General features: G+C 42.2%; 1 protein-coding gene across 1 annotated transcript; it reads right to left on the minus strand.

The window, feature by feature from the left end:
* Window positions 1-28,587: 28,587 nt before the first annotated feature.
* Window positions 28,588-58,528, minus strand: FGF18 (fibroblast growth factor 18). The gene is made up of 3 exons (XM_044659837.1): window positions 58,147-58,528; window positions 39,933-40,039; window positions 28,588-29,640 (listed from the first exon to the last, which is right to left on the minus strand). Exons 1-3 carry the CDS (start codon window positions 58,526-58,528, stop codon window positions 29,374-29,376), a joined length of 756 nt encoding a protein of 251 aa, XP_044515772.1. The 3' UTR covers window positions 28,588-29,373.
* Between the last annotated feature and the right edge of the window lie 13,561 nt (window positions 58,529-72,089).

Below are 72,089 nucleotides of genomic sequence, written 5' to 3' on the forward strand. Positions count from 1 at the left end.
CCCCATTGCCTACCCTTAACACTCTTCCACCTAGGAGCCAATACACGGAAGTTAAGGGTTTAAAAAAAAAATAATTTAAAAAAATAAAGTCAGAATTGGTCACTCAATTGAATAAAGTTCTGATATTAAAAAAAAAAAAAAGGTAAACAGGGAAATTAATTGCTGAAAGGTACCACGGGCCAAAATGAATTAATAGCAGTACTAAAGTACCAAATCCTATTGTATCTTAATACATGAAGAAAAAATTAAATGAATTATAAAAAAGTAGAAAATACAACTATAAGAGTTACATGGTCTCAATTTACCCTCTTAGGCCTAGATAAATATTACCAAAAATAAACATGAAAGAACTTGAAGTTATGAATTAAAATAGAATTTCTTAAATGTTAGATATGATAGGTGTTTAGAGATCAATGAATATAAATAGAAAGGAGTACACCTATTTCTTAGCTGCATATTGCAATTTTACAAAAATTAGCCATGTATTAAGGCATTAGAACCTCACTATACAGAGAAGCAGAAATACTAAACACAATAAAAATTGCTACCAATAAATGGCTACTGAAGAAATTATTTTAAAAATTGGAAACTAATGATCAACAAGAATGAATCAAAGAAGAAATCATAGAAGCAAACAAAAAATTATTAAACATAATAACAAAGATTAAACAAGGAGAGAGGGATGTGAACAAGCATTTAAGTACTTACTATGAACTAGTGATTTACAAATAGTATCTCTTTTGATCTTCACAATAATCCTGGGAGGTAGATGCTATAATTATCCCACTTTGTGATTGAGGAAACTCTAGGCAAACAGAGTTTAAGGGGCTTGTACTTGGTCACATGGCAAGGAAGTATAAAAGGCCAAATTTGAATGCAGTGCTCTATTTACCATACTATCCAAGCCCAGTATTTTATGTACTATGCTACCTTGTTGCTTCTAATTTGGGGGATTCAGCCAAAGTAGTCTTTATGGGGAAATTTGTATATCTAAATACCTTCTTCAACAGAAGAGAGAAAGGGTAGATCAACAAATTAGGTGTGCAACTTTTTTTTAAGTTAGAAAACTAATACATTTTAAAATCCCAATTAAACACCAAAATAGAAATCCTTAAAATGAAAGAAGAGATTAACAAAAATTGAAAGCAAAAAGAATTAATAAATAGAGAACTTGTTTTTTAAAATAGACAAACCATTAGCAAATTTGATTTTAAAATAAAGAAAACCAAATTTCCAATTATAAAAATGAATTTATAACAAAGAAAAAAGTGAAATTAATTATTAGAAACTACTTCGCCCAACTATATGCCAATAAACTAACAACCTAAATGAAATGGAAAACAATTTTGACAAATCAAATTATCAGGTTATCAAAATAAGAAATAGTAGATTTAAATAATCCAATTTCAGAAAAAGAAATTGAACAAATTTAAATGAGCTCCCAAAGGGGAAAAAAATCTGATAAATTTATAAACAAATTCCAACAAACATTTTAAAACACAATTAATTCAAATACTACCAAAAAAATCTTTTAATAGGAAAAGAAGGGGTCCCACCAAATTCCTTCTATAATACAAATGTGGTCTTTAAACCTAAATGAGAGGGAATCAAAACAGAGAAATAAAACTATAGACCAATATTTCTAATGATTTTTTTTTAACCCTTGTACTTCGGTGTATTGTCTCATAGATGGAAGATTGGTAAGGGTGGGCAATGGGGGTCAAGTGACTTGCCCAGGGTCACACAGCTGGGAAGTGGCTGAGGCCGGGTTTGAACCTAGGCCCTCCTGTCTCTAGGCCTGACTCTCACTCCACTGAGCTACCCAGCTGCCCCCTTCTAATGAATTTTGATGTAAAAAATTTTAAATAAAATGTTATCAAGTAAACTACAGTATCATATCACAAATATTACATACTATCAGCAGATTAATTTTATGCCAGAAATGGAAGACTGGTTCAATATTAGGAAAACTATAAAAATAATTGATCCTATTAATAAAGAATAACAAAAATCACATTTTTATGCCAAAGGATGGGAAAAAAACATTTAAGATAAAAGACCTATCATAAAAAAATAAATGAATAAATAAATAAACAAATAAATAAATAAATAAATGAAAACATAGGAGTAAATGTATCTTTAGAAACAGAATTATCTGTAATGAAAGCTAACACTAGAGGCATTTTCAGTAAAAACAAGGGTAAAGTAAGGATGTCTGTTATCACCACTATTATTTCATAAAATGCTAGACATGCTAACCACAGCAATAAAACAATTTAAAAATTAGAGAAATAAACATAGACAAAGAAGATGCAGAATTATTACTATTTACAGATGATATGAAGGTTTTCTGAAAAAGTCCAAGTCAACCAAAAAATAAATTGAAACAATGAACAACTTCAGCAAAGCAGTAGGTTACAAAATAAAACCACACAAATCATTAGTATTTATGTATATTACTAACAAAATTCAACTTGAATAAACAGAAAGAGGAATTCCATTTAAAATAGCTACAGAAAGTATAAAACACTTGAATTTCTACTTTGCAAAGAACGAGCAGAAAAAATACAAAATACTCTTTATATAAAGACAGATTCAAATAATTGAAGAAATATTAATTATTGATGGGTACACAGAGCCAATATAATTAAAATGGCAATATTACTTAAATTAATTTACTTATTTGGTGCCACATCAATCAAAAGATCAAAAGATGAGTTTATAAAGCTACCAAAAATAACAATAAAGTTAATTTGTAGGAAGAAAAAGTCTAATCTCAAGGGAAATAATGAAAAAAGTGGTAAAAAAAAAGAGAGAGAGAGACTAGCAGTATCAGAGCTCAAATTATACTACAAGGCAATAATTATCAGAACAATTTGGTGCTAGTTAAGAAATAAAGTTGATCAGAATAGGCACAAAATATATAGTAACAAATAAGCACAGTAGCCTAGCATTTGGTAAACCCAACTATTAGAGTAAGAATTCAATATTTGACAAAAACTGCTACAAAAATTGGAAAGCATTCTGGCAGGAAGTAAGTATAGACTAACATCTCACAATGAATTGCAATGTAAATTTCAAATGGATATTTGACATATAGGATGACATAAGAAATTAGAGGATCAACAAAAAAAAGTTCCTCTTTCTATAGGTATGGAGGAGTTCATAAACAAAAGATATAAAGAATCTCAAGAAATAAAATGAGCAATTTTGATGATATAATTTTAAAGTTTTTGCACAGAACAAAACTTATGTAGCTAAAATTAGAAGAGATGCAGGTAAATGGTGGGAGTCTTTTCAGCAAATTTATCTGATAGAGATCTTGTTCTTCAGATATCCAAACTGATACAAATAAGAATAATTAGCAGATAAATGGTCAAAGATATAAGCACTCTACAGAAGAAGAAACCTAAGCAATCAATAGCCACATAAAAATATGGCCTAAAGTGCACATTAAAACAACTCTGAGGTTTCACTCTATCAGATTTGCAAGGTTGGCAAAAAAAAGGAGGGGGGAGAAACAATAAATTTTGGAAAGTCCATGGGAAAACAGGTCTATCAACATACTATTGGCAGAAATGTAAACTGGTCTGACCATTCTGGAAAGCAAATTGGAACTATCTTTCTAAAAGTTATTAAACTATGCATACTCTTTAACCCAAAGATATTCAATAGTAGGTCTATATTTTAAGGAATAATTTTTATTTTATTTATTTACATTTTTAACCAATTACATGAAATAACAAATTTCCACGCAAGTTTTCCTAACTTATGTGACAGAATTTATCTCCCTCCTTCCCTTCCCTTCCCCATTCTGGTGCTGGCAGGCAATTTGGTCTGGGTTATACATGTCTTATCATGCAAAACATATTTCCACATTGTTCATTTTTGTAAATGAATAATCTTATAAAACCAAAACCCCAAAACATAAACCCAAATAAAGAATTTAAAAATTGTATGCTTTCATATGCATTCTGACTCCAGCAGTTCTTTCTCTGGAGGTGGATAGCATTCTTTGTCATAAGTCCCTCATCATTGTTCTGTATCTGTCTATCACAGTTGATCATTCCACAATATTGCTATTACTAAGAATAATTTTTTAAAAAAAGAAAAGCTTGTACATATGCAAAAAATAATTATAGCAGTTCTTTTTGTAGTGCCAGTGAACAGGAAACTGAAGGAGTTATGGTAAATGAATGTAATGGAACACTATTGTTCAAGCAGAGAGTACATCCCCATTTTGTGAGAATTGTTTTACAACTATTGGCATGTCTTCTCAGAAAAATCTTTTCTTTTTTATATTTTTTGTTCAAAAACATTTTATTTTCCCAATTACACATAATATTAAATTTCAATGTGCTTTCCAAAATTACAAGATACAAAATGTCTTCCTCCCTCACTTCTCTTTCCCCACATTCAGAGACAGTAAGCAAATTGAACTGAGTCCTACATGTATTATCATCAAAACATATTTCCATATTGGTCATTGTAAGACCACATTCATACAAAACCAAAACCCCAAAATAAGACCATAAATAAACTGATGTGAAAGATAGTATGCTTTGATCTGCAGCCAACTCCAACAGTTTTTTCAACAAAGATGGGTAGCATTCCCCATCATAAGTCCTTCAGAATTGTCCCAGATCATTGCATTGCTGAGAGTAGCTAGGTTTTTCACAATTGATCATTATATAACAATGCTGTTAATGTGTATGTTCTCCCGGTTCTACTTATTTCACTCTGCATCAGTTTGGGTAGATCTTTCCAGCTTTTTCTGAAATCATCTTGCTTATTATTTCTTATAGCCATATTCTTATAGATATATATGTTATTCTTATACATATTCCATCACCAACTTATACCACCATTTGTTCAGCCATTCCCCAATTGATGGACATCCCCATAATTTCCAATTCTTTGCCATCACAAGAGCTACTATAAATATTTTTATACAAGTAGGTCCTTTCCCCTTTTTTAAGAACCCTTTGATACCCAGCAGTGGTATTACCAGATCAAAGGGTATGTTCAGTTGTATACCCCTTTGGGCACAGTTCCAAAATGCCCTCCAGAATGGTTGTATCATTTCACAGCTCCCGATTTTGCCATATCTCCTCCAATATTTATCATTTTCCTTTACTGTCATACTGACGATAAGGTAGGTATGAGGTAGAATCTCAGAGTTGTTTTTATTTGCATTTCTCTAATCAAGAGTGATTTAGAACATTTTTTCATATGATTATTGACAGCTTAGATTTCTTCATCTGAAAATTGCTTATTCATGTCTTTCGACAATTTGTCAATTTGAGAAGATTTTGTGTTCTTATAGATTTGATTTAGTTCTCTATAGTTTTGAGAAATTAGACCTTTTTCAGAGAAATTTGGTATAAAAAATAATGTTTTCCCAACTTGTTGTTTCCCCTCTAATCTTGGTTACATTGGTTTTGTTTGTACAAAAGCTTTTTAATTTAATATAAACAAAATTATTCATTTTCTTTTTCTTGTTTGATCATAAATTCTTCCCTTCTCCACAGATCTGCCAGTTAAACTATTCTTTTTTCCCCAAATTTACTTGTGGTATCACTCTTTATTTCTAGATCATATACCCATTTTGACCTTATCTTGGTATATGGTGTGAGATATTGGTCTCTATCTAGTTTCTGCCATAAGTTTTCCAGTTTTCCATGTAGTTTTCATTAAATAGTGAGTTATTCATCTAAAAGTTGTGGTCTTTGGGTTGATCGAGCACTAGGTTGCTAAAGTAATTTACAAACCCTGTATATTGTATTTCTAATCTATTCTGCTGACCCACCATTCTATTTCTTAACCAGTACCAGACTATTTTGAAGATTACCATTTTATAGTACAGTTTGAGATCTGGTACTGCTGGGCCATCTTCCTTTACATTTTTTTTTCATTAATTCCCTTGATATTCTTGACTGTTCTTCCAGATGAATTTTGCTGTTTTTTTTCTAGTTCTATAAAATTCCCAATTATTTAGATCTGACTTTATTTGTCTGAAAAGTATTTTGTAACTGTGTTCATATAATTTCTGGGGTTTATATGTATATAATATACACATATTATATACATGATATATGTAATAGCAAGTATTTTATATTAACTAATTATTTTAAATGGAATTTCTCTTTCTGTCTCTTGCTGCTGAATTTTGTTGGTAATATACGGAGATGCTGATGATTTATGTGGGTTTATTTTGTATCCTGCAACTTTACTAAAATTATTAATTATTTTAACAGGATTTTTAGTTGGTTCTCTGGGATTCTTTAAGTATATCATCATATCATTTGCAAAGAGTGACAGCTTCATTTTCTCATTGCCTACTTTAATTCTGTCCATTCCTTTTTCTTTTATTATCAAAGCTAGCATTTCAAATACAATATTAAATAATAGTGGTGATAGTGGGCATTCTTGCTTCACCCCTGATCTTATTGGGAAGGCTTCTAACTTACCCCTCATTGCAGATTATCCTTGCTGATGGTTTTAGGTAGATATTCCTTATCATTTTGAGGAATGACCCATTTACTCCAATGCTTTCTAGTGTTTTTTAGTAGGAAGGGCTATTGTATTATGTGGAAGACTTTTTCTGCATCTATTGAAATAATCATGTGATTTTGCTTAGTTTGATTATTGATATGGTCAACTATACTGATAGTTTTCCTAATATTAAACCAACCTTGCACTCCTGGTATAGTGAATGATCCTTGTGATATGCTGCTGTAGTCTCCTTGTTGGTATTTTATTTATAATTTGTGTATCTATATTCATTAGGGAAACTGGTCTATAATTTTCTTTCTCTGTTTTTGCTCTTTCTGGCTTAGAAAACAGTACCATATTTATGCCATTAAAAGAATTTGGTAGGATTCCTTCTCTGTCTATTTTCCCAAATACTTTATGTAGTATTGGAACATGCTATAAAAACGATTGACACAAATCGTTTTTCTAACATCTAACAGAGTTGTTAGTTGATAAGGAGAGACATTCTGATGGAGATCTGTAAGCAGTAATGCTCACAGCTACAACCCTTTCAGAGTTACCTCTAGAAACTGAGGTAAGTAGTGGTCAGCTGTCCTCCAGGAACCTAGTCTGCCAGCTGAGTAGAACCTGGGGGAGTGATCTCAGAGAGAGTGCTACATCATACAGCAGTTTAAGCAATGTAAATCAATTGCTATCACATTGCCAGAACAAGGAATTCTAAAGAATTCCTTAGTCAGCAAACATTTAACTCACTTTCTAGGTAACAAAATATGAAAACCAAAGGCAATACCACTTTAGAATATGAACTCATTTGTGAAAAAAGGTGATGGGACATTATGTATCACTTCAGAAAGCTGAGAGAGGTGGTGGAAGGTTAAATCTTCTTTGCAGAAGAAGAAATCCAAGCTATGAATAGCCCCATGAAAATATGTCTTATGATTTTTAATTTTTTAATTAAAGCACAACTCTGAAATTTTTATTTTTTTATTTTTAAATTTTAAAATTTAATTTTAAAATGCACAACTCTGAAGTGTTGTTTTAAATAAAATAGGGAGAGACCAACTAAGCAAACTTATCCTAAATGCATTTTTTTGGTCCTATGTGCATTTAAGAATAAAAACGAAAGGAAGACGACAAGCAGAAGAAAAATGGAAAGAACTGTAAAAAAACCATAGCAAACTTTTTCGTCATCAACAATAGACTCTAACATCTCAATCTAGACTGTGCTGACAGAAGAGGTAGCAATGGGACTCGAACAAAGACTAGAAAAGTAGCTATATTAGATGAATTCTAAATAATCCAGATTTGTGGTAGAGGTGACACAATTATAAGAGCACTGAAGTATTTAGTCACAAAGTATCTGAAGGAAGAGAAGATACTAAAAGAATGGATACTAACTCAGACATTAAAACTGAAAAAAAAAAACTAACTAAAAAAATCAGCTATCTACTGATAGGTTTACTTTCACATCCATAGAAAGTGTTTATGAAAATCATCTACATCTATGCTGGGAGCATCTTCAGCAAAGGTATTTGTAGGAAACAGGTAGGTTTACAAGTGACATTCCAAAGTTAAACCACATCTTTTCCATTACACAATTGACTGAAGGCTTCAGAGAATACAAGATTCCATGGTAGTTACTGTATTTGGTTTGGTTTGGTTTTTTAAAGCAGTTGATAGGGGCAGCTAGATGGCTCAGTATGAGCCAATCTTGGAGTTCAAATGTAGCCTCAAACACACCCTAGCTATGAGACCCTGGGCAAGTCACTCAAGACCCAATTGCCTAGGCCTTGCTGCTTTTATGCATTGGAACTAATACTTAGTATCCATTCTAAGACAGAAGGTAAGGGTTTTGTTGTTTTGGTTTTTTTTAAAGCAGTTGATCTGATCAAGTAAAACATTACCATAAAAGTTCTGTTCCAACAACATCAGCACATCAAAATTTCTTAGTATTCCTTGAAAGAGAAAACAACTAGGATGACACTGTAGATATCAGGAAAGGCATAAAACAGGGAGACATCTGCTTGACAGGCATTCACTGCTGCCATGGAAGAAATCCAGTGCAAAGTCCAAAATGAAGAGGGATTTCCCCGAGGAGAGTGAGTGAGATTCTCCACATGCTTCTGTTTGTCAGTGACATCCTGCTCTAGCAACATTGCAGAGCCTCCTGGAAGAGATCTGTAATCACTCAAAAGAGCTTGATCTAGCCATCCACATGGAAAAAAACAACAAGCAGATAAATAATAGAGATTATTTTGTACAGATTTTGACATATGATTAGATGGATAAGCTATAGAGCTTCTTCATAAGAATTAATATCTTGAACCTCTGTCCAAAAAAAATTGGGCCCTGAATTAAAAAGGAAGAGAGCAGACTGGATTGCCTTGAGAAAATTACAAAGCTCTATTAGTAATTCCAAAACTTCTAAGAAATTATTTAATCTTAATAACTATTAATTAATAATTTAATATGAATAATAATAGCTAGCTCTTTAAAGTAGCAAAGCACTTTACATATGTTCCCTTTTCACAATCCTATGAGGTGGGTGCTATTTTTATCCCTATTTAACAGAGGAGGCAACTGAGGCTAAATGGTTAAGTGACTTGACATGGTCACACAGCTGACTAGTAACTGAGGAATATTTTCTAGGTTTGGTTATATCACTGTACATCATGAAACACTGTAGTCTCTGAAGAATTAAACATGAGTCACACCTAGAGAGTAGTGTGTGTGTGTGTGTGTGTGTGTGTGTGTGTGTGTGTGTGTGTGTGTGTGTAAGAAAGCTACAACCTATAAAAACCAAAGAACTTCAAAAGAATACCTAGAGTAAAAAATATCATCAGGGGACTGTGTGATTGAAAAAGATGAGCTGGTTAGGGTTAGCAAGACCAAGAGATAAAGTTTTCATTCCACAAAAAGACCTAGAAGGATGAGGATTGATACATCCCAAAATCTCAAACACTGGGAAGGACCACAGAATCTACTTAGTCACCAAAAGAAGAAAGAATAGAACTTTTAAAAACTAACGTGTTCATATAATAGTTGCATGATGTATACATATATTACGTTAGATATATGATATTATAAAATATATGTATGTGTATATAATACATACCTAAATATATAATATTCACACGTGTGTGCATGTGATATATTGCACGTTCATATAATCGTTTTTAGAATTATTAATAAAATTTATCCATGTGTCCCAGCTCCTCCTCCCCTCCCTGTATCACAAGAGACATCTATCCAAGAGATAGATATAATCATACAAAGTATGTCTTTTGTGTTTCTGACTTTCCTTCGCTCTCTGGAGGTAACATTCCCAATTTATTCTTCAAGAATGAAATCTGTAGCTGTGCATGATGTTCCTTTGATTCTACTCATTTTGTTGTTAATTAGCCCATGTAGTCCTTTCCAAGTTTTATTCGAATCATCCTGCTCATCATTTCTTATGGCACAGTAGTATTCTATCGCAATCATATACCACAATTTGTTTAGCCATTCCCCAACTGATGACCATCCCCTCGGTTTCCAGTCCTTTGCCACCTCAAAGAAAGCTGCTATAAATATTTTAAGATGTATAGCTTCTTTTCATTTTTCTCTGATCCCCTTGGGAAACAGACCCAGCCATGGTATTGTTAGGTCTATGGGTAGACACAGTTTTATAACTCTCTGGGTGTAATTGCAAATTGCTCTCTGGAATGGTTGGATCAGTTCCATTAACAGTGTATATTGGTATCCCCATTTTTCCACATGCCCTCCAACGTTTGTCATTTTTACCTTCTGTTATTTTAGCCAATCTGAGGGGTGAAAGATAATATCTCAGAATTATTTTGGTTTGCATTTCTCTAATCATTAGTGATTGAGAGCATTTTTTTCATATAACTGTATATGGCTTTGATTTCTTCATCTGAAAATTGTCTGTTCATATTCTTTAGCTATTTGTCAGTTGGGGGATGGCTCTTATTCTTATAAATTTTACAAAGTTCTCTCTGTATTTTAGATATTTTATATAAATTTATATAGATTTTAGATAGATTTGGACTTCTATCCAAGAAGCTCTCTATAAATTTTCCCCAAAATTTTCTGCTTTCCTTCAAATCTTGGTAACATCTGTTTTATTTATAGGAAAACTTTCCAAGTTAATGTCCTCATATTTATCTGGTTTACATTTCACAATGCTCTCTATTCTGTTGACTTATGAATTCCTCTCCTAGCCATAAACCTGATAGGTAATATGTTCCCTGTTCTTTTAGTTTACTTATGATGTCTCCTTTTATGTCTAGATTAGGTATCCATTTTGATCTTATCAGTGAATGGTGTAAGATGTTGATCTATACCTACTTTCTGCCAAACTACTTTCCAGTTGTCCCAGCAACTTTTACCAAATAGTGCTTTCTTATCCCAAAAGCTTAGATCTATGCTTTTGTCAAAAACAAAGTTATTATAATCTTTTACTATTTGTTGTTTGTCTGTCCTGTTCCATTGATCTACCTTTCCATTTCTTGGTCAATACCAGATAGTTTTGATAATTACTACTTTATAGTACAATTTAAAATCTGATATTACAGGGGCAGTTAGGTGGTTAAGTGGATTGAGAGCCAGGCCTAGGTTCTAGGTTCAAATCTTGCCTCGGACATTTCCTAGCTGTGTGACCCTGGGCAGGTCACTTAACCCCTCTTGCCTATAAAAAAAAAATCTGATACTGTGAGACCTACCTTTATAGTTTTTATTAATCTTTCTGATATTCTTGGTTATTTGTTCTTCCAAATAAATTTTATTATTTTTTTCTAGCTCAATAAAATAATTTTTGGTAACTTAATTGGTATAGCATTGAATAAGTAGATTAGGTTAGGTAGGATTGTCGGATTGTCATTTTAATTACATTGATTCTGAACAATTAATATTTCCCCAATTATTTAAATTTGACTTTGCATTAAAAATGTTTTATAATTATGATCATGTAGTTCCTAGGTTTATTTTGGCAGGCATACTCCCAGGTATCTCATTCTATATGTGGTTATTTTAAATGGAGTATCTCTTTCTGTCTCTTCTTTTAGGGCTTTGTTAATAATATATTCAATTTGTTATATAATTTTGAATAAATGGCCCCTTCTCAACCAGTGCCAGTGACTTTTTATTGCCTTCAGAATTAAATGTAAAATCCTGTTTAGCTTTTATGCCCCCCTACAATTTAGCCCCAACCTTTGCTTCCAGCCTCATTGAATATTACTCTCCCTTCCTCTATGATTCAGCTAAATTCATCCTCTCAATTCTTCACTCAAGACGCTTCAGCTCCATATCTTTGCACTAGCCATGTCTCCAGGCAACAGGTAGCCAATGAAATTTCTAGAGCAGAGGAATGGCATGGTCATAACTGAATCATTCAAGTCACATCTCAGATAAGACCTTTTCTGATTCCATCACCACTTACCTTTCAGTCTTCTCCTCCTTTAAACTACTCTTTTTTTACTTTCCCTATATTTTGTATTTCCATGTTGATTCTCTTAATGTACTGTTCGCTCCTTCAAGGCAGGCATTGTTTTCATTTTTGTCTTTGCATTCCCAGTCCCTAAATCAATGAACTTAATAAATTCTTGTTGAATTGAATTAAAATGAAGCACAGCACAATAATTCATATTCATAAAGATGACTCAGGGTCAACAAGGGTAGGTTAAGTCAACTATCAAAGATGAATAGAGTGCTGGCCTGGAAGTCAAAAACATCTGGGCTCCCATCCTTCCTCTGTCACCTACTGCCTGGGTGACTGACCATGGGCAAGTCAATTAACTCCACAGTGCCCCAGGCAAGATTCCAAGACTATAAATAGGTGAATTCTGGTTCTGTTTCCACTCTGGAATCAATGGAAAGCATTTATTAAACTGCTACTTAAATCCCTTCATAAATGGATCTAACCTAACCTTCTGGACTGGATTTTATACTAATCCCCCCCATGCTCCAAGCCCAATTGGCCTACCAATTCCATCTCCCACCTCTGCGTCTTTGCATAAACTATCTCTTATTCCTGGTATTCTCTCCCTCTTCTGTTTCTTGGAATCCCTAAATTCCCTTCAAGACTCTGCTCAAGTACTGCAGAAGGCCATTCTTCATTCTGCTGAAATTCCTGATAAAATTACTTTGTTGGAGGAGCTTTTTGAGTGGGAAGGGGAATTGTTGAATTGTTTGGGGGTTTTTTATGTAATAGGAGTTTGAAATTTTACTGACATCCTGGGATTTGTAGCTCAGGCTTATAGTCCCTCTCATACCTGAAAGCCATTGGTGACTATCACAGTCTTTGAGTAGGGAGGTAGATTGTCACACCTGGGAGTGAAGGGGTAGACAGTTTGTGTGAGATAATTGGAGAAGAGAATGGGAACCTCAAAAGTTGGGCAGCAGCAGACATAAAAGTTAACTTCCCCAGCTCCACTCGGGACTTAATGAGTGGAACAGACCAGAAAGGATGGACAGCATGGGGGCAACAAAGGAGCTGAGAAACCAAAAGAAATTGAAAGGATGTCCATGCTACAGCAAAGAGGAAGAGATCAAGGAGAGCCTTTACCCTCCTACAGGCATCTCATGGTTGAAGCTCCCAGTCATCCTCACCTCGTCAGGGACTGAGGAAAGTAACCTCAAAAGGTCTACTCCTTCTCAAACCTTCCTTTCCTCTGCTACTGTAAAATATTCTTGCTGCTTTTATCTAAATCTTTCTTGTATCCTGATATACCCCAAACTTGAAAAAGTCAACCATTGGCTAGATATAAACATAACATTAGGTCAGAGAGATAAATCTCTGCTGAGTTTTTCCTAACCAGGGGCTCTGAGCTATCTCATTTGATCACCTAACTTTTCATTTGCTACAAACTCCAAAAAGCAACAGAGAAAGGGATCCCTTGAACCTAAGGGGCCATTATTGCATTGCCCGGAGGCTACGCCTTCCACAGCCACACCCCATAATCACTGGTGTTAAATACATGTTTTTATTTGGCTATTTATGTCTACGGTTTTTTTTTCCTCCCAATAAAATAAATTTAAGTTTCTTGTGCACAGGGACCCAATTTTCTTTTCTTTTTTTTCTTTATATTTCCAGGTTTAACACAGTGTCTGGCACCTAGGACACTCTTGATAAAATCTAGTAAATTTTTGCAGTTTAGGATTCAAAAAAGTAGAGATGAAGAGAGAGAACATTCTAGGTTTGAGTGGTGACCTGCACAAAAATGCAGAAGCCAGAAATGGAATGTCATGAGCAGAGAGTGGAAATTTCACCAATGTGGCTGGATTATAGTGTTTTGCTTGATGGCAAAATAAATAAATAAATAGATAAATAAACAAATAAATGAATGAATGAATGAATGAATGAATGAATGAATAAACAGATAAATAGATAAATAGATAAAGTCAAATCATTTGAAGCAAGACTAAGGGACTTTAAATACCAAGCAGGATTTTGTTCTCAGAAAGCATCACCAATTGACTTCTAAGTACCTCCCTGCAAGCATTTAAAAAATACCTTTTCCTCATGAAAAGAGAATAATAATAATCCCCCCTCAGTATACTCCCTATTCTCCCTATTTCTGTAGAGAGTGACTTCTAGCCACCTAAATTGGCAAACTGAAGTCATCCTAGATTCTTCTCTAATCCTCAAACCACCCCTCACATCAACTGCCAAGTCTACATCAGTTCTATATTCCTCAACATCTCAAATCCATCCTTTTCTTTCCATTCACACAGTCACTAAACCAGTGCCCTCATCAAATCTTTCCTGGATTACTATAATAGCATCTAATTGGCTTCCCTGCCTCTACTCTCTCCATTCTCCAATCTATCCTTCGCACAATTGTCAAATTGATGTCAAATTGATAAAAGCACAAGTCTTAGCCAGGTGGTTCAGTGGATTGAAACCCAAGCTTAAAGATGAGGTCCTGAGTTCAAATATAACCTCACATACATCCTAATTGTGTGACCCTGGGCAAGTCATTTAGCCCCATATGCCTAGTCCTTACTATTCTTCTGCCTTGGAACCAGCATTCAGTATTGATTCCAAGATGAAAGATGAGTTATTTTTTTTCAAGCACATATTTGATCATATCATTGCCCTGCTCAAATGATTTCTAGATATATTTCACATGTTGTTGTTGTTGTGTCCTGTTCAACTCTTCATGATTCCACATGGGGTTTTGTTGGCAAAGATAATCCACCTCCATTAACAGATAAAGAAACTGAGGCAATTGAGGTTAAATGACTTGCCCAGGGTCACACAGCTAGGAAGTGTCTAAGACTATATTTGAACTCAAGTCTTCTTAACTCTAGGCCCAGCTCTCTATCTACTTCACCATCTAGCTGCTCCCACCCTCTAAATTTATTTCTATCTAGTATTTACTCATCTTTGTACATGTTGGTCCTCCTCCTCCCCACCAAAAAAGAATGAAACCTTCTTCAAGCCAAGAAATAGCAAATGGGCCAGTTAAACTAGAATGTGGAATTTATGAGGGTAAGTCATGTGAAAAAATACTCAGTACTGATTCTAAGTCAGAAGGTAAGGGTTAAAAAATTGTAGAGTGAATACAAACTGGGGTGTCAGGATATGTCTTAAACAGAATGTGACACAAGCTGATTCTCACATGAAAATAAGGATTCTAGGAGGCAGAGGTAAGCAGGAATAATATTCCAAACAAGTCAAGTCTATACAAAAATTTTGGAGAGAGGAAAATGTCATGTTTTTTAGATTTTAGAATGTCATTTTTTTTATATTTCTGGGTCTGATACTGTGCTATAGTTTTTAGATTAATGGAAGCCTGGACTTTAGATGTGAGAGTTGAACATTGCTAAACATTGTACAACCCTAATAGTAACTTCTTAGCCATACACACACTCAGAAATGCTACAGATTCACTCAAATTCAACTGACGTGGAAGGACTGATACAGAACTGAGTAATGAGGCTACTAAAAACACATGTAATATGAGTCTTACCCATAAGTGATTATCTATTTTACTACAAAAAATTACTAAGGCATGAGGAGGACTTAGAATTCATTCTTGTATTTTCTTACCAAAAGTATATTGGATCATGTATTTAGAATTAGAGGTTCCCTAGACCAACACCCTCATTTTATAGATTATAGAACTGAAAAGCAAAAGGTGACATCTCTGACTTATTTCTCTTACATAGAGTTGTTGTTCTTGTCTTTCATTTTCAAAGGCCATTGACGTCACAGGATGATGACTTGACTTGCTTGTGAGTTGGTCTTAAGTGAGGCAGGGTTGCACAAAGTCATCAGTCATCCCTGTTCCAGAGTCATCAAAGTCCAATGGCAAGACAAAAATCAAGACAACTGGCTGTGACCTGGAATGCAGTAGATGACTTTGATGTCTTCCATGTCTGACCAAGCTCTAAGTGCTTTACAGAGTCTGCTTCAAATGCCTTTGTGATCCTTGGAACTAATTGTTATCCAATTACTCTGCTGAGGGGTAAGGAGGTTTCATGCTTGAAGAAGACTCCCCCATACACACTTAATTTACCAATGGTTTTGAGGTGTCAATTACCTTTAACCTGGTTTAGCCCATCTTTTACAGGGTTTTAAACCTGGTTTTACTGGCATGTAGCTGAGGTGCATGCTACAACATCTTAGAACCACAGATAAGAGTTGGATGAAAAGTAGATACCAAAAGTGGATGAGCAGCCCTGAAAAGGGCTTGACAAGCCCTCAAGCCAGAAGTACTAGTCTTTCCTGAACATTCCAGATACTCTATAAAGAGTAAGCAACAGAATCAAGATTCAAGTGAAGCTCCCCATGATCAAAATATACTTTTTACTATGCCATATTGTCATTTGGAAAGCAAAAAAAAAACTATTTATCATGTTTTCACATGTCCTTGCTTCTGTAAAGGTAGAATTTTACTGGGGTGCAGCAGAACCCCAAGAAAGCAAGGTCAGTTGAAGACTGTTGGAACCAAGAGTATAAAAGGGGGAACCCTTTTCCATCTTTACACTTCCATGGAAAAAATTTTGGTCACCAGCATAAAAATCCTAACATTTACTTCAAGGATATTTTTCTTTTCTCTTCTTTCTTTCCTTCCTTCCATCCTTTCTTCTTTCCTTCCTTCCTCCCTTTCTTCCTTCCCTCCCTTCCTCCCTCTCCCTTCCTTTCTCCAACATCTTCAGGGACCTTGACTAAAAAGGGATGAAAGAAACTATCTAATAAACATCACTTATTTTATAGATAAGAAAAAGATAGGTTTACCAACTCATCTGAGGTCATACAACTAAAAAAAAAAAGCATAGCTAGGATTCAAACCTAGATTCTCTTACTACAAATCTAATGTTCTCTCAACTATGCCATTCTATATCCTAATCTTCCCCTCTCCTTTGTCTGTGAAGACTTCTGTCTACCCAGCATATCTGACATGCCCAAACTTCATTCTTTTAATACTGTCCCTAACAGCATCCCCTCACCTCAGAATGTCTCAGGTCTTCGAGACCTGAGGGAAGTATGTATTTGTATGGAGGAAGTCAGGCAAGCTCTGCCTTTGAGCACACAGGTGTGTGGCTCTCTGGTGGGTTTGTTTTTCTCCACATTTGGAATTTCTCCCAGTAGCTGACAGTGTCAGTTGTTCTAGGCTAAAGAACTAACAGAATCCCCTAACTATGTTTATGAAATTCCAGAACATCTGTTGCAACTTTGGGGGAGAGTAGTTGCATTTATTCTCTTTCTATTTCTTCTTGTTGTGAGGATCAAATAAGAGAATATTTGTAAAATGTTTAGTCAGTGCATCCACTTAATTTGTTGTTGCTCAGCTACATCCTACTCTTCAAGATCCTATTTAGGATTTTCTTAGCAAAGATCCTGGAAGAATTTGTCATTTCCTTTTCTAACTCATTTTACAGATGAGGAACTGAGACAATGGAGTTAAGTGACTTGCTCATCATCACACAGTTAGGAAGTGTCTGAGGCCAGACTTGAACTTGGAAAGATGAGTCTTCCTGACTTCAGACCTAGCACCCTATCGACTTTATCTTCTAAGCCTGCACTTAGTGGGTGCTACATAAATGCTATTCACAAAGAATTTGTATTCTAATGACAAGAGAGGACAAGTATTAGTAAAAAATATAGCATAAGGGGCAGCTGAGTAGCTCAGTGGAGTGAGAGTCAAGCCTAGAGACAGGAGGTCCTAGGTTCAAACCCGGCCTCAGCCACTTCCCAGCTGTGTGACCCTGGGCAAGTCACTTGACCCCCATTGCCCACCCTTACCACTCTTCCACCTTTGAGACAATACACCGAAGTACAAGGGTTTAAAAAATATATAGTATAAATGTGCAGTGAGTAAATATATGTAAAGTTGTTTAATGCAAAGTTGTTTAATGCAAGGTAGTTTGAGAGGAAGGGCAGGAACAACTGGAAGAAGGGGTCAGGAGAGGTTTCATGCTAAAGATAGGGAGGGAGAAGGACTCAAATCACCCAAAATAGAAAAATGCATATTAAAATAACTTTGAGATTCTACTTCACACATTGGCAAAAAGAAAAAAAAAAGAAAATGACAAATGTTGAAGAGGCTTCAGGAAAAGTCACACTAATGCATTGTTAGTTGAGTTGTGAATTTGTACAGAGATTCTGGAGACAATTTAGAATTATGCCCCAAAAGTCACTAAATTCTGAATATCCTTTGACCCAGAAATACTGAAGAAAAAAAAAAAGAAGGCCCATACGCACAAAAATATTTACAGCAGCTGCTTTCAAAATGACAAAGAACTGGAAAGTAAATGTTCATCAATTGGGGACTGGCTAAACAAATTATAGCATATAAATGCAATGGAATACTATTGTGCCATTAGAAATGACACAAAGGATAGTTTCACAGAAACCTAGGAAGATTTGTATGAACTGATGCAGAGCATTTTGAATAGAATCCCAGAACAATTTATGCAACAAAAACATTGGAAAACCAACTTTGAAAGACATAAGTCTAACCAATGAAATGATCAACCATAAAGGACTGTGTTACCTACCATGAGAAGGTATCTTCTCATGAACTCAAGAAACAGAATGGGATATATATTTCATGGCCATGGTGGAATTTATTTTGTTTGATCAAGAATATTTGTTAGTATTGTTGTTGTTTTTCAATATGGGAGGAAAGAGAAAGAAAAATAAATGTTTAATTGAAAAAAGTAAAATAAGTTACATTTTTAAAAACTCAGTAAAGGAGTTTATATTTTGTTTTAGAGGCAATAGAAAGCTACTGGAGTTCTTTGAGTAGGGAAGTCACACAATCAAATCTGTGCATCAGGAAAATTACTTTAGTAAGAGGATATAGGATGAACTAGAGAAGTGAGAGACAATCTATATGTTTACTAGTAATGAAGGCTCCAAATTTAGGATTTGAATCAGTATTTACAGCCTGCCTAAGTACATGGCTGTTAAAACTTTTCTTGACTCACTTAATTGATTCTTTAAGCAATTGGATATGAATGAGTATTAGTGCAGAATGTAAGACTTAATCTGGATGAAGGAGGGTATGAATACTGCACTATAAATTCATATGGTATATCAATCAATCAATATATTTTTGTTTTGTTCAGTTGTTTTTCAGTCACATCAGGCTCTTTGTGACCCCATTTGGCCATGTCTTGGCAGATACTGGGGTGGTTTGCCATTTTCTTCCCCAGCTCATTTTACATTTGAGAAAATTGAGGCAAACAGGGTTAAGTGACTTACCCAAGGTAGCACAGCTAGTAAGTGTTTGAGATCAGATTTGAACTCAGGAAAATGACCTTCTGACAGAAACCTAAATATGCATAAAAGAGGGCTATGAATTCATATGGTATATCAATAAGCAAGCATCTATTAAGCACCTTCAATATGCCAGCCACTGTAGTAGGTACTAGGGATATAAAAACAAAAGAATAATGAAAATGCCTGTATATTATTATATTTGCATATATTCATTTGACTTAAGCAGGTCTGAGCACGTCTTATAGAGTGTGCCTCAGTTGGGCTAGGTCATAGAATCAAAGATTTAGAGCCTAAAGGGATTTTAAGGGTCATCTAATCCCCTTTCCCCTCTCCCCCGGGTTATAAGTGAGGATACAGAGTCCCAGAAAGGCTAAAAATGGCTTGCCCGAGGCCAAACAGGTAAGCCAGGAGATGAGCCAGGAAGCGAATAACTCCCTGGGACGCATCCAACTTCAGTATCTACGATGCTTTCATGTGAAGGAGTTTGTGAGTGTGTGAGAGAGTGTGTGAGAGAGAGTGGCTCGGGTCTGCCTCGGGGGTGGTGACTGTCCCACAGCCACAGTCGTGGTCAGACCAGTGGGAGGGAGAATTAAAACCTTATTTAAACTTCTATTCTCCAAGCGGAGAAGCTAGGGGGAAATTCTAGCAAGTGCTAATTAAGCCCATGGGGTCAGCTCAAACAAGTGGATGGAATTCTACTTTAATTACAGGCCCAGGAAAAGGGGAGGGGGTGGCATTTTGCGGGTGGGGCATGATTCCTGGCGCTACCTGCGGTTCCCACTTCATTTCCCCCAGCGGAACTCCTGGCCGAACAGCAATCCCAGGCCCCGATACCCGCCATCCCCAGGGAGGGCGGGCAAGCGCGGGGCCGAGAGGCCGGGGCCATCTGTTTCCAAACTCCCAGCCTAATGTTTGTAACAGACACGCTACCTAATTAAATAGTTAGGGAACCGGCTTTTATATCTTTAGCACCTAATTTACTATTGTTTCTTTGAAAGCGCCCGCTTCCCCGCGGCTTTGGTGCCTTGGTACCCCCGGTTTTATGGCAGCTTTCAAGTCTCCGCGCGTTTTTTGCGCCCGGGATTCCGGGCGGCCGGAGGCCTCGTTAGGACCCCAACTCTGCTCTGGCCGAGGGAAGCGCGGGTCCGGTTTATGAGGATTCACGCTGGGCCAGTTACCACCGCTGTGCTAATTGTGTAATGACCCTCGTTTTAACGACCACTGCCTGGTGCTTTATGGGCCCCTGCTACCCCTTCCTTCCGCGGCCGCTCTGTCCCGCGGCTCGCTCCAGCCGGCTGACCCACGCAAGGCGTCTCCCACTGCTGGGGTCTGCGCTAGGGACCATCCGTTTCCACAGAGGCGGCCGGGAAACCCGACACCTCCTGCTCCAAGCTGACCAACTTCCCTGACCAAGTCCCTAGCCTAGAGGAACTCAGGTTGGAGATCCGGAAAGATGCTCTAGTGCAGCAGGCTTAGAGAAATGTTGAAAATGCGTCCTCTCACTGCCTGGACAAAGGAGGGGAGCCGCTAATAAAGGGAAGGAAGTTGCAAACTTCTCTTGCCGTTGAGCCAGTCTGTCAAGGCAAAAGAAGCCTTTTGGCAGAATCCGCCCCCAAAACTCAAGACTTCAATTAGTATTGGGGGGATCTGTAACAATTCACAGCCTGAAGGGTTAGAGGTGCTGGTGAAATGCTTATCTGCCATGACCCTTCTCTCGGTTAGGTTGGAGAGTGGGGAGTTTAGCATAGGATTAAAGGTAAAAGGGATCCTAGAAATTTTACAAATGAAGGAACTGTGGCCCAGAGACTGGAAGTGATTTTCCCAGTCGCACGTGGCAAATAGCAGATATGGCTATTCAACCCAGAATCTCTGATCCCAGCACTTGAGGTTAGAAAACCAACTTAGTAACATCTACAGTGGTGATGTCTTGCATAGCAGCATTCACACAATTCCTAGCCATGTGTAGTGGGATTTGGCGGAGATGCGGGTAGGGAGTGGGGGGTCGGAGTTGGAAGGCTGGTTTGTCTCGGCACTTCGATTTACCCAGATTACTCTGTAGCTACTAAGCCAAACTTTCTTTCCGTGGAAGGTGGGAGAAGGGGGGGGGGGGAGGGCTGGAGGGAGGAAGGTAGAGGGTATTCTCAAGGACATATACACATGCAAAGACTCGCCTACAAAGACTTGTCTGAACCCGCGGCTGGAGAGACTCGATCACACCCCTGCGGGAGTGAAGAAGGGGCGGTGAACGGGTATCTCAAGCTGCCCGCCTTCCTCAGCAGCTCTGTCCTCAGTGGTTAGCGTCTCATCGGACGGTTGCTAGGTAACTGTCTGGTGCCGACATCTGCCCCCATTACACCCAGGTGATGAAACCGAGTCCCCAGGGCAAGGGGGCTAGGCACCCACTCTCCGCACCCCCCCCCCCATTTTCATCCTTTTCTAGACCCACCCTTTCCCCTCATCTTATTCCCTCCCCTTCTTCCCAGGCCATTCCTTCCATTCGCCTCACTCTCCATTCTCATCTTCTTCCCCCTCCATTTGCTGGGTCTCCTTTCAGACTCACAGTTAGTGGATGCAATCTGTTCTTCTGTCTTCCTGTCAGCCTTCAGCTGTGACTTTCTCTAGTTTAAGACATCCTTGTTTTCCCTAGCCCTAGGGGAAGCTTGGACTGGGCAGGTAGAATACTGACGCTGAGGACCTGGCAGTGTCACAGAGCTCCCGAGTTGTGAGTCCTGCTGTGGCCATCCCTGACACTCCCGCTTCCCTCTGTCTAATGTAGGGTGGGAGGGACCATGGAAAGAATCTTAGTCCAGGGTGCAAAAAAAAATAATCCAGGTTGGCCCGAAGTTAGCCCAGTTCTGAGGGCCGGTGTGAGGGCAGTGGGAGCCCAGGGGATGTAGTAAACTCGAAAGTGGTTGAAGCCTGAGACTCGGTTCCCCAAGAGAGAATCATTCCGCGGGGCTATTCCGAACGTCTGAATATCACTGAGGGGGCAGAAACACATCAAGAGCCAAGTTCACGCTTTTCACTACCATGAGGGAGAGCTAGTCCACAAGAGCAGACTGAGGAAGGTCGCTTTCCTTATGTTTATATTACTAATGGAACATCATTTGCAACTGGGAAATATTCCCACCAGAAATATGCAACTGGATATAATTAAAATATTTCCCATAGGGGGCAGCTGGGTAGCTCAGTGGATTGAGAGCCAGGCCTAGAGACAGGAGGTCCTAGGTTCAAATTTGGCCTCAGACACTTCCCAGCTGTGTGACCTTGGGCAAGTCACTTGACCCCCATTGCCTACCCTTACCACTCTTCCACCAAGGAACTAATACACAGAAGTTAAGGGTTTAAACAAAAAATAATAATAATAATAATAATAATAAATATTTCCCATAGCTCAGGAAATTTCCAGGAAGGTCTACTAGTAAACAAAATCATGGAACCACATTTTCCAAACTGGTAGCGCCTTCATTTGGGGGCCAAAAAAGCAACACCGTAAGTGAACTCCACCCCACCTCACCCAACTCTGAATTTTCCTGAAATTGATGGGTTTTCCCAGGAAATAGGGAAACTAGGAAATGCTTTTCCTCAGAGCATCAAGGGTCTAATCCCCATGTAAAGGCTAATTGGGTAAGAGGATGAGGTAAGCCAAGGAGTAGAGAAGGAGGAGGAAGCAGGATTCTGCCCAAGGGCATACCTTAGATGTACCATCATATAGATCTCTAGGCATGAATGGATCCTTAGAGAATATCGAGACAATTCCTTCAAGGTGTAACTGAAGAATCTGTGATCCAGAGGAAGAGGAGGAGGAGGAGAGGAGGAAGAGGAGGAGGAGGAGGAGGAGGAAGAGGAAGAGGAAGAGGAAAAAGAAGAAGAAGAAGAAGAAGAAGAAGAAGAAGAAGAAGAAGAAGAAGAACCTTTTCCAATGTCTTATAGGTAGCCTAACATATTGATAGGGTGCTAGGCTTGGTGTCAGGAAGATGGTCATTCAAATCCTCTCACCCCAAGAGCTACATGACTCCTCTAAGAATCAGTTTTCTCACCTGTAAAATGGGTATTATAATCTATAATGCCTTTCTCACCAAGTATTTGTGAGGCCCAAATGAGATAAGGTATATAAAGTACATTTGCAAACTTTAAGAAAATACATAATTTGTCAGTAGCTATTATAGTTAGTATTTCATGGAGTTTGCATGATAGTTCTTAGTCTTGGAGTTAGGTCTGGGATCAAATATTGCCTCCATTTTATACTGTTTTTGTGACCTAGAGCAAAATAACCACCCCTCAGGACTCCAAGCAATTCTCTAAGACTGTCAATTCCAGACTTAGATTGCTCTTGCACCTGAGAAGAGTTCCCATATTTAGGGGTTTCCTACACCAATAAGTAAACAGATATTTACTCTAACGATTATCTATTTGCCTATCTATAGAAATCTCTATTATACACATATTAGAGCATATACATACACACATGTATGTATATATTACGTATTTACAGATGCATTTTGTATATACAGTAAATATGAATACATATATGTATATGTATGTGTGTGCGTATGTATATATAAAGCAGGATTCATACTGGGTTTTCCAGCTTCAAACCCAAAGCACTTTATACTATTCCTCAAAGAGCCAAAGACCTTTCCATGTGGTCTAGAAAGAGTTTGGGGAAGCTCTGAGGCAAACCATAGTGCAAACATCTTAAGTCATAGCTGTTTGTGGGTGGGTTGTTAATATACAGAGGGTACAAGTTGACACAGATTTGAGATGATACAGAAAAGGAACTGACCCAAGTGCCTTTCTACTAGGAAGCTACCCTTCCAGCAGGGGCTGTAGTCACAGCTACTGAAGAGCCAGAAAAGAAGGCTCTTGTTGCCCAAGTCCTTGGCTCTGTCAAATGGTTCAGCAGAACCTGACAGGATTTTATTAGTGGAAATGACATGTCATCCGTTTTATTGCTGCCCCCTAAGGAGTAGGTTTGTAGTTTGTATTTTATGGACGTTTCCTTTTGACTTGCAGTAGAAACCTCCTATAGGTGTTGTCTCCCTCATCAGAGTGTGAGCTTCTTGAGGGAAGGGACTTCTCATTTTCCTATTTATCTCCAGCACTTAGCAGGGTGTTTAGTACATAGTAAATGCTTAATGTTTTATTCATTCATTCTTGGTTTTCAAAACCCTCATTGAATAGAATTATAATAGTGAGTAGGAAAAATGGTTTGATGGGTGAGAGGGACAGATATGAACTATAAGGACCTAAGGTTGCATTTTGGTTGATATTTGCAACCTATGTAGCTTTAGAAGAGTACCAACCACACTGGATCTTAGTTTCCTCATCTGTGGAGTGGAGTTGGTTAGACTAAATGATCTTCAATGTCTCTTCCAGCTCTAGACCTTCTGTGGTTCAGAATAGCCTGTTATAGGGGAAGTGTTTGTAGAGTTGCCCCCTTTTATAGCTATATCAACATACCGAATTTGCTGATTCAGTTCAGCAAATATAGTAAATATCTATTCTATGTAGATTCTGTACTCTATGTATAATGCCTTTGGCTCTTGCAAATTCAATTTAAGTAGCCCTGGCAGTTAGGGTTTTAGAATTTTCAGAAAAGCAGTTGGAGCCTGAGGCTATAAATAGTGCTGAAGTTCGAACTGACAGGCTTTTGCCTTCTGGCTTTGGCTTTGCCTGTTGGCTTTGCTTTTGGCTCTGCCTTGGCCTGTGTTTTTGTGTTTTGGGACATTTGGACCTATCTGATTTCTCTGGTCCTCTCCCTGATCTCTCCATATTACATCCCTGCTATTTTCTCTGAATTTCCCTTTGGACCCTGGGAGGAAGGGTGGGTTTGGTGGTTGGACATCATGGGTCTAGTTTCTGTAGGCAAGTAGGGCATCCTAAAATAAGCCACCCCTAATTTAGTGATTTGATAAATACTTTATTTCAAAAGACAGTCAAACCTTATTGACTGAGAGAGCAGGCCTCTCTTAGTCTAACCCCCTCCTGTGACCCTTCCCCCACCATCAGCTTTCTCTCTAGCTGCTGTTACAAAACCCTAAACCCCTCTCTCCTTCTGATTATCCCTGACATTAATAAATCCCCTTTGTTACCTACCCAAAGCCTCTGATGAATCATTGTATTGAAGATTAAGGCAAGGGCTGAAGAGGGAAGGAATTATTTTCCTTTATTTCTTGAGAGAACTGCAGGCATCCATCTTGGCAGGAAGTATCTACCCAAGACTTCCTGCAGCCATCAGTTTCACTGGCAGGGAGGAGCCCTTTGACTCCTCCCTCAAGGGATTTTAGAAATTAACAAGAGAAGCCCTCCAGCCAGATTTAAAATATTTCTGACTGACCCAACTCCTTTTGTATCTCAGAGATATCTTCCCTGCCTGAAGAACCCAGCCTATTTCCTCAGTATCCTCTGTCTCCAGCCTTCAGTGAATGAGCCTGTTTGAGCTGCCTTCCTATACTCCCATCCATTCCCTTACCTTCCTGTATACCATCTATCTCATTCATCCCTACACAGGATGCCACAAGAACACATGACAAAATTCCCTAAGAAATTTTGAAGAGGAAAAGATCACTTTTAGAAGGATATTTAGTATGGGTAGTGGATGAGGAGGGGCTTCATAGACAAAGTGGCATTGGAGATAGACCTTCAAGAAAAAGATAGGTCTCAATGCAAGGAAAGGCAAAGAGGGCCTTGTGGGCAGAGGGGACCATTTGCAGGGAAGCAGAAGAACATCAGGCAACAGTCTGGAATAGAAAGTGTATTTAGAAAAGGAGTGTGTAATAAGCTTAATAAGGAAGACTGGGGCCAGGCTGTGGAGGGTCTCAATTTCTAAGCTAAGTTTATATTTTATCCTAGTGCCACCAGGGAGTTCTGAAAGTGGCATGAGTTTTAGAACCCTACACAAGGAAGATGAGTCCACTAGATATGTAGGGACTGGCCTGGAAAGGGAAGAGATCAGAGGATAGGAAAACAGGTTAGGAGGCTGTTAGAATAGTTCATGTGAGACATAATGAGGAATTGAGTTAGTGAGGACAGTAGGTTTAAAGAGGGGATGGATTTAAGAGCTTTGACAACTGATTGGTGAAGGAAGTGGGTTGGAGAAACAAGACTCAAAGATGCCTGCAATTTCTGAGTTTGGGTATACCTGATGTGTGAAAAGTAAGACTTGCTTTAAAATCTAAAAAGTTCAGCTGCATATCATTTGACTCATCATCCCTTTATACCATCGTTCCTAATGTCATTAACAGCCTTTTTGGCTGTAGGCAGGATATGCTTTACTAGATGAGTTAAAAGAGCAGCCACATCATTTGTTTTGTACAGTGTTTGAAATGAAAAGTATTATTGGCTATAGTTTCTGCCTCACCTGATTGTCTGCTTTTCCATATGAACCAACCTTCTGAGGGAGAGTAGATGAGGTCAGTATATGAAATAAGACAGAAAAGATAGGTTACAGCCAGACTGTCCAAGCCTTCAAATGCCAGGATAAGGAGTTTATATTTGACTCTAGACAATGAAGAAAAAACTGGAGGTCTCTGAGTAGAAGGAAGGGAGGAGTTCTATGGTCTGGCATTTGGATTTTCTGGCAGCTGTATGTAAAAGGATGTTGTAGTACCAGGTCCTTGGAGGACAGAATCTAAAATGTTCTGTACATTTTTATCTGCTTATAGATTCCAGGCCTGTTGTGGTTCTGAAATCATTTTAGCCACATTTCCCAAGAAGTGGATTGTATGATTTGATAATCAGGGTTTTATTCCACTCATATGAATAAGCATGGAAAAAACCTCTAGCCTGGAGTGTGAGCTAATTCAAGTAGGTATAATTGGAACTGATTAAATGGGCAGACACAAAGAATATTAAGGATTCAAATGGAAACAAATCAGGATCCCAGATTTAGAGGTGGAAGGACTTGGGAGTAATCTCCAGGGAGGTTAAAATGGATTGCCCTAAGGTGATCCAGGTAAGCACTAGAAGTCCTATTTGAACCAAGGCCCCTTGTCTCCAGAAGCAGTGCACATATGCTCTGCTGCATCACACTGCCTTGTCGATGGCAACCAGGAGTGAGATCTCGCCTGGAATGTCCTGGACATCTGTCCTTGGCCCTGCCCCAATCAACATTTTAATCAATGACTGGGATGAAGGCATAGATAGCCTGCTTATCAGATTCATGGATGACACAAACTGGAGAAGACCGCTAATTATAATCAATATCTGCCCCACCACTACTGCCACCACCAAATATACATATAAAATTCAGGCTAGAATGAGCTTCCTCTTTTCTAGAGGAGGACTACTATGGGATAGAGAGGAGTTAGAAATTGCCTTTGGGCATCAGTGGAAGGAATTGGGAATTATTTAGCCTGGAAAAGAGGACTTGGGATGGGGTGGGAGGGAAGCGGGACAAGATTGTTGTCTTCAAATATCCCAAGGGCTGTCTTGTGAAAGTCAGTCAGTCAACAAGCAATGAACCCAGCACTGTGCTAAGCAATCTCATAGAAACAGATTAAGGTCTGATGTAAGGGAGAAGAGGGGAATCTCTGTTAGATGTCCTCCTACTTCTGCAGGGCACAGTCAACATATCCAGAGCAGTCATTTGGCTTTCCAATCCTCTTTGTGATATACTTAAAAGTTGGGGGGGGAAAGAAAATCCAGAATAGCATCTCTGTCCTCTTTCCTACCATCCTAACATGCTTCCCCTCAGTCAGGGTGCAGATGCCCAACTGCCATTAGGAGATTCAAGTGAAGCTCATTACAAGCCAAGAAACCAGAATTCAGAGCTAGAAGGAACCCCATGGATCCAAATTCCCTTGCTTTACAGATGAAGAAATGGAGACCCAGAAAACCAAAGTGAATGGCCAGGATTCTAATTTTTCCACTTCCATCCAAGGAGTTCAGAACTCCATCTATTCAGGACTTTATCTGTTTCCCTAACTTATTCCAGTCTTGGTACCATGGCTGGGGGTAAAATGGGTGTATGGACAGAGGAGGGAAGATGGGATGTCAGGAGACTTTGTGAGAAATGAATCCTTATCTCTCTCTCTCTCTCACACTCACACACACACACACACACACACACACACACACACACACACACACACTCCCCTCACCCCACCATCTCCTCCCTCCCAGCTCCCTTCTAAGATCCAGGATCTTGGTAAGTTGAGAGATACCCAGTTCCCAGTCTGACACCCACATCATGCCTGGGGTCAAAGAAAAGATCAAAACAGCATGACAAGTAAACTAAACCAAGTGCTGCACAGGTCACAGAATGAGAAAAGATTGGCCAACCCAAGATTCCCACAGCCACAAGCACCATGTCGTTTTAGATAATTTGTTTGTTTTTAATTGTTGAGGCAGTAATACTTGGTTCATGGAACTGCAATATACAGAGAGGTGAAATAAATAGCTTATATATATATAATATATATATAATATAGCTGGTTTTAAAATATTCCCTTATCATTGGTGTACTAGATCATTTGAGTCACTGAATGTAATTAGCAGCATTCTCCAGAACTGAGAGCGATGCAGGGTCACGGAGCTAGGACGGAGCCGTCTGTCGTCAGAAGGTCGATGCGCTGAGAACTCCAAGGACACGCCATCCCCGCGCGGTGTCGCCATCTTGTCTCTGTACAGCTTGCAGCAGACAATAAATAAATGACTGCAAACCAGAGATTTTTGTTTGATGGAAGGGTGGGACAAGGATGGGGAGAGAAGAAGGGTGGTTTTGTGGAGTTGTTTTTTTGGGGGGTGGGTTTGGGGGTGTGTGTGTTTTTTTTCCCAGTAACTTTGGGAAAAAAAGGACTTTGGTTTCCCTTGCTTGTTGGTTCCTTTAATAAAGTTCTCTGGGGACCAGCTTAAAGTTGTCTGTTCCGAAAGAGAAATGAGCACCCAGTCCACTTAAATTAGGTAAGAGTCTTTTGTTGTGGGTGGTTTCAAGTCAACAATAAATCCTTATCGCTTCCCCTAGCGTTTGGGTTCAGTTTTTTTTTCTTTTAAACACAATGTACAAAAATAGAACTTCTTCCTTATTTTAATGTAAAAATATTTCTCTGATGCAGTTTTTTTTGTGTGTGTGTCTGTGTTGGTGTGTGTCTGTGTGTGGTTTATGGTTGCACCATCCTGGTGGGGGTAGCGGGGTGGCTGCTCTAGCCAGGGTGCGTGGGCCGGATTCGCCTTGTCCGCTTGGTCACCGTTGTATACTTGAAGGGCTTCTGCAAATCAGCCTGGCCCTTGGGGTAGCGCTTCATAAAGTGAACATCCTGCTGATTCTCTCGGGTCTTGGGGCCCTTCCTTGGTCGCCCCTTCTTGGTGAAGCCCACATACCAGCCTGTGTACTTGGCAGACATCAATGCTGTGTAGTTATTCTCCAGGACCTTCTCAATGAAGACACACTCTTTGCTGGTGCCATCAGGCTAAAAAGAAGGGGGAAAAAAAAAAAAGAAATAAAGAGAGTGAAAAAAGAGCCCCTCTGGTCCTGTGAATTTATCCCATACCATGAACTCTTTGCTGCAGCCAGACTGGGCTCCTCCCAGACCTCTCAACCAGTCTAGGCATTCCCACCAACCCTCCTACATGTCCCTTCCCAATCCAGAAAGCTCTCCTTTTTTTCCCTATAGGTAAAACTACCCACTTTTCAAGACAAAGTTCAAATGTCATCCTTCTAGAAAGAATTTTCCAATTACTCCAGTTCATGATGATGACTCCTACCTCTGAATTCCTGTAATATCTTCATTTGACCTATCAAACTCCTCAGGCCCTAATGCTATATCTCTTCTTCTTTCATAGACAAACTCCTAGAAAAAGCAATCTAAACTCTCAAATTGCATCCATTGTCCATCTCCCACTCACTCCTCAATTCCCTCAAGTCTGGCTTCTCTTCCCACTACTTAATTGAAAGGTTCTTTCCAAGGTCCAAAGCACATTTATTAACTAGTAGATTCAACTGCCTTTTCTCAGTTTTCATTCTCCTGAAATCTAACTATAGCTTTTGATATTGTCCATCACTGGTTATAGCTGGGCACGATCTCTGACCTCGGCTTCCAATTTCTTGGTTCTCATCCTCCCAGTCTGATCACCCCTCATGATTTCAACAGCTAAATGTGGGTTCCCCAAAGGCTCTCTTCTCTTTCCTCTCTACTCTTTATTTACTGGTGAGTTCATCAAGCCACTAGGGGTTCGATTATCACCTCTCTTCAGATAACTCAAACTTATACAGTCACAAACTCTCTCCTGAACTCTGGACCCAGGTCATATCAATTACTTATTGCATACCTCCACCTAGTTGATCCCTAGGCATCCCAAACTCAACATGTTCAAAACTCTTTCTACTTCCCCCAAAACTCATCCAACCTCCAAACCTGCCTATTTTTTGTTAATGGTAACAACATCTTTCAAAGGTTCACATCTGTAGAATCATCCTTTACTTTTCCTTCCACCTTAGCCCTCACATCCAAGGAGATGTTATGTCTTTCAAGTCAGTCGCCAAGTCTTTTTAACAATCCCACTTCCACATCACTTGTTTCTGGCCTCTCTCTACTCACAAGCCTCTAGCCCAATTCAAACCCTTCCCACCCCTCATTTGGACTATTGCAACAGTCTCCTAATGGATACCCCTAACCCCCATCTAATTCATCTACCACATAGAGGCCAAATTAATATTCATAATTTAAACCACAGATTTGATCTTATTTCATCCCTCCCCCAAAAAAAACACCTTCAAAGACTCTCTATTGCCTCTAGGATAAAATACAAACTCCTGAACCTAGAATTTTAGGCCCTTCCCAACCTGGCTCTCCTTAACTTTCTCTCAATCAAACTGGTCCATAAAGACATTCTGCCTCTTGTCTTCTTTGCACAAATGGCCACCCCTGTCTGGAAAACTCTTCCCCCTAGCACTTCTGTCTCATAAAATCCCTAGTTTCCTTCAAAGTGTAGTTCAGGTACCATCTCCTCCTCCAAGAGAAGCCTTTCCTGACCCATTGTCTTCCATCCTCCTCCCAGGCTTTCCCTCCTGAAATTCCTTTGGTTTTATTTTTTTTAAACCTTTACCCTCTGCCTTAAAATGGCTTCTAAGTATTGGTTTCAAGGTAGAAGATGGTAAGGGCAAGCCAGTGTAGTGTGTCTTCTACCAATCATTGCTTCTCATTTACTGGCATATTTTATTCAGTTTTTTAAAATAATACACATACATACACTGTATTTCCTTAATCAACTGTAAACTCTGTGAAGGCAGCCTTAGGATACTTCTTTGTATCCCCCAAACCTAGCACATTCATTGATTCACTTGCCCTTTGTCAAATTCCAGCTATGTGCACGAACGTGATATGACATAAGGATAATGGAAGATGCTGTCCTGCTCTAGTAGAATTTATCGTCTAGCATGATGTGGGATATGGCACATATTAAAGGATTCTAAGAATACCTATTGAGTAGTTTGTCCATTTTCCTATTTCCTACAACTTTTCTCTGTTCTATTCAGGCTAATCATTGACCCTCCCTAAGGATTTATCGAAGCAAAGATCAAATAAGATAATTGTGTAAAGTTCTGTAAACCTTCGAATGCTATATAAATGGCTAGAATGCTGGGACTAGAGTTAGGAGGACCTGAATTAAAATTTACTAGTTGTATGACCCTAGGCAAGTCATTTAACCTCTATTTGCCTCAGTTTCCCCATTTACAAAATGGGGGTGGGGGTAATAATCTTACTACCTTCCAGCATTGCTGAGGATCAAATGAGATATTTATAAAGAGCTCAGTACAGTGCCTGGCACATAGTAGGCACTATATAAATGCCAGCTATTAGTATCACCATTGTTGACCTTTGTCCCTGGGTACCAGCCCTGAGTTGGAAAAGGACCTGGCCAAGCTCTCCCTACTTCCACTCCCATGCTGGTTCCTCAATGCCCACATGTAACTGGGGTCCATCTGCCTGGCCTGTTCCCTCCCCCTGGAATCCTCCCTTTGATCTGCTCCTCTGACAACCTTGCCGAGTCCTTCCCACTTCCTTTCTCTGTGCCCTACCCTGTTTCTCTGTTACCCCATTTCCTCAGTCTCCTCATCTTCTTCTCCCTACATCTTAGTTCTACCAAGTCTCAATTGTTTTGAACACATTGTGCCCAAAGACTCCAAATATGCCACCTGGCCAGCTCCTCTGGTGGGGCTAGAAAAAGGCAGTTAAGAGGGATCAGACAGGAGTTGTTGCAACAATAGAGGAGAGGTCAAGACCCCGTAAAACCAAGCAGGTTTTCCCCCAAGGCCATCACCGTATGACTTGTATGATCACTCCCAGGTCTGTGGTGCTGCTTTTGGCTGCATTCTAACTGTAGGAATCTATCCATTAGATTATAAGCTCCTTGAGGTTAGGGATGGTCTTTTTACCCTTTTTGTATCCTCAACATTTAGTACAGTGCCTGGCACGCAGATGGCAATAAAGTTTTCAGGATCGAATAGAGATGCCATATGGCGTCTGGCAAGGAAACAAGGGGGGCTATAGAAAGGAAGAACCCCAACTTTTCATCTGACAGGCCCACTCTGCCCCTATCCCTTCAGCATTTGGCAGAAAGGGCCTTAAATCCTTTTTTTCCAGAAGTCCTTGTCAGCCCATTACGGGCCTCTGCACAGCCCTGACAGAGATCATTGCAAGGCGAAAAAAGCACAAATCCCAGGCTGGAAGGACATATTAATATTGCTTGGGTTTCCAAGAGCTTCTCCAGACTTAGCCAGAACATACTTCTCGTTATGGACCAATTCTCAGCCAAGTTGGAAATCTCAAGGTCGGTCTGTTTTTTTGTTTTGAGTTTTTTTTTCCTTCTTTTTTTTTTTGAGATTAAGTAGAGAGTTCCAACCTTTTGTTTGAAGTGGGAAACTGTAGCTTTTTTTTTTCTTTCAGGTTTTCATAACTTACTGATGACTCCAAGGATTTCTCCCAAATGCTTCCAGTAACAATTACCTTTGAGTTGAGAGTGAGCACAGACACTTCAGAGTGCTAAACTTTACAAAAACTTATAAACAAATACAAAATGCTCTTCCAAGATAAAGTGTTTCATGGAAATTGCTGAGAGTTCAGCAAGTACACAGGACAGGGTGTTGGTATGCATGTGTGTCTCTGTGTCTGAGTGAGTTTGAATTCAGTAGGATGTGTATGGAAAGAAGCTCCTTAGAGAACGGAAAGGAAGTTGGAAGTTGTAAAGGGCTTGTGGAGGTGGGAAAGGCTCACATAAGGTTTGGGAGGTAAAAAAAATGGCTTATTATATTCAAGGGGACCCAGATTCTTGGGGAAGCATTAAATATCAGGAGCAAGAATATGGATGTTAGGCTCCCAAGGGACACTCTATCTGATGTAAGACCAAACAGTTTGGTCAGTCAGGAAAATGTTAGGGGTGGTGAGGGGAAAGGTTCAAGAAAAGAGGTTCAAAATTTAGAAAAATTATAATAATTCTACTTTTAATGTCTGCTTCCCTTCACCGTACTAAAGAAAAAGGGGAGGATTCTTGGAGGGAGAGATTTACTGCCTAGATTCTGGGAGAAGAAAGGTCACCTCCTCATTAATGTTCTTCCCTTGCTGAATTCCTACTTGTTCATTCAAAACTCATCTCAAAAATCCCGTCTCCATAAACCTCTCTGATATATTCTCATCCTCTGTCTCCCTCCTGCCCCTACTTCATCTCCTCTCACATACTCCCCCAATCCAGCTTAACAACAACTTTTCCCCAGTTCCCCAACCCATCTCTGAGTAGACCTCCTATAGCATTTTGTTTTCTTTTAGACCTTTTTCTAATACCAGAGTAGAGTATTTCTCCCAAGCCTGGGAGTGTCCCAGCCTCTTTGAGTCGGCAGTTCTCATGTCTCCGACTCCCAAGGGCAGTCTCCCCCAGAACTGGGAAGGAACATTGGAGTACTCCAGCCAAAGCTATATAACTTAAGAGGTTGTTAGCCTTTGATCAATAAGTTCCTACTATATGCCAGAGAGTCTGCTAAGCACTGGGTAAAGGGAAAAAAAGGAAAAAGGAAAAAGGAAAAGATAGCACCTACCCTCAAGGAGCTAATAATTGCTTCTCCATTATCAGGAAATACCTAAAACATATAGGGCAGACTTCCTTGGCATTAAAAATAAATGAGACTCATGATGAAAAATGCCACCTGCCCTTCCAGAAAGTCTGAATGCAGACTGAAACATACTATGTTTCACTTTCTTTCTTCTTTTTTTTATTTGAAATCTCTTCCACAAAACGACTAATATGGAAAAATATTTTACATGGTTACAGACGTAAAATTCATATCAGATTTCCTGCCATCTCAGGGAGTGGGGAGAGCAGGAAGAGAGAGAAGGACAGAAGAAGGGAGAGAATTTGGTACTTAAAACTTTTTTTAAGATATATGGTTTAAAAAGTTGGTTTTACATGTAGTAGGGGAAAATAAAGTATTACTTAAAAAACAAAGGAAAAAAAAGAGATTATAAAGTGTGTGACTTATTTCACTGCCCCCATGTGTTGCACCCTAAAGAGGCTGCCTAGTTTCTCTATCCTTAGTTCTGCTTCTAGTCTGCCCTCAAGTTCCTCACCATGTTCCCTTCTCTCTTGCTTAGTTTTTTCCCCAGCAAAGATGGAAGCCAATTCTTCTCCATTAAAATGCAGGCTCACAGACAACTCCAGTTTACCTCCTTCAAGTCCCTATAGTAGTCTAGTAGAAAAGGAGCCAGACTCAGGTAGGACTTAATGAGATCCGGGTTCATATCAGTTTTGAGGCTTACTGGATAGCTAACTCTAGGCAAGTCACTTGGGTGCTCTCAGCCTTGGTTTTCTCAACTATAAAACTGGATTTATTATTGATAGTATCTGCCCTACTGACTTCAGGAGGATAGCTAAAGGAAAGAACTTAATCTTAAAGTGCAATGGAAATAGGAGTTGTTATAGAAGAGGTCATGATGAAGCCTTATTTGTTCCTTCAACAGCATGAATGGGGCAGAGAGGTCAGACCTCGGTTAACTCACTTGTCCACCCCTCAATTTGTCTTTTCCTTCCTTTAGCCACCACCCTGGCACCGAGCACGGTGACCTCCCAGTGAGACCATTGCCAGTGGCCAGCGGGCCAGCTGGGCCAGCTCCTCTTTCACAGCTGCCAGAAGAATCGCTCTCGAATGACTTTTTTCAATAATGTGGCCCTTTCCTGTTTGTTTCCTCTTTGGAGATCATGTATTTGAAGGTACAAGAATTACCTACGAGCTGTCCATTCCCCAAACTTTAGGCTGAGAATTTTCAAACAGTAAACAGAGGCTCCCAATTTCTCCCAACTCATCTCCTGTTACTCTCAACACACTTCCTCTCCCCCAGTCCAGTCAAAATCTATATCCTTCGCTTCTCCATCCCTCAACTCCAGCCCACACAGCTTGTTCTCTCCATCCCTATCCCTCAGGATTCCTTCTGTTTCTCCTGCCTGGAACTCTCTTCTCTCTCCATTTGGGTCCACCATTCCTTAAATACTAGAATCAAGACTCACTTCTTACTCTAAAGCAGCTTGGTAACACAGTGGATAGAGCTCTAGCCCAGAATCAGGAAGACCAGAGTTCAAATCTGGCCTCAGACATACCATAAATTTTACATACTATAAAATTAGGCATCTTGGCCAAATACCCAGGGCTTTAATCCTGATTATGAGTGGTCTGTCAGGGGTTCCATTTTACAAATGAGCAGACTGATAATCTGGCCTCACACACATAAGCTAGTCACTTAACAACCTTTGTCTGCCTCAGTTTCCATCAACTAAAAAATGGGGATGCTAAAAGAACCTACTTCCCAGGGCTGTTGTTCGGATCAAGCGAGGTAATGTTGCTGGTGCACAGTAGGTGCTATATAAATGCTTTTCTTCCTTCCTTCCCTGATTAAATGTGCCAGATTCTGATCCATCGCTTGGCTTATTCCCTCATTTCTTAGGTATCATAATATGTAATAACCTATCATACAAATCACTTCCTACTTTTACATTTTGTTTCCCTAAGTAAATGATAAACACTCTCAAGGGCAGGGACCTATGGCATCTACTGATGCAGCACCTCCTGCAGGGTTCTGCACACAGCAAGTACTTAACAGAAGTCAATGGAATGAATGAATGGGTGTGACCCATTTTGTTTTTCAGTCATTTCAGTTGTGTCCAACTCTTTGGGACCCCATTTGAGCTTTTATTGGCAAAGATACTGGAATGCTTTGTACTTTCCTTCTCCAGCTCACTTAACAAATGCAGACTCTGAAGCAAACAGCATTAAGTGACTTGCCCAGGGTCACATAGTTAATATGTGTGAGGCTGGATTTGAACTCGGAAAAAAAAAAATGTCTTTCTGACTTCGGGCCCATCTCTCTGTGCACTGTGCCACCTAGTTACCCTCTCAGTTTAGAGATGAGTAAACTGAGGCCCTACCACTCCACTATCTGAAAATTCATCACTGCTTCCCAACAGTCCAAGGAAAACTCCTTGGTCAGACATTCAAGGTCTTACTTGAGCTGGTTCCAAACTGAGTCTCCAGACTGATTTCATACTATCCTGCTTCAGGTCCAACATATTCTGGCCAAACTAGATGCCTTGCCATTCCTCAAATCTTGTCCTACCCTTTCTACTTCTCCCAAGGCCATCCATCCACCATGCCTGAAACATACTGCCTTCCTCACTCACCTATACGGCTTCAAGGTCCTCCTCAGCAGCCTCCTTCTCTACATTCCTCCTGAAGTGATTGTGCCCTCCTCCAAATTCTGTAGCTCACTTTGAATCTCTCCTTTGGTTTCTCCTTCTACCTTGAGGGATATTTATGTGTATCTCTGTCTTATTCCTCCCTTCCCTTTGTTAGCCTGGAGGCTCACAAGAAGATAAGGAGTCTATATAATTTTCATTTTTTGAATCCTTGGACCCAAATGTAGTGCCTTGCCCATAGAAAAAAAAGCTTAAAAAATCTTTATTTGGCAATTTAATTGAACTTGTAATGTTAAGAGCATTGGATTTGAACCCAGGTCTTACATTTTACAAAGAAGGAGAAGAAATATACCCAAACTGCATGATACAACTCAGCTATTTATTTTCTGAGGTTTGGGGAAGGTTTGCTTTTGTTTTCCCTCCTTCTCTGAGTCTCAGGCGTTTCATCTATAAAATCAGGGGCCCTGCACTAGGTAACCCAAAATTCCTTGCCTTAAACTCCAAGAGCTTTTGGGATCTTCCCTTTGTCCTTATCTCATTCTCTCTTGTTTCAAACTTATGGGGGTCACGTCACACAAGCTGTAGACAAAATTATCCCGGAGAACTGAGATTGGTCTTTAGGAGAGATAGAGGGTGGAGGGAGGCTCCTTCACAGGGAAAGACCAAGACAGGTGAATTTTTGGAGGATGACTCATAGTCTGGGAGTGAAGACCATGCCACTGAAGATTCTGCCAGGAGCAGGAAGAGGGGATGCAGGAGGAGAAAGCCAGGGGAAGAGACTAATGAAGAGAAGGGAGACGCTAACATAAAACAGGACGGGTCTGAGAGGATGAGGAGAGGTTAGGAGAAGAGAGGTGGCTCTGAGGGGTGGAGGGATGAGGGGAGGGAAGGGAACGGTGATTGAAGGTCAGTGCCAGCTGTACAGTCACCAATATTAATGAACAGGAGAGAGGGTGAGAATGCAGGAAACAGAAGACGGGCTCCTGTGGAAGGGGTGAGTCACCAAAGCAGGAGGGAGGGGTTCAGCCTGTCGGGACTGGGGCTGCTCTTTTGACCCTGAGGAGGATGGATAGCCTTCACGGGAACGGAGCTGCACAGGACTTGAGAGCAGCTCCTGCCTGGCCAGGTCCCATACCAGCCCTGATGAATCTAGCTCTTTGTAGGTGACCATGAGAAACAAACAAACAAAAATTATTATAATAAAATTAAAAGCACTAAACTCAAAGCAGGTTTGTGCCTGGGAAACATCCCAAAATGCTGAGTGGGAAGGAGAACAAAGCAGGCGTGAGGGATTATGCGGGGTAAAGCAACAGGAAACAATTGGAGGACAGACACAGTCCGCACCCCCAGCGTCCCTTGGGAGTCCCTCCAGTGGCAATGTGACCGGTTGGGGCTGGGTCCCCAGGAAACTTGGGCCACCGTATGGTCTGCTATACCCTCAGTTCAGAGGAGTGCCCCCTTTTCTAACCACCCCCAAGCCCAGCCACAAAAACAGTGGAAACTCGATCACTAATTAAAAACACACTCTTTAGCATCAAGAAGACTTACTATGATTTTTTTGCTCTTGAGAAGCTAATGTGGGCAATGTGTCTGGAATCTTTTCCTTCCAAATACAGTATTGTACAAAGCTGGTGAGGATCCTCCCCTCCTCCCCCTGGTTCTGACCTCTTGCCTGCTGCACATTTGTCATCCACCTACACCTACTCTATCAGGACTGGGAAGGGACCCAGGGGTGTTAATCTCCTGGAGGTGCTAGTCCCGGCTGCTGGACTAAGGAGAGCAGTTTAAGAAGAGCATCACCACCTAACCAGTCAGAGGACCTCACTGCCCTTAGAGATTTAGCTAGAGTTCCGACAAGTGCTTCAATTTGTCTCTGTCCCCAGGAACATACCTGGGGGCCCCTTGGGGCACGGGAGTGAGGGGAGGCTTTCAGAATTCATGTAGCCTAACCCCCTCATTTTGAGGCCTGAGAAAATACAACAATTTGCCTGGGGTCACTCAGGTAGTATGTGTTGTAGCAGCCTGGCACTAAGAGGTTGCCAGAGAAACCAGGTCATTAAACAAAATAAAAAATAATATTTAAAAAATAGCATTCCTCCCCCCCCAAAAACAAAACTACAAGGGAACATTTTTGGGATAGGGGGACGCAAAAGCCCACCATCATCAGCAAAGCCCCAGTGTACTAGCTAAGCAAACTCTCTCACTAGTAACCTTGCTCAAAATAACTCCTTTCGTTCTGCTATTGTGCAGGGATCCTGCCACCGACTGGTAATAAAATCTCCCTGTAATGCTAGAACCATGAGGTCCAGTACTGATGGAGATATTTGGATCTACTGTCCTACCATTATTAAAACAAGCATTAAGCCTCTAACCTGCTGAAGGTCCCTTCTGCATTTCAAGTGAGCAAGGAGGTGGCCAGGGTACCTATCTCGGTCCTGAGCGAGCATGCCCTTACTTTGGAAGAGAGGTCAGCTAGGTATTTTGATCAGGATCCTGGACTTGGAATCAAGAAGCATCTGAGTTCAAATGCAGCCTCAGACACTTACTAGCTAATTATCCTGGAGAAGTCACCTGTCTAATCTACAGTTTCCTCATCTATAAAATGGGTTAATAAAAGGATTTACCTCCCTGGGTTATTTGGGGTGATCATTGATCAATGAAATAATATATATAAAATAATTTGCAAACTTTAAAGTCCTGTATAAATTTGAGTTATTTGTCATCACCATTATCATCAGCCTGGTCATTTGAAGAACAGAGCCCTCTGGCAAACCATTCATAATTAGTAATAAAGCCCTGGTGATTAGTCAAAGTGCCCAGCTTTACAGTTTGGGGAAGTAGGAGGAGGGGGGAAGCAGGAGTGAGGGGCAGATGATAAAAAGACAAGAGCTGTGAGAATTCCACATTCCCCACATCCTGCTTTTCATTTGGGGCTGACAGGCAGGATTCTGGACACATCATTACAGTTTCACAGTCACTGCTCTAAGGTAATGCTCAAATTACAAATGAATTAATAGGAAACACTTACCTTCCCCACAAGTTTGCCTTTCCTATTCATGCAAAGGTAGAAATCTGTCTCCTTGCCTTTGATCCGGACTTGACTGCCAAATGTGTCTGTTTCCACTAGAAGCTGGGCTTGGAAAGAGAGAGAGGGAAAAAAGCATTTTTACCAGGCTGTAGAAACACTGAGGAGAGAGATCCTGACTGAGTGGCTCTTGTCCCCCTACCTGTACCTGTCCCTCCTTTCTTCCCCACCACCCCTTTCTGGGATTCCTCTTGGGAAACAAATTGAGGAGGAAGGGTTCAATGTGAAATCTCAAGAAAAGTAGAATTCCAACATCACCACTATTTATAAGTCAAGGAGAGGCCCAATCCTTAGCCTCTTCCCATTCCCCCTCCTATCCTCTAGGGAATAGGGTCTAAGGTTCCCCAACTGAAGTAACTAAAGCTAGAATTTAATTTCAAAAAGCTGGCTCTGTTGTGATCCTTGAGCTGAACAGCAGCACCCTGATCTCTCCGCTTCCTCTTGGCTCAAGCAATTCTCCAGAGAGGACTGGAGAAAGTGGGAGAAAGGGCTGGGGTACATGCACATGTAAATCAGGGCCAAAAGTAGTGAAGGAGAGGGGCTTCAGGGACACCAACACACCTCACCCTCCCTAAGCATCATCATATAGTTCCCAGAACAGCTGAAATAGGCCCCCCAGGGAGAACATCTGGAACATGGAACACCTGCTAGCATCCCCCTTCTTTTTCCCCTCTGAAGACCCTAATGACCAAGCCAGACCCCTTAGGGGGAAGGGGTGGGAGAAGGGAAACAGAAGGACCCTGGAGGAAGGAAATGGGGTGGTTCTGTTACCCCTCCTATGCTGGTCCCCAAAGCCTTATGGTCACTAACAGTGGCGGCAGGGGAAGCAGAGCCTACTCTTGGATCGCCTGGGACCCTGATCCAAAAGGAATAGTGACATGATGGACACTGAGGTAGCAGCAGAATGGAGCGAGTGAGTGGGAGGGCAGGGAGGGATTCAGGGCTGACTATAACCAGGTTGTGGCTGAAGTGAAGACTGAATCCAGGGGGTGACTGCTCTGAACACACACCCTTCCCTGAACCTGTCTCTCTTTACCTTTCTCCCATCCCCTATCCCTTCTCTTGTCTCTTTCCTAGCTGTCCTCTCTCCAAAGAATCCCCACCCCAACTCTTGTCATCTCTCTCCAGTTCCCTTGCCTTCACACCTCCTCTACCCAAATAAATTTCATTTTAGTGATAAGTAACTTGCTTTTCCTTAACACAAATCACCGCCTTGCATTCCTGAGTGTAGTATCCTTAGAGTTGCAGCAAATGGACCACGTTGCCCCTAAAACACACCGGGTATGAATAATATCCCGTCTGATTTTAATAAAAACACACACACACACCTTAGGAGATGCCAGTGCCCTGCTGTGAAAATTAAAACCATCTGGAACTCGTGATTTCCAATAATTAATCTAGCCCTACTTTGACACCACTACTAATTAAAATATGATACCCTCCTCTATACACATACGCACACAAAGAATTTACATAAAATTCAAAGATTTAATTAAAAAAAAACCTAATTCCAGAAACAATTGGAGCTTCATTTCTACCCTCTTCCTTTCTTCCAAAACTCTGTGGGTCATGGTCGTCCATGAGAATTCCCAGTAAAATGGGCTAGAAATTCTGACCCCTTCATCTTCACCACATCTCATTCTGTTTCCTCTCTGAAGCACCCATTTAGCCTTCTCCATTTGATCCCTGAGATTTTGGGGCCAAATCTCCTAGTGTCCCTGAGAACTGTCTATTCCCTTCCCCCAGCCCCACCTTGGTCCCCAACCCCAGTACATCTGACTCAGTTCAGGTACCAGAGGGTCATTATACAGGAGGCACATCTTCCGTTCAATAGAAAGGAGGAACCCTAGAAAGGAGCCTGCTTATTAAAATCCAGGGGAAGGAGGGGAAAAGCTAGCACAGGCCTTCTGAGGGGCCTGAAAGATCTCAGGGCTTAAGTCGGAATCAGCTGACTCAGCCATTATTGTTTAAAATTCCTTAATGGCTACATAATCCAACATGTTTTTCTAAAATGAAAAAGAAAGAGAGAGGTGTGTTGTGGGAGGGGAAGGAGAGGTGAGGAAGGTTTCTGCTTCTGTTCCTGGCCCAAACACCCAGACCATCTGTCCTGAAGTCCATGAGCTCTCCATAGGTAGACAAAAACATTTCCCAAACCCACATAACACAGTGTGTAATGATCCTACAGTGGGAGCTGGACATTCCAGGCTTTAGTCCTGGTTCTGTGTGATAGCTTGGAGGTAGCATGAGCCAGTGGAAGATGAAAATACTGTATTTGGAATCGAGAGTTCCTGGGTTCGAAATCTGACCCCCACTACTATGTGACCCTGAGCAAGTCAAATCTTCAAGCATGTATTAAGCACCTACTCATCTTCAGCACTGTGCCAGTAGTCACTTAAGTGAGTGTTCTCTATGCCTCAGTTTCCTCCTTTGTAAAATAAGGGGGTTGTGCTAGATGATCTCTGGTTCTAAAATGTGGTAATTATTTTTAGCAGAGCATAAGGGAAACTCTCCCAACAGCTTGAGCCATCTCAAAGGGAATGGGAACTGCTCCATAAGAGAGTAAAGTCTGTAAGCAGAGGTTGGCTAACTCTTGTAGGGGGATTCTTTAATTCTGCATTCCTCTGGGTAGAGAACACACACACCAGCAAAAAGAGATGCCAAGGAAGCCTCTAGAAAGAACAGATACACTCTCGTGCTTCTCTCTGGTTTGGAGAGCAAAGTCAGGGCCCACCAAGGGAAAGAGATGGAGGACGGAGAGTTTGTCCCCATAAACAAATTATTTTCCCCATAAACAAATGATTGCTGGGGGTTGTGATGTGGGGTCTAATGGGGTGAGAGGAGGCAGGTTGGGAGGATTAGGGAACAAGGGGAGGAGACAGATAAAATATGGGATTTACAGTGAAAGAGAAGTGGGTGTGTGAACAGCTGCTGGGATTTCTTGGTTTGCTCTGAGAAGACATCTGGGGAAGTTTTCCTAGGTTGGCGTCCAAGGTTTACAAATCTGACCTGGCCAAGGGTTCAGAGGCCAGCTAAGAAGAAGCTGAGACTTAAGAGAGCCTGACTAGGGGTGGGGGTGGAGGGAGACACCTTCCTGGGGGGTATTGTCAGAGGACTAGAGGTTTTACACCTGGAGATACCAGTAAGAGAGAAGAGCTTCACCCTTTGGGGTGAAAAGAGAGAAAGGAATTGCCAAGGAGAAGGAAACAGCAGTAGCTTAAGCTCCTGGGAATCCCTGAAAACCTTTCCCTAATGTTCCCAGGCCAATAACTTGCCCAGGGTCCCATAGGCAATAAGTAGCAGAAGTGAGACTCAAACCCAGGTCTTGGGTGGCAGATCCAGGGGACAAGGGAATCAGCATTTTTATATAGCACCTTCTCTGCAGGAACTGTGCTAAGCACTTTACACATACGATCTCATTTGATGCTCATAACAACCCTCTGAAAGGCTATTCCATTCCCCATTTAACAGTTGAGGAAAGAGTGGCAAACAGAGATTTAAGGGATTTGTCCAGGGTCACACAGCCAGTCAGTGTCTGAGACTAGATTTGAATTCTGGTCCTCCTGACTCCTGGCAGAGTGATCTATCACCAACTAGCTGCCTCTATCTAGCACTTTTTCCTAACCCCACTGGATCCTGTGTCCCTCTAGTAGATGGGATGCCCCATGAGGATAGAGCTGCTTTACTTCAAGTACCTACCTAGCACAGTGCTCTGGTGCCAAGCAGGTGTTCCATAAATGCTTGTTTAATTGGCCTGAGTCCCTCAGCCCAGTCTGGAGTACAGGGATGTGGATGCTCTGAACCCTGAAGATGCTGATGGCTGTCTCCACGGCCAGTATAAGCAGAGGGGGTGAGCAGGAAGAACTCTACCCTGGCCTGACTTGTCTAGATTGCCGGGGAAGACCTGACAACTCCTAAGTTTCCAAAATCCCACCCTCAAACCGCTCCCCTTAGACAAGGCTCACCCTCCCCACCACACTGGTCACAAAAGCTCAGTCCCCAAACCAGGCCCTGAGCTGGGCTCAGGAAGAGCTAGAAGAGGCCGCTTTGCCAAGGGAGGCCACATCCTGTTCCCCACCACCACCACATGGGATGGAATGACCTTGACTCCAACTCAGCATTCATGACATCATGGGGAAGGAGCCAGGCCAGAATTATGTAAAGTCTTTGGGGAGTAATATCAGCCAGGGCTCCAAGAATCCACCCTGAGCTCAGTCCCGGAGCCCTGCCTGCACGTTTCTGAGCATTCCCGAGCCGGGTCCTTGCCTAAATCTGCTCCCTGTTCCCCTGCCCGCTCCTTCGCTGAAGCCCCACGGAGAGGCCAAGGGCAGCTCAGGTCCCAGCACAAAGACAGGGCACTGGCAGCGCTGCCTGGAAGACATGAAAGAGTCTAAGGTTTGTGCCATGGCCCCCTTTGGAGGCTGAAGCCTATGAACAATGCTGTTACACGCACGAAATAAATGTCATCGTGTTGACATACAGTTACCAAATATTTTCAGAGCCCAGTTCACAGAACCCCAGGTTAGAAACTCCTGGACTAAAGGAAGACAGTAGAGCTAGATTGCATTTGTGCTCCAAAGAGCCCAGAACAGTGTGTGTGACTCAAGGATCTCCCTGTACATACATGCCACTGCCCAGTGGTCCTGGGTCAGGGCTGATGCTCGGTGCTGTGCTCGGCCCATAGCCTTCCAGAGGGGTTCTGGATGACCCCAGACAGGTACAGCTCCCCTACTCCAGGGAGCTCATGGGATAAACAGACCTGAAGAAAAAAGCTTCCTTCTCCCGGCCTATCTCAGCCCTCTGATAAACAATCCTAACCTCCCCAAAGAGGGCAACGCCATTCCTCCATTAGCTCCAGTCAAAGAATAAGAGACAGAGCTCGGAAAGGGGCTCCCAGTTACAGAGGGCCCTGACCCAGAGAGGGTCAACAAAGTGGCCCAAAGATGCCGGCAGCCGAGTTAGCCTGCGAGATTCCCTCCTCCTCTTCCCATCTTTTGCAGTTCTCCTCCTGGGTTGGGTCAGTCACCAGCTTCCCTCCCTTAGCCACACTCCTGGGGCTCCTTGGGTCTCTGCCATTTCCCAGCCAGACCTTGGAGAGCGGCCTCTTTATTACTGAGCAAACTGACCCCTGGGCCTCTCTCGCCTCCCCCCCTTCCCCCTCCTTCCACAGCCATTAAGTGCTGCTAATGCATTCTGCATTAGTGCTCCAGGGCAGGAAAACTCCACTTCCAGAGCCGAGGGGTTAATTAGCATTTATGCAGCAGGCTAGTTGGCTTTCTGCTAATTAAGAGGTAAGTTTACCTGGGAGGATGGGGATCTTTGGTGCCCCACCAGCAGGGGTGCTGACTGGCTATTCTGGGAGTCCCCTTAGTCTAGCTCTCCACTTCCGGCTCCCCTCCAGAAAATAGCCTCCTGCTCTCTTTATCCCCATCCCTACACAATGGGAGCTCCAGGGTGAGGACTCCCCCATTTCTCCGCATCAAATAAGAAGCTCTGGGAGAATGGGAAATGTCTAGCCCATCAGAATGGGAACTAAGAAAGTGGGGCAGGAGTGCAGGGGGAGTGGAGAATGATCTGATTTCTTTAATGCACAAGAGGGCAGGAACATACCTGATCCTCCTCTCCTTACCACTTTCTGCCACTGCCCCATCCCCTTTTCAGGAATGGAAGAGATAAAAGCATTTCACATTTATTAATATTCCAGAATATTTCTCATCCTTTCAGGGAAAAAAATGAAAGAAAATCTACTCTACAGATAATCTGAAATGCTCCTGTATGTACCTCTCCCTAATCCCTGGGGAAGGCCTGGAGTTTGGGCACCAAGGAAAATGAGATGCCTCATGTTTAACTGTGTAGGCACCGAGCAGATCAGGGGGGAGGGGGTGTATGGTCTTCTTTTGGTGACCTCCTCTTCCAGGGAGCAAAGGTCACTGGGTGGACATGCCTGAGAGACTTGGGACCAAAGATGGCTAATGTTTCTGACTCTCATGTGATGGTTCCTGAATTGATTTCAGTTCCTCCCCCTCTCCTTAGCTGCTAAGACCTCCCCCCTACCCCACAAAGAGCTCTTAAAAATAATCCTGGGGGAAAAGTTGAGAGGTTAGAAAAAAAAAACTCTCAGACCAGGTAACCCCTTTGACTCTAGAGACACTGGAACATCTCTATGGTGGGAAGGGAGAGGAAGGAAAAGAGAAATAGTCCTAGAAGACGTCCTTGGGGGTCTCTCTGGTAAGAGAAATCTGATCGAAATCCAAAGATGATGAAATTGTTCTTACATGACATGTTAGGAAGGAGTTTCAGCTGTAGAGGTGGAGAAAAGAGGGTGTGGAGATGATATCCCACCCCAAAAGACAAACACACACTCTCCAAGGTCCTAACCTGATACTTCATCTTGGTCTGGAGGTAACCTGGGTTCCTGGAGGCTCTGCCAAGGAAACATAAACTTTGAGATATCCTACATCAAGTCAGAAAGACTTTCAATTGATACTTGTCAAGTGAAAGGTTATCTATAATGCCAAGTTCTGAAGGTTCCTTCCAGCTCCGTCTACATCCATGATCTTAGGAGTCCACCAAACTAAATTCAGAGGAATTAATCACCAGAAGGTTAGTCACAAGACATGGAGTGGCTATAATATTCACTTTGAATTACCCATGTCAATAGATCTTTGAAATATCAGTCATAAAGACTCACAATTACATAATAATTTAAGGTTTATAAAACATCCTTAATCACTGGAGGCCAGGCACCATGCTAGGCAAGTACAAGTACAAAAGAGAGTGAGAGCCCTGCTTTCAGGAAGCTTACATGCTATTTTCCTCACAAGCCTAGGTAGTACATCAATTATCCCCATTTTACAGATAAGAAAGGAGAGTTTCTGAGTGATTTTGTTAAGTGTCTGAAGTGGGATTCAAACACTGTCTGCTGCCTCCAAGTCCAGGATTATGTCTATACTACCGCACTGTTTGCCATCCTCTCCTTCCAACTCTGGAGAGAGCAAAAGCATGCCAGGGTGTCCCTGAGAGGAGCCGAGGACAACACTCAGGATCTCTGTTTCAGAGGGTGGGACAGAAGAGGCCTGGCACCTTGGGTCCAGGCATATGAGCAATTAGTTCAAGACAGCAACTAAGCCCACTCCCACCTGACAAACAGGATTATTTCCACAGGATTTAGAGCTAGAAGGCATTTACAGATAAGCTAGCATCTTTGTTTTTTACATATGAGTAAACTAAGGTTCCCAGAGCACTAATGAGCGGAGGCATTAAATCAGGGTCTTTCTGACTCATCCCCACCAGCTAGGGAGAAGAAAAAGAGATAAACCTGGGTCTTTAACTTCGAGAATATGGGAGGAGCATTTGTCCCTTTCACCTTCATCCCCTCCCTTCCCCCACCTTGATGGGAGGTAGCCAGAAGCCTGACTTGGATACAAGACAAATGCTGACATGGTGCTCTAAGCCACTTTCCATGCATCATCCTCCAGAAGGGAAAATATCCCAGTGGTGAAGGAGCATGGAGGTCACACCAAATCAATCCCTCCCTGGTGGCTGAAGGGCTTTCAAAGGCAGTGGGAGGGGAGGAGTGTATCATCACTCAGTGGCAGTGAAAATGCACCCACTATAAACAGTCTCCTCACCCTCTCCCAGCCCTTGGCCCAGTCCAGAGGTTCCATGGGACAATCCTGCCCATCCTGAAGACTCCCAGGCAAACACACCCATCTGGGATCTGATTTAGAGTAAAGGGAAAGAAAGGGAGAAAAATCATTCTGCTTCAGGCTGGCTGCGGCTCTAGACCTCAACGATCTCATCTCCCAGGTCAGTATAAATTGTGTGGTCGGTTCCTGCCATGGACAAAAAAAAAAAAAAAACACTGCAGCTAGGAGATGGGCAGACTGCTGCCCAAAAGTTACCTGAGCCCAGGAGGGACGGTGTCAAGTTCCCCAGACACTGCTCCTCCGAGAAGGATCCCATCTGTTAGCCCTGCTCCCTCCCACTCCCAAAGTACATCAGGCAGGCAGTGTGGGTGGCCAGCCGGCTGTGGCTCAGAAGGCCTAAAGAGCCAAGCGACTGATTCACAGGATCCCTGGATCGGGTCTTAGAGTCAGAGGGAACCTGAGAGCTCAGCTAGCCAAACTCCCTCGTGTTCCGGGATAGGGGTGGAGAGGCTCGCCCAAAGGACACAGGGATTAAATAACAGAGCCAAGTCCAAAGACAGCGCTCCTTCCTCTATGCCATCAGTCCCTCATCTGGGGGGGGGGGGGGGTCAGGGTTCATTCAGCTCTGTAGGTGAGTGGAAATCTCTAATCCAGACGTGCCAGATAAGCCCTCCTCTGCCCACATCCACAATAAACAGGACACAGAGGGCTGCCTCCTCATTGAATGACAAAGCAATGTCTGCCCCTCTGGATATGCAGACAGGAAAAGTTGCTATTTGCCCTAGGAAGCCAGGGGAAGAAGCAAGAGGTGAAAGATGAGTCATTAAAAGAAATGATGACAGTTCCCAGAATTTTGGAGTTGGCAGGGACCCTGGAGGACACCTAGATTGCCCATCCCTGAATATAACTTCGCAATAATAGTAATGATGATCGTCTCTCACATTTGTATAGGGATTTAAGGCTTGAAAAGTATTTTATATTGGCTACCTCACTCCATTCTTACAATAAGACTATGAGGAAGGTCAGATTATTACTCCCATTTTAGAGATGGGGAAACTAAGGCAGGACAGAGGTTAAATGCTTCACCCGGGGTCATATAGCTAGGAAGCGTCTAAAGCCAGATTTGAGCTCAGGTCATCCTGATTGCAAATCCAACAGTCCATCCACTAGGCTGCATTTATTCAGTGTCTACTAAAAATGCTAAGATGTTGCCCTGGCACCAGGGAGCTTACACAGAACTCTGCTACATCCCCAACAAGCACCTATCAAGTCTGAACTTGCAGCCCTCCAGTGAAGGGGGAACTCACTATCTTCTAATGCAACTCATTCACTTAGCGACAGCTGTATTTATTAGGAAGTTGGTTGGTTTTTTTTTTCTCGTATGAAAAGCACAGAACCACACACTTTGACCTGAAAAGGACCTTCGAAGTCAGTTAGTCCAACTCCATTTCCACTGTAGCAGATGAAATCTGTCTCTGAGAAACTTCTCCCAGTGGTTTTACAGTTGTCCACCTGGGGCCAAGCAGACAAGACTGCAGTCTTGCACTGGAAAGCCCTTCAGATACTTGAAGAGTCACCCATGTGCCCACACCCTATCTTTTCTCCAGGAAGCTAAGCATCCCCAGGTGTTTCAAGCCTTAGCTCACAGCAGTCTAATTCAATTCCACAAATATTTACTAAGCATAAGTGTAGAGAGCTGGGCTAAGCACAGTTGGAGGGAGAGGGGGTGGTTTCGAGGTGGGGGGATTGAGATCCAAGCTTTTACTAGGCCTGAGCTTGAGGGACTCTGTCTCCAGCAGACAGCTTCCAGCCCAGCAAGGTCCTACTCTCAAAAAATGAGTATTACACGAGAGAAGTACAGGAGCCCTTCTCTCCCTAATCCAATCTCAGCAAAAGTAACTTGGGCAACTATAGAAGAGGAAAACATGCAAAAATAACTATGCTGATTGTTTTTTCATTTCAATCATGTCTAACTCTTCATTATCCATTTTGGGGTTTTCTTGGCAGAGATACTGGAGTGGTTTGCCATTTCCTTTCCCTGATCATTTTACAGTCAAGGAAACTGAGGCAAACAGGGTGATGTGACCTGCCCAGGGTTACACAGCTAGTAAGCATCTGAGGACAGCTTTGAACTCAAAGAGATAAGTCTTCCTGACTCCAGGCTGGGCAATCCATCCACTGTGCCTCCTATCTCATATGATAAATCTCCTAATAGAATTTATTGTAGGAAATATTTAATTTTCCTAAATGTACTATATGTATTTTTTTAAACATTTATTAATATTTATTTTTGAAAAGCTATATGTATTTTTTAGAAATTTATAGTGATGATGTGTCAATATATTTCTTTCTCTGTGTGCATGCTGCTTCCCTCCAGTAGAATGTGAGGTCCTCCAGGGCAGGGATTCTTCAGTTCCCCTAGCACAGTGCCTGGCACATAGCAAGAGCTTAGAATGGAGGCACTGTAACACAGTGGTCAGGATCTTCCTTTCCAGTCCTGTCACTACCTAGATGTCTGACCTCAGACAAAACATATCACTTCTCTAGGCCTGAGAGCTATAAACTGGAGGGGATGGACTAAATCACAAGTGTTCAACAGGGGGCCTACAGACCAGATGTGACCTATAGAAGATTTTTATCTCCCCTCTCCTGCTCTCCCCCAAATGTGTGCCCAGTTAGCCAACATACACGATGGGCAGGGCAGGAGAAGCCAACCATGTGCCAGCTACTGTTGTTTCTGTTGATTCACTCTCACAGGCTTGGATCAATAAGGAGCTATAAAAAATTCATTTGGCATGAATGCTTGGATTTCTGATCATGAGGCACACCATCCTAAAAACATCTGGATGGTCAAGACCTTCTCAAAGATCCTTCTGGTTCTAACATTTTTTTTAAACCCTTACCTTCCGTCTTGGAGTCAATACTGTGTATTGGCTCCAAGGCAGAAGAGTGGTAAGGGTAGGCAATGGGGGTCAAGTGACTTGCTCAGGATCACACAGCTGGGAAGTGTCTGAGGCCAGATTTGAACCTAGGACCTCCCATCTCTAGGCCTGGTTCTCAATCCACTGAGCTACCCAGCTGCCCCCTGATTCTAACATTTTTTGATTCTGGAACTACCCAGGAGGGTTGGGGAGAGATGTGTGAAATCAAACTTGTACCATCTCCCCAAAGCCCCTTCTGCCCTCCCAGAAGAGTGGTGTGAAGGGATTTATGGAAATGTGGGATGGACAGAGTCCGGTCAAACCATTCTTAGAAAATTTTATACCTGGGACAAACTATGAGGCTTTCACAGGGGAGGAAAAAGGAGTGGGCTGGGTGGAGGTTGCCAATGAGGTCAAAGTGAGCAAGAAGTATGCCACAGGACAGCTTCCTGTTTTAGTTTAGTATTCTTCCTAATTAGATGCTAAATTCAAGTGTTTCTTCATTGCTGGAAGGTTACAAATGCTGCTAGCAGCCTCAAAAGTTCAGCACCCCAGGGCCAAGCCCACATCCACCTGCCCTAGTTACTACCATCTGAAGCCTGTACTGGGAAATGTCTTCTATCAAAGCTGAACAGGGAAGGAAGGTAGGAGAGGGAGAGTTGGGGAAGACAACAATTCAAGTCTCTTCTCTGATCAAGTAAAAAAACCCTACCAAATAATGGAAAGTCCCCTTCTTCAAGCAGCCAGAGCTGGGAAGTCTCAGAATTACAGAGATGAGAATTTTCTTTCTTTTCCAGGAATCTCCTATGCCCGATAGATAGCACAAATCTCCTCAAAGGGAAATGGGATTACATCCCCGATTCTAGGAGGGCTCCTCCCTCCAAAAGGATGGGACTTATGCCTAGGAAAGAAACTTAGTGGAAAGTGAGAAACCCGAACATTTCAAGATCTGGGGAGCAGCTGGAGAAGGAACAGCTATGGCCTGAGTCCCTAAGCTGAAGCTGTGGAAAGACTGTCTTCCATTTAGGCCAAGGAGGCAGGAGAAGCAGAGTTAATGCACTGGTTTGGACTAAATGATCTCTGGAATTTCCCCTAATTCCATAATTCTGTCAGGGACATTATCTAAAGCTAGTGAAGCCAGGGAACACCAGGTAAAGGAGAACTGGGGATGTAACCACAACCTAGTCTTCAAGGGTTCTAGATTGAATGTCAAAGATGGGATAGTAGAGTTTGCACTCTACTTGTGATCAAGAGACCTAAGGTCAGTTGCTGGTTTGGCTAGTTTATGTGAGAACAGACAAATCGGGCTACAAGGATTTGCACCTGGCACTATGTTGAGCACTTTCTATTCTGGGAAGTCACCAACTCTCAAAGTATCTTATCTGTAAAATGGAGATAATAACATTTGTATTATTGTGGGGGAAAAAAGTTGAACCTCAAAGCAACACAGAAATGTGAATTATTATAATTATGTCCAAGGAATTGGGATCTCCAACAAGAGATAACTGGTTAGCAGGCCAGTGCCACCAACTCTTTCATACCACAGCTGGGCTCAGGGACTCCAAATACTGAGCTTTTCCCCCCGGGATGCTGGACACCCACATCCTAAACAAATGGGCAAGCTCCATCCATTCATTCAAACATCTGCGGAACACCCACTATGTACAGGGTATATAAGAAGAATAATGGCTAGCGTATGTGTGTGCGCACATATACACATGCATATATGCCAGTGATGTATACATCAGCATCCCATCAGCCTGCCCTAGTTACAGCTTCAGAGCCTGGACAGGGGAACATCTTCTCTATAGGTGCAGGTGTGACTATAAAATATAGGCGTAAATATAGCTAGAGAGGTATTTATCTATTCCTGTATAAAGGTATGATGCACATATGCTGATAAGTGTGTAACTGTGTATATGTGCTGCATATATACATAAATACATATCATATAGGGGACAGAGAGATAGAGGTATACACACACATAGGGCAGCAAGGTAGTAGGCCAGGCCTAGAGTCAGGAAAACTCATCTTTCTGAGTTCAAATCTGGCCTCAGACATGTATTAGCTGTGTAACCTTGGGCAAGTCACTTCACCCTGTTTGCCTCAGTTTCTTCATCTGTGAAATGAGCTGGAGAAAGAAATAGAAAACTGCTCCAGTGTCTTTGCCAAGAAAGCCCCAAGTGGGGTCCTCAACAACAACAAATGTTGGGGATGGCCTCATGACAAGCCTGTGAACTTGCCTCGGGGTCCGGGACTCAAGACTTCCCAACTCCAAGTCTCCTCTATCTGTGGTTGCAGCGGATGCATTAGCCACTTCCAACTCTCAAGGAACTTAAAATATAAAAGAGAGACAATAACAATAGCTCACCTTTTCATAGTTTTTATAGTTTATAAATGTTTTCCTCACAACTACCCTGTAAGGTAGTGGTAAAAGCATTACTAACACCATTGTGCTGAGGCTATAAGAAGTTAAGTGAGTTAGTACCACAGTCAGCATTGGAACTCAGGAGGTTGGCTTCCAGGTCCACTATCCTTTCTGCTAATCAATCTGTCTACAAAATAGCATGTGACAAAGGTTCGAGGACAAGGGCAAAGTGCCAGGGGCGTTCATAAGGAGGTTTCTCTTTTTTCTGGGACTTAAATCAGAAAAATCCAAAACTGGAGCCACTTTGGGAAGATGGAGTTTGGAGGGGCTTCTCCTGCCCCTTTCCTGTGCTCTATGGAACAGTCTGGTCCACTTCATTCCCCAGAGCCCTGAGGACAAAAGAACCTGATAGATGGTAGAATTCAGGGGAAATGATAGGATTTTGAGTCAGAGGCCCTGGGTTCAAATCCCAGCTATATCACTTACACAACAAGCCTGGATGACTCTGGGCAAACCACTCCATCTCTGTGGGCCTCAGTACCCTCATCCATAAAATTCAGAGGTTGTATTCAGTGACCACCTAAGGTTCCTTCTTGCCTCTGAGTCTTCCCTGCAGGGTGCCTACATGGCAGCAGTGAGGACCAATTCTCACAGGAGCCTTCAACAATCCAGGATAAGCCCTGTTTGTTCAGAACTAGGAGAGGAACACAAAGGCCTTGGAGAATAGGGGAGAGACGGGAGAGACAACCATATCCTTCTTCCCTCCTCCCCTCCCCACCCCCTTCACTCTTCTGAAAAGGACAAGTCAGGTGCGAGAGCACCAGGCTGAAATGCATAATGCAGTATCGACTTGGGCATCCCCATTTTCCTACTGAGTCTGGCCACATAAATCCCCATCCCAATAATATTTGTATTGATTAACTAGGTTAGAGCATCCCTGGGCTCTAGGTCTCACTTCCCTCCCTCCCTGGACAAACAGATGGGGTCTCAGCTCCTCATCTGCATTTCTAATGAGACATTTAAATGGAGCAGCAGCATGGAGGCTGCCAAGCCCCTCTGCTGCCCTGGAGCGGCAGCATCCTTCTTTCAGAGGCCAGAAGAGAAGTGAGAGGGGAAATGATTGGAGTGGTCCCTGGGGGAACTTGAGGTAGTGCAGGGAGTGGGGGAAGATGGGGATGAGAGTCTTGGTACTTGGTACTTACTTGCAGGTCATCTCACTGTCTGTCTGCCACTGCCAGTGAATGGATCCTCTCCTCCTTTCCCTCTCCCTTTCCGTTATCCCCTCCCAGGCACAATTGCCTTTAGGTATTATCTTACCCTATTAGAATGGAAGTTCCTTGAGGGCAGGAACGGTTTCTTTTTAAGAGTTGTATCTCCATGGCTTAGTACAGCACATAGTAAGCACTTAATAAATGTTCTTTTCATTAATTTATGCCTCTAGCTCTCCTATTTTTCTAGAACCGGAGCAGTTCCAGAATCGGCCAACAGATTATGTGCACAGATGGTTCAAATCAGACTCTGACCCTCACATCCAAGGGTCTGCCAGACCCCAGGCATCAACAATGGCGCAGCCTGGGAGGTCCAGGAACAGAGCAGCTTATAGGCTCACCCAGAGGGGGCAATACCCCAACAAGGCTGTTTAAACCATGAGCAAACTGTGCAAATATTATTGTGTTGGAAGAAGCAACAAATATGAAGGATTCAGAGAAACTTGGGAAGACATGAACCAATGCAGAGCAAAGTCAATAGGAAGGACCAGTAGAACAAATTACATGCTGACCACATTAATGTAAGAGAAAACAATATGGAATGATATTAGAAAATTCTCATCAATTGAGTGCCCAATTGTGACTTCAAAAGATCACAAATGTAGAGTTAGAAGAGACCTTATTTGATATGAGGAAACTGAAGCCAAGAGAGATTAAGTGATTTGTGCCCATCCCCAATTTTATAAATGGGTAAACTGAAGTTTGGAGAGATTCAGTGATATGTCCTAACAGTATGAGGCAGCATCCAAACCAGGCTTTAACGATGCCAAGTCAGGTCCTCTATTCACTACGTCAGAGGTTTTAAACATAAGCTCCACGAACCTCTTGAGTGTGGCCTGAATCAGATTCAAATTTAATTGGGAGGGGCAGCCAGATGCCTAGAGTGCCAGACCTGGAGACAGAAGGTCCTAGGTTCAAACCTGGCCTCAGACAAGTCCTGCCTGTATGTCCCTGGACAAGTCACTTAACCCCAAATGCTTATCCCTTTTTACTTTTTACTATTCTGCCATGAAACTGATGCTCACCATCAATTCCAAAACAGAAGGTAAAGGTTTTAAATATATATAATTGAGAAATCTTTAATAAAATAAAAAATAATGAGCAGGCATCTTTCTGAACAGGTTGGCTTCCTGTTTCTCTGAGTTTGATGCCTCTGTAGGATCTCAAGCCGCCCTCCCTCAGCTGATGGTCAGGTCTGCTTCCTGCCTCTCATTAGAGAAGTAGTCGACTACAGGTAAGAAATAAGGGACACCCTGTCAGCCGTGGCCAAAATTTTGGTTTGAGCTAATTATACTTCTTCCTTACAAGGGAAGGTAGTCATTAAGAAATGTTACATTTTTAAGGAGCACGAATTAAACATTTTAAAAAGACATGTTTAGCCTACTGCCCTGTCTGAAACTTTCAGCAATCCTCCTGGAGCTCCAAGGGGAAACTGCCATCTAGGCCAAACCCAAATAGAAGGGGGACACTGGGCAGGTGGAGGGAAGAAAGGCAGAGGGAAAGAGAATGGCAAAATCACAAAACACTGAACCTGGCATGCACCTTAGGATCACCAAGTCCAACCCCCTCATTTCATGGAGGAGGAGAATCGGCTTGCCCAAGAGTCAAATGGTTGCAAAGGGCAGTATCGGAGCTGGACAGAGGGAAGAGAAGCATAAGGGGGAAGCCTGGAGTGAGGGAACTAGAGAGAGAGGACAGAGAGGAAGGGCAAGAGATGAAGAGGAGAGGATGTGGGAGAGAGACAGGACGGGAGAGGCGCAGAGACCCACATTAGGAAAGTGAGCTCCCGGGCAGCTGGGCAGTACAGGGCTCAGAGCTCAGCTTGCCCGGCCCAGCCCAGCCCAGCCCCCGGTGACCGTGCAGCTGCCACACTCTGGGATCCTGAGATGAGGTCAGCTCTGCCCTGGGGCTGAGTGAGTGAAAATAAATGGAGACCAAGATAAAAGGTCCAAGAAATTATTTGTCTTGTTGTCATGTCTCAACTGTAATGGGGCAAGGGCTGGGGGCCCAGCAGGCCAGGCATCCTGCTGTTTCAGCTGGAGAGCTCCCAGGGCACTACCGCCCTCTCCCCCTGCCCCCGCCAACGCATCTACCCACATCCATCGGCAGGCCCCAAGTCCTAGGATGCCTCCCCCAACACGCACACATGCAGCTTTCACTGTCTGAGCCTCCAAAACCAACTCATTTCAGGCACCGGACCTCCCCAGCCCCTACCTCCTCCCCAAGGAGCTGACCCCCGGGAAGAAGCATCATGGAGCTGTAGAACAGTCCTTCCCTAACCCAGACTCAAAGGGCAGGGCCCAGGAGGAAGGGTGCAACATCTCTAAGAAAACTTCCAGTTCTAAGGCTGGGGGTGGGGAGAGGGAGAGATACAGACACACAGAGACAGACAGAGAGAGAGATACTGAGAGAGACACAGAGACAGAGAGAGGGGTGGGGGAGTGGGAGGGAAGGATTGAGAAGGAGGGAGAGAGACAGAGAACATTTCCTAGGCCTCTGCTCAGGCCCAAAGAGTTTTTTGTTTTTATTCAGCGTTTTTTAGAAGGAAGGAATGGAGTCATGCTTTTATTTTCCTCACTATCCCTTGAGCCAGAAGTAATTTGGGAGGTTCAGAAGACCCCAAATGATATCCCAGTGTTACCCCTACAGTTTAAGTAGAGCTTAAAAAGTTCCCTGAGGGGGGGGGGCAGCTGGGTAGCTCAGCGGATAGAGAGCCAGGCCTAGAGACGGGAGGTCCTGGGTTCAAATCTGACTTCACACACTTCCCAGCTGTGTGACCCTGGGCAAGTCACTTGACCCCCATTGCCTACCCTTACCACTCTTCTGCCAGTATTGACTCCAAGACAGAAGGTAAGGGTTTAAAAAAATTTTTTTTTAAGTTCTCTGAGAGGCACGGCAACTGGAGCTTTGTCACAGGGCACAAAATTAAGAGGACACTAAGAGACAGAAACAACAGAGCTTAGCTCTGGTAGGAAGCTAACAGATAGCACGTACCCTGGGGTGACTTCCTCTCCCCTACCCCCAGCATCTCCCTCCCTCTCCAGCAGTAATCTTTTGCCGGTGTCCCAAGGTCTCTGTTTTACTCCCACGAGGTATTATCTTCTATCCCCTAATTGGGAGTTACAGCTACTAGTTACTAGTTCTGGGTTCTGTTATATCCCTAGAGTCAGGGAGGAGAAGAGAAAGCATTCTACAGAATTATTGCATAGTGAAAGCTAATATAGTACCTATTGCATACATACACAAACATGCACCTTCTCTCTGTATGGCTTCTCCTGCCAGAGAATCTCAGAGCTAGACGGGATCTCAAAAGGCATCTAGTCCAATCCAAATCTGAAGAGGAATCCCTTCTTCAAAGCTCTTTTCCTGCAGTTATACAGATTCTACTTAAAGGCCTATGGAATGGGGCAGTTCAGCAGCACAGGGGATAAGAGTGCCCAGGCTGGAATTGGGAGGTCCTGAGTTCAAATTTGACCTCAGACACTTCTGAGCTATTGTAGCCCTGGGCATGTCACTTAACCCCAATTGCCTAGCTCTTGCCGTTCTGTCTTAGGGTTCTTTCTAAGACCTAAAGTAAGGGTTTAAAAACAGCAATAAAGGTTTACGGTATTGGGCTGCTCATTCCACTTTGAGCAGTCTGATTGTGGGGAAGTTTTTCCTGATTTAACCTAAGTCTTCCTTATTAAAAGAAGGACTATCAGGTCAGCAAAGATTCAGGGAGTAGCCCTCAACCCATACGGTTTCTGGGATAAGAGGCTGGTGAAGCAACAGATCAAACCACTGGACCCTCAGCTCAGGAGGGAACTCTGTGTATATCCCTCATGCCCTCCCTTGTGTCTTTGTAGCCATCTCAGCCCCAACCAGTCCCCCCACCCCCACCCCCACCCAGGACTAACTTCCCCAGAAGGAGAGGAGGCTGGGAGAGGACCAAGTCTGCCCAGTGAAGTCTCCTACCATATTTGTCTCCATCTTCCCCTTTGGCGCTAATCCTCCGCCCCAACACCTGGATATGTTTCCCACTCGTCCGGCTGTACAGCTGGTACAGCCTCAGTTGCTTCCTGCTCACATCATCCCGAGCTCTCGTCTGGTTCTCCACATGGATACGGAAATCCACGTTCTCCTCAGCTGCCAACACCTGTAAGGAGGAAAGGGAGGAGGGGAAGAGACAAGGTGACTCCGGGAACCGTGAGCATGGAGTCCTGAGCTCTCTCTGGTAGAAAAGGACTTTCACGGGCCTCGGGGTGGGGATGGGAACAAAGGAGAGCTGGGGCTGATGTCCCAGAATTCCTGTGTTTGGTTTCAGTTGTGGTTCTGAGCAGTTGTGGGAAGGACACATGGCCCTCTTAAGAAAGGGTAAAAGATTAGGTTTGGAAAAATAGAATAATGGATCTGATCCCTAGGTTTGGGGCTGGAAGGAACCGCAGAGGTCATCCACTGAGGCTGATAGAGGGCAAGTGACTTGTCTAGCTTCACACAGCTGAGAAATGAAGTGACTTGCCTAGAGTCAAATAGGTAGGAAGTGTCTGAGGCAGGATTGGAATCTTATCGAAGATATCGCATTGTCCCTCAAAGTGGAATCTAGAGATCTGGGTTTTAGTCTCCGCTCTATCACTGACTTGCTGTGTGGCCTTTAATTTCACACTGCATCAAATTTCCTTCCCTTTAAAATGGTAGTGATAACATCTGTCCTCCAGCCTCACAGTATGGTTATAAGGCTCAAATGAGACAACAGATGAGACAGCACTTTAAGAAGAAGTGTTATATAAACAAAACATAGTATAATAGCTTTCAAGAGATAGCAGGGTAGACTGAGGGATGGAGCAATGGCATCCTGTTACCCAATTAAGGCAGACTCAGAATGGAAAGTCAGATTCACCCTCTGACTCAAGATTCTGGAACCACAAGATAAGACTCTCCTCTCCTGCTCCCCCAAGCGCCACCACAAAATGACCTTTCTTAGAACCAAATTGCTTTTTCCAATTTTTCTTGGTTTTCTTGCATTCGTTTTATTTCTTTTAATGTTTCCTCAAACTCTCTCATTTGTTTTTTAAGCTCTTCTAAGAACTCATTTTGGGTTTGTGTTCATTTTATGTTTTCCTTTGAAGGGGAGGGATGGAGGGAGGAGATACCTGGGAATTTTAATGTAACAAACAAATTAATTAATAATTTTTAAAAAGAACCAAATTCCTCCCCTTCCCCTTTCCCCAGTTTGGCCAACGTAAAAGGCTTCTGGGCCACATAGTGGAGATACTGTCACCTTGAAGTAAGATTCTGGATCTTATGCAAAGGAGGGGAGTAGCCTAGGATCTGCCAGGAATTTCATAAGGAATGAAAATATCCATCTTGACCTTTTAATACTCCCAGGACAGCCTCTACTCAGCCAAATCAACATCTTCACTGTCCCCAAAATATACCCTGAGCATTCTAACCTCTCTCTATGCCTTCCACATAAGAGTGCATAACGCATGGGCATGGAATACACAGAATAGCAAACCCTGGGTGTGCCAACACACTAGGCCCAGGCTTTATACACTCCTATGTCCTGTGATCATACTTGTATCCCCTGCTCAAGGCAGGTCCCTTCACCCTTCTGACTGTTCAAATCCTAACCATACCTCAAGGTCTAGGTCAAGCCCTTTCTCTACGAAATCACCCCTGTTCACTCCAACCCACTCTGAATGATGAAACAATGAAAAGAGCTTGGGTTCACTACTCATCCCTAATGCTTAGCATCAACGTGACCTTGGGAACACTGATTAATGGCTCTCGGTTTCCTCGACTGTAAAACGTGGAAGCTAGACTCGACAGTCTTTGAGGTCCTTTCCAAACATCTAAGGTATTCACAGTACAAACTGTGAACCTCACATACTGACAAGTTTTGTTCAGGTATCTCCCACAAAATTACAGGACAAAGCCTTGTGCCTCTGCATGCTATCCCTTCCCAAAGTTTCACCCCTTGTAGGTCAAGTCTCCACCAAGGACTAATCTAAGGCCTGAATTAGGGGACATCAACACCTGGAGACGTACCTCTAGCAATTCCCAGGTCCACTTTGGGCCTAGGATCCTCTAAGGAAACTGAGGTCAGTGGCTTCGGCCTCATATTTCATGAGGTCCATCTTGCTGGTGCCAACAAGGAAATTTAGCCCATTGAGGGAATCCCAGATTTTCCAGGAAGCTCACACCCCAAATTATGTCCACAATATGTTTTTGTGTGAAAGAGAGGGAGAAAGAGACGCATGTCATGATTTATACCCTAGGTTTACTAAGCGGATTTAAATTGTGGTCCCCCTTGGGTTCAGTCGGATGAATGGTAGCCTGTTTATAAGATGGGCTTGCCTAGAATCCCATCCATCTCTGAATCTGAATATTGTCAGTATCCCGATCCCTAGGCAGCGCAGTGCTTCTCTATAGCCCTTAGGAATAAGTCTCTGGTATTCCTTCTTCACCCTCAGACACCTTCTCATACTCACTAGGGACCTTATTGATCAGAGGTCAAACCAATCTCATGACCCCACATCCCCCACAGATAAGCAGGAAGCCACTGTTCCCCAGAAGCCAGCCCCACATTAATGATTTTCTTCCTGACCCCTCCGGACACAAAGTGAGTGACCTGAGGTCATCAGGAGGTATTGGGTGGAGCTTCTTCCCCAGGATGTGGGAAAGAGTAATCCTTCTCTCACAGCTTCCACTGCCTAAGCCAAACTCTCAGCTCTCAGATAAATCAGGCAACACCCAAAGGTACTATAAGAGGCAGGAATGACCACTGAGGTGGCACCACGGAGTCCTGAGGCTCAAGATCTTGGTACCATGTGTGGCTGAACCTGTTACTTGCATCTCCAGATATACAACAGGACACATCACCTCCTCCAGAAGCATGCCTAATGCGGCTCAAGACTCTGGTCAGGAAGAAGCATCCTAGACCAGTTTATAAGGTGGTCATTTCCCCTTCCCTTCTTGAAAAGGTTTTCTCCACCTGGGCACCTCGTGGTAGAATTAAATATGACAGATACCCAGCAGAGCATACAGGTCTACACATAAACCCATATAGGTGAGTCTCCCTTCTCAGGAATTCGGGAGATGCCTTTCTAATCACCTGCGCCTGAACCACTCCACCAAGAGTCGTCTCACCAATGCCTGCATTGTAGACTTGGGCTCTCTCCCCTCCCACCTCCTTCTTCACTGAGCCAAGACAGGGGCCCTTTTCTAGATCTCTGGCTGCTGTCATCTGCTGAGGCAGTCCAACATTGCTTTTTTTTGTTTTTGTTTTTTTTCCACATCAAACCCTTTACAGATCTGCAAAGGATTCCTGTTCCCCAACAACCTGAATGGAAATCAATGGTTTGTTTTTCTGGTAAATTGACTCATGTTTTAAATGCAAGAGAGGGGCTCATTATCTTAAAGGATTCCTATTCTTACAAAAAGTTAGGACTTTCCCCAATTTGGCTTTTAACATAAACATATTTTCCAAAATCAGGTTTTTGTAATGGAATAACACCTGCACCCAAGAATAACTTGCTTCCTTCCCATCCCCCTTCCCATCTCAAACTTCATCTGGCTCCAGGATGAAATGTCAGAAAATATCTTCCTGGCTCCCTGTTCCTTGAAGGTTAATGTGTATGAAGAAGCAACCAATAGCAGCAACAGCAACCCATTATCTTGTTGGCCCAATAAGATTAAATCTCTTTGCTGATACAAGGTCATAAGACCAAAGGATTTAGTTGAAAGGCACCTTAGACACCTTTAAAAAAAAATGAGAGCATGTGGGCTTTTAATTTTTGATTCTCACTAGCTTAATTGATTTTATTTTAAAATGAAAACTGCATGCCTCCTGTTCCCCACAAATCTCACTATTTCCAAGTTTGGAAACCTTTCCTTGATTGGCAAATGTCTGGCTTCACTACAACTATATATCTCAAATCAAGAGTTTTGCAATAGGATCCTCAAATTTGAGGGAACAGTTATAAAAATGGGAAGATTTTAAAAGAAGCAGGATACTACAAAAAGTATTTTATTTTACAGATGGGGAAACTGGGATCCAGAGAAGTCAGAAGACTTCAAGTATCAAACATTTTACAAAGCAACTACAGCTATAAGAAATTATCGTGCCACCTACAAAAAAGACAACAATGGAAAATGGGGAAGGTCACACAGGTGAAAAGTAATAGATTTGGGATTCAAACCCAGGTTCTCTGCTTATATATTCAGTGCTCTGTTCACTACTGCATAATGTCTCTGTCCAGCACTGTGGAGCAGCTAGCAGGCTGAACTTGGAGGCCTTGAGGCTGCAGGGCATTAAGAGCCACTTCCTCCAAAGGGCCCCAGGCCCACAGAAACAGAAAGAGAGAAAGGGGGTGGGGGTGGAGGAAGGGAGAGAGGAGACAGAGATAGAGACTAAAAGGCCCCCTTTTCCTGGCCCCTTCCTTCTCTGAAACCAGGACCACCCAGGATCCAGTGCTACACAGGAGTCACCTGCTGTGTGGCAGATACAGGCAGGTCCTTATCTCCACAGCACTCCTGACTTAGTTTTTCCTCCTCAAGGTGACCCTTCCCTTAGTATACAGTATAGGAGAGAATAACAGCTGAGATTTAGATAGCTCTTAAGGTTTGTCAAGCACTTATACACATTGTCTCATCAGATCATTACTACAACTCCCAAGCATCCCAGTCCCTATTTTACAAGAGAAGTAAGCGTTAGAGAGAGGGTAAATGATTTGTTTGTCCATGGGACTAACAACTGAGAAGTGTGAGAAGCCGAATTCAAACCTAAAGCCTTTTACTCCAAGCCTAGCATTCTTTTCCTTAGAATTTGGATGCAATGGACCCAAATTCACATCCTGGATCTTCCCCTTACTATTTGTGACACTGAAAACGTCACTTTCAGTTTCCTCCTTGGTAAAATGAGGGAATTGCAGCAGGTGATCTCTACGGTACCTTCCAGTTATAACTCTTATGACCCAGATGGGGATTTTCCTGTATCTCTAGAGGTTTCACAGCCTCCAGGATCTCGCCTATATCCCAGTGTCTGTCTAAAAGTCCTTCCAATCTCTTTGTATGATGCAGCTAACAACACCATGAAAGCAAACAATGAATCCCCTGGTTCTCAGTCCCTCTTTCTCCTTCAGCTGCTTTTCTCTCTAGGACCCAACCCTAAGAGCTCCTCTCCTCTGGATCTTTCCTCAGCCCCTCCTTCCTCCTGGGACTCCCAGAGATGGAAGGGGCCTCCCCAGGTCCACCTCCAAATGGCAGTACATTTCAACCCATCATCCTCATTTTGTTACGTTTCCTATGCTCTTTATGAAGAGTCCCTGACACCCCAGCCTGAAAAACACCATGACCGTCATCCTGCCCTCCTGGAAATCACCAAGGAAACCCAGGACAGGCAGGACTTGTGGTGAACAGTAACTGAATGGAGAATGTCTGAGGTGCTTTTCAGTTTATCAAGTCTTTTCCATAAATTATCTCATGAGTTCCTCACAAATCCTCTTTTCCATAAATTATCTCATGAGTTCTTCACAAATCCTCTGGGAAGTAGGTGGTGCTCTCTACCTTATTCGCAGTAAGTAGGTATCACCTCTTTTACAGATGAGGAAATTGTCACTTCGAGAACTTACGTGAGGAACAGAACTACCAAGGAGGAGATCTAGGATTCTGAGTTCAGAACCAATGTTACCTTTCTCTCTTTCAACCCTAGTACAACTGCTTCATGGCCATTCTGAACCAGACTTAGGAGGGAAGAACAGAAGTAATAGAAGATAAGGGGATTTCTCCAACTAGCCATCGCTTGACTATAAAATAGAGGATGAAAATAGAAGCAAATTTTTCTGTTTAGGCAGGTGATACTAGTACCTTTTGGAATGGATGTTCTGACACCCATCCTTCCTCAACACTAACCCTCCCTCTGTCACAGCAACCCTCCCACCTCACTCTCCCTTTCCAAGTTCAAGCCCCTCTTCTTCCTGTTTCTTAGACCGAAAGAAACAAGACAAAGTCTCTAGGGGTGAGAACTTGAGGCTGCCTTATTTCACGGGATGTTTAAGGCTATAAGTGAACCTCCTAAGAACCAGCTTCTAAAGATTTCTAAAAAGGGTCACCTCCTCCTAAGTCAGTCAATGATATTCCCCAAATCCCATATCTATTCTCTGCTGGCCTTTTGGGATTCACAGAATTTTCAGAGCTGAAAGAGATTTTAGAGAAGAGATCATTTGGTTGAATGACTTCATTTTCCAGGAGAAAACAAAGTCTAAAGATATTTAAATTATTTGTTCCTGGTTACTCAGGAAATGTGGCTGAGTCTGGATTTGAACTCAAGTCTCATGACTCCAAATCTACTCTCTTTACTAGAAGTCATTCTTTTATGACATGGGGAGGAGGAAGGGGAGGAAGGAAGAGTTTGGGCCAAATGATGTCTATGCCACTGACTAGAGATAGGAGGTAAGGAGGACAAAGTTTCCCGACCAGATAGATCCCTTTCCACCTAAACACAGATCTAAGAGACAGAAGCAGATACTCAACCTCCTACCTCCCACAACCTTTATTTCCACTCCTTCCCACTAACCCATAAATAGAACACACTTGTGTCACCTTCCCACATGGACACCAGCTCATTCTCATGTGCCACAGGCTCTAGGAAACATGCTAGGGAAGTCTACCTATTTCCTCCCCATCCCCGGTTCGGGACCCTCATCTACTTAAGAACAGAGACAGCCAGAAGAAATAGCAGAGACACACACATCCAATTATATGGATAAGTGGAAACGGAATAGAGAATTTCCATCCATATCGCACCCAACATATATCATTTAGACACACATACCCTCTTTCCCCAGAAGTTCTGTAACTAGACAAAGTGCTGAAGCAGAGGTTAAAGAAGAAGGGAGAAGAAATAGGGAGTGGTGCCTCTTCTCTGGCATGACAATAAAAATAATGTTTGTTCACCATCCTTCGAACTCTAAGAGGACCAAGAACCCATCGAGATGTTGGGTTCAATATTGACTGAACAACAACAATTTTTTCATCTAGGCTTGTGATTTTAATTGTGTTAAGAATTCTCTGTTGGAAAATTCTCTCTACCAATGCAGATCTGCAACTGTTCTACAACTAAGTCAAACAAGACTGGCACAGAAAAGTTAAGTAACTTCCCCAGGGTCACACAGTATCAGAGGTGGGAACTGGACTTCATGACTTGGAAGACAGATTCTTTAACCATAATGCATTATATCACACTGATATGTACATATATATATATATATATATATACTTGTGCTCATGTATGTTTACATGTATATACAGATTATAGATTGAGATATGGAAAGAGAGAGAGAGAAAAAAGGAAGACAAAGCTACATACATACTTGCATATACACACACATATGCATATAGTTAGGTGACCTGGCCAAGGTCACACAGATAGTAACCTGAAAGCACTAAGGTCTACAAAGTATTTTCCTTACAACAATCCAACTAGGTAACACAGGTATTATTCATCTCATTTTACAGATAAGCAAACAGAGGCTCAAAGAGGTCCGAATGGTTTCCTTATGACCACAAAATAAGCAAATATCAGAATCAGTATTTAAACTCAGTTCTTCTGCATTTAACCCAGTGTTTTTTCAAACTGCTGCCTCAATCAGACTATGCTTACTGTCAAGTGGCATTTCCTATATCCTCTGACTAACCCTTCCCTTTGTTCCAGGTTCTTGAGGCTGTCAAGGAAAAATAATAAGATTTTAAAAACAAGTGGGTTGAGAACGTGGGAAGAAGAAGGGAGCGTTTCCCAGATGCCAAGCTAGGATAAGATTATCTTTTCCAAGTTGCTTTTCTTAAAGGATCGGTCACCTCCTCCTCCTCCTCCTCCTCCTCCTTCAGAATGGGGCCTTACTCTCTGGGGAACATTCTCCGCTTCAGTTCTTCCAGGAATGACGATCTGAGCATTGATCCATGGTTCTACTCTCCAGGATGTGTAATTCACCTATTTCCCTAGTATTAGTCCCATCCATCCATCTGTCTGTCCTCATGCCAGGCACCTCTCTGGCTTCAGAGGGAAGAGAGAGATACTTTTTAGGGCACATAAAGTCTGAGGGGAAGAAAGGAAAATAGACTTTTAAGAAGGAAATGCAGTGGGAGTAAAAGAAAAAAGAAAAAGAAAGGGAAGGAGAGAGAAATCTGAGTGCCAAAGGAATCACCTTTGACTACAGATGAGAAGACATAGGTACTAAGAAAGAGAAATAGATTCTAATTAGCAGGAATGGGAAGACACACACACACGTGTGTGTGTGTGTGTGTGTATATATATATTGTTATAAAGGGATTAAGCTAGTAGGGTAATAAGCTGGTTGTAATAAGGGAATAGGTTAGAAATAATAGGGAAATTAAGGCTGGAGGTAAGGTTGTAATAGGGAATAAGGCAGGTAAGGGACTAAAAGTAGTGTGAATAGGGGATAAGGCACTGTGGATAGGGTTTGTGGATCCCTAAGGCAGTAAAGTGGATAAGAAAGGTACAATGGTGAAGGTGGTAAATTGAGGTGGTAGGAGAAGTAAGGGAATGACTGAGATTAGGGAACATAAACACGGAGGTATAAAGAGTTGCAAGGGAGAGGATGAGGTATTTTGGGCAGGCAGCTGCAGCCTGGGAGACACAGACTGGGACACAGGTTTGAGCCAGTGACACTAAAGGGAAACAGACTGAACCCTTCAGGTAGGAAGGGCACTTCTACAGACAAAGGTTAGGGCCAGCCAAGAATGGCTTGAAACTGACTAGAGGGCTTTCTAGTCAGTTTCTCAGGTTCACAAAGGAAGAGTTCAGAGGAAGTATTGATATTATACTTCCTCCAAAATGGACGCCTCCAATTCCCTTCAGGACCCAGAGACAATATTATTCCTTTCTCCCCTTCTCCCTCTCTTATCAATCAACTAATGAACTAGCTAAAGGTTTGATTAAGTGACAAACAGGGTTTATTGAGTTTTAGGGTTGATTGGAAGGGATGGAGGGATACAAGGTAACTCTAACAGCTGCCTAGAGAAAGCTTCAGGTGGGGGAGGGAGACAGGAATGTGAGACTGAGAAAGGACCTGCCTAACTCAGCCCTGAGAGGTTTTGTAGCCTATAGGGTTAGAAAAGTTGGATACAATGATTCAAGAGATAATTTGTAACAAGAGTAAGCCCTATTTGACTAAGGAGAAACTAAATCTACCAAGTTTGAAAGCTACCACCCAGGTCCACCCTCCTTTCAAAAATTCACAGAAATTCAAGAAGGGAAAATGATGATTGGGAATAGGGGAGGTTAGGGAGATCCAAAGGAAATAGTTAAGCTAACAAATTTTAAGAGAAAAGCCACAGAATATAGGCCAGGTTTTTAGTCCAAAGATAGAGCTCAGTTGACCATCCTACTCTCCTTGAGTCTCCAGGGTCAACTGTCTAACCTCAGGATTCTAAACCCTTTTTAACTGTCAGAAACTCTGCAGTAAGGCTTTGCAGGGCTAATATGTACCCTTTTGCACTACAATACACATACACACACACACACACACACACACACACACACATATACACCCACACAGAGGCATAAAGAGACATGATCAGATGAAAACAGAGGAAGAAGGGATGGAAGAAGAAGAAAGAAGAATGGGGTAGCCATTATCAGACTTAGCCCTAGCCTCAGTAGAGTTCCCCTTCCACCTAAGGCTTAAGCACATTCCCCCTCAAGCCCCTCAAAAGCAATCCTACTCCAAATGCCCCATGGAAAAGTGAGAAGTCATGCAGGATCTCCAGGCTTCACCAGGTCAAAGGGCTGACATGAAGCTGGTGCAACTGAATTGACACCCCACACATATGAGGCAAGGCTTAAACTCCAGAGCTCATGATGAAAACTGCCTCTCCGTGCAATGATGGCACAAGCCATGGGGAGGGGAAGAATGAAAGAGCGGACAAGGGCTCCCTTTGAGCATGGGGTACGTGGTCAGAAGCCCCCTCTCTCCTGGAGGGGGGGGGCTCCAAGACAAGAGGAAGAGACCTCGTTCACTGGCACTTGCTGGATGAACATGTGCTGTTTGATCAAAACCAAACCCAGAATCACAGCCCTCCCTCACCCCCCCCCCAAATTAGTTTGCATCTACTTCATAGATATTGTGTTCATATAGAGAAGCTCCTCAAGGAAAGGGATTATTTCTTTTTTTGTATTTGAATCCCCAGAGGCTTAGCCCAGGACCCACTGCTGGGGAGGTGCGGGGTGCCTAATGCTTGTCTAACTGAATTCTCTTAGGTATATAGGATGCCTATAGGAAAACTGGTGAGATGTCCCCCTACACCAGTGACCCATACCGAGGAGCCTGTGTGACACAATTTATATAGGACAGTGATGGACAAACTTTTTAAAGAGGGGGCCAAAGGAAAGGAAATGCTCATCTGTCAGTCTGTTTCTAAGGCAACTCTTTCGAAGTTTCACTGTATTGTATCCTACTCATTGTATTCGTCAGATTAGGAATAATGTCACACTGTGGCCAGCCAGTATAGAACACTTCAGAGGGCCACATCTGGCAGGTTGTAGTTTGCCCATCACTGGTCTAGGAGAAACATCTAGGTTAGAAGGCAATATCATATCCATTTGCCACAGGAAGTGGTTCTAAAGGTAAAGAGAAATATTCCAGGACAACAGAATTAAGGTCCATATCTCCATGAGATGGGGACCCTGGAGTGACGGATTGCTGGGCCTGGAGTCAGGAAATCTTAAATTCAAATCTGACCTCAGACATTTACTTGCTGTGTGACCCTAGACAAGTCACTTAACTTGTATGCCTCAGTTTCCTCAACTGTAAAATGGAGATAATAAACACCTACTTTTAAGGTCATGTGCCACCCACTCCTTAAAGCCTTCAGGGATCTCCCCTCCCCAAACGATCACGAATTCTCCCTCCTCACTGTAGGCTAGAGTATGTCGGAGGTGACATTCACCTCTCCATATTACTAAGGACCTTGTAGCTACTTGGGAGCTGCCCCAACCCCAATACTGACAAGAAGAGTGTTAGTGACTCACAGATCATTAAACTGCTGGAGGGCAGATGATAGAGCTCTCCTCATCTGGCCATCACCAGTCACCTACAAGACCATGCTCACAAGGAACTTAAGAAGTTTTTTTGAATTGAATTGACTCCCCAGCTGCCATGTCACTCACTACTCTCTACTGCTTATCCCAAGATAATTTTTTTAAACACTTGCCATTTGTCTGAATTGATACTAAGTATAGGTTCCAAGGCAATTGGTAAGTGGGTAGTGAATTGCCCAGGGTCACAGGGCTAGGAAGTGTCTGAGGCCAAACTTGAACACAGGCCCTCCAGTCTCTAAGCATCGCTCTCTATCCACGGAGCCCTCTAGCTGCCCCTTCCCAAGATAAATCTTAAGGTCAGAACTTCTATTCTCACCTTTCCATACTGTCCCTTTCCCCTGACTCCAATGCTTTCTAGTCTCCCTTATTTTCCTCTCCTTTGCCACCCCCCACACGCATGCCCCCAAATAATATTCCAGTGATACTGATAGACTGATTGACAAAAGGTCCTGTACCCAACATGCGGAGCTGTCTACTATTCTGATCTCAGCAGGTGGGAAGTCTTGCCAATGAGAGGAAGTTCAAAACCACTGAAGCCCCCACTCGAATTCCATACGTTAGGCTTGGATGCACAGATCATTGGTACCAGGCTGCGGGCCCTGCTGCCTTGGCCAACCCAAGAAAAGCTGTTTGGTTTGGCAGATTCGAGGATGGGAAAAGGAGGGAGAGGAAAAGGGGGGCGGGGGTTGAGTCCCGGGAGAGAATACAAACAGCCTCCGTGAAGGGAAGGGTCAGAAGGCATTTCAAACAATAATACAGCTTCTCTGTTCACCTAAACAGAATCCATTCTCTGAACTCCTATGTGAAGCCTCTTCCAGTCATCCCTGCCCAGGGTGATGTCTCCAGCGGTTCTCTAAGACTTAGGGTCTGTTCCACCCATCTGGTGCTTAGAATATCATGCTTTATATTGTATAGTTAGCTTTTTTTTTTTTAATTCTTACCTTCTGTTTTAGAATTGATACAAAGTGTCTGTTCTAAGGCAAAAGCTCCATAAGAGCTAGGAACTGGGGTTAAGTAACTCACCCAGGGTCACACAGCTAGGAAGATTCCATGGAGGTCTTTAAGCAAAGGCTGGATAAGCTCCTGTACCTATGCTGTAGAGGAAGTCCTGGGTGAAATGGGAGTTAGACTAGATAGTTTCTGAGCCCTTGTACAAGTCAGTAATCCTATGCTTCTGTTATTCTTTGAGTGCAAAGGCTAAGTCTTAGACTTGTATTTCCCACTATCACGTAGTACAGTGCTAGACTCAAAGTGGGAACCCATTCCCTAAAAGAACTAGAACTTTAAGACTATCTCAAAAGACCAATGTGGAGCATCTTTATTAATGCACAACACAAAGAAATATAAATAGCAAGAGGAAAATTTTTATTTCAAAGTAAAATTATTATCTCTGCTTATAATTACTTATACTTAAAGTATATTCGCAAAAGAGAAATTGTAGTAAAAATTTTTAAACAAAAGAAATTATTTTTACAATCTTATGTTGTAAGTTGATGTAACTGACCCACCTAGTCCTTCTAAAGTTAAATATTTATTAACATATTATATTAACTCAAATACCTTTTTTCACTCTTTACATAGCTAACCTAGTTACTGCTGTTTAAAGCCTCTCTATCCAAAAAAGGCAATAGATCACCCCCATTATCCTTTAGGGGAGTCTCATCTTGCTGATTATTTCCTGAGGCATCAAGGAATGCTGCAGATGTATCATAGATTGGAAATAGGCAGAAACTTTGGTTGGACCCAGGGCAAAAGAAACCAATTCTCCTTTTTTTTTTTTTTTAAAGCATCTTGACACTTTCCCATCACCTTATTTCTCATTCCCTTCAGATCTGTGTAGTAGTATTTATCTCATGTTTGAATCAAAGCTAAATCAAAAAGTCATCTGGTAAAAAAAAAAAATAAATAAATATTATCCTCTTGACTCTTCCCATCAAGTCTAGTGGGAGGCTCAGGTTCCTGCTACACAGGTAAGGGCTACCCCTAACAACTCCCTCCTGGATAATACCTCAAGCAGATCACACAGACACTGACTGCATTAACCCCAAGAAATGTTTTAAATTCTGTTTCTTAATTTCAGCATGTATACTTCTGACTCCAACAATGTCCAAAGTCCACCTCCATCCCTCTCTCTGGGATATCAGCACAAGGAAAATTGTAGAGGGTTCAGTTGTTCCTGTAGGAGCTACATGGTCTTTGAAGTTCCATTTTAATTGGATTATTCAAAATTCCAATTCTAAAAATCTGTAATCATTATATCATAGGGTTTTAGAATTTCAGTCTAGATGGGGCCTCATCAATCCTCTCAATCAGAGATTCCCCCAGAATGCTGCCTGAACCAGACTAAAATGTCTTTGGGAAATGTTTAACAAAATAAATTACAATGTAACACAGATAATGTTAATTTGTGGTTTTCTAAATCAATATGCTTTGGAGTTTGACAACACTGCTCTAATCCAACTCTAATTTTACAGATGAGAGAACCAAGACTCTGCTCTTTAAGATTAGGATTTGCCCAAAATAGCAAAAATAGAATTCAAATCCAGGTCTTTCATATGTTCTTTCCACTTACCACAGTTTGGTTTCATGATTTCAATTCCTCACACTGGTACAGGGAAAAGAGTATTGGATTTAACACCAGAGGTTCTGTGTTCAACTCTTGGCTCTATTACTTACTGTGTGTAGGTATCTCGGCTTCAATTTCCTATTGAGTAATATGAGGAAATTTGGACTAGCTGGAAGCACCAATCCAGAAACAGAAATGAGGATTATCAGTTGAGAAGTCTAATCGATCTAAACG

This window comes from Gracilinanus agilis, chromosome 2, assembly GCF_016433145.1.
Source record: "Gracilinanus agilis isolate LMUSP501 chromosome 2, AgileGrace, whole genome shotgun sequence".
Classification (NCBI taxonomy): domain Eukaryota; kingdom Metazoa; phylum Chordata; class Mammalia; order Didelphimorphia; family Didelphidae; genus Gracilinanus; species Gracilinanus agilis.

Excerpts from the sequence above, each read along its gene's own strand:
- FGF18 (XM_044659837.1), bottom strand. The coding sequence starts at position 58,528 with ATGTGTCCTTCCCACAACTGCTCAGAACCACAACTGAAACCAAACACA. Across the intron at positions 40,040-58,146 it reads GGAAGATGGAGACAAATATG|CCCAGCTTCTAGTGGAAACA; the intron begins GTAGGAGACTTC and ends TCTCTTTCCAAG. Across the intron at positions 29,641-39,932 it reads AAGGCAAACTTGTGGGGAAG|CCTGATGGCACCAGCAAAGA; the intron begins GTAAGTGTTTCC and ends CCTTCTTTTTAG.